The 72,089-nt window shown below is 43.0% G+C and overlaps 3 protein-coding genes across 3 annotated transcripts in view; all 3 read left to right on the top strand.

The window, feature by feature from the left end:
- LOC129333072 (uncharacterized) overlaps positions 1 to 10,193 on the top strand; it is a 13,896-nt gene extending 3,703 nt beyond the window's left edge. Inside the window, exon 2 of the mRNA XM_054984414.1 lies at positions 8,029 to 10,193. Within this exon, the coding sequence (XP_054840389.1) occupies positions 8,051 to 8,842 (792 nt within the window). The 5' untranslated portion in view covers positions 8,029 to 8,050 and the 3' untranslated portion in view covers positions 8,843 to 10,193. The remainder of the gene's footprint in view (positions 1 to 8,028) is intronic.
- Positions 10,194 to 24,963: 14,770 nt separating this feature from the next.
- LOC129333349 (keratin-associated protein 5-3-like) lies at positions 24,964 to 28,290 on the top strand. The gene is given in 2 exon segments (XM_054984936.1): positions 24,964 to 24,988; positions 27,021 to 28,290. A coding segment is annotated over 1 exon segment (546 nt). The 5' UTR covers positions 24,964 to 24,988; positions 27,021 to 27,031; the 3' UTR covers positions 27,578 to 28,290.
- Positions 28,291 to 31,570: 3,280 nt separating this feature from the next.
- LOC129333339 (loricrin-like) lies at positions 31,571 to 35,004 on the top strand. Its single transcript, XM_054984923.1, has 2 exons — positions 31,571 to 31,613; positions 32,996 to 35,004. Exon 2 carries the CDS (start codon positions 33,007 to 33,009, stop codon positions 33,760 to 33,762), a length of 756 nt encoding a protein of 251 aa, XP_054840898.1. The 5' UTR covers positions 31,571 to 31,613; positions 32,996 to 33,006; the 3' UTR covers positions 33,763 to 35,004.
- Positions 35,005 to 72,089: the final 37,085 nt, after the last annotated feature.

Genomic DNA, 72,089 nt, shown 5'->3' with positions numbered 1-72,089 from the left:
CTTTGCATCTTGTAAAACTTTTACTTTCACTCGAGGCTTCTTGCCTGCCCAAACAAAATCTGATATTTTCCTCTGCCATTTTTCAAATTGTTTAGAGTCTCTGATGATTGGTATTGTCTGTAGCAAAAACATTACTCTTGGTAACACATTCATCTTAACTGCTGCAATCCTGCCCAGCCATGACAAGTTCAATCTATTCCATTTGATCAAGTCTCTCTCTATCTGAATCCATAATTTTTCATAATTATTCTTGAACAAATCTATATTTTTTGCAGTCAGCTCAACTCCCAAATATTTCACCTTACTAGTTACTTCACAATCCGTTGTTTCCATTAACAATTGTTGTTTCTGCTTAGTCATGTTTTTGCATAGTATCTTTGACTTCTTTTTGTTAATGAAGAAACCTGCCAAGTCTCCAAACTCCTTAATCTTATCTATCACTTTTGGCATGTTCTCCAGTGGGTCTTCTACAATTAACATTATGTCATCTGCAAATGCTCTGACCTTATATGAATAGTCCTTTATTTTTATTCCTCGTATTTCCTCGTCTTGTCGTATTTGTATCATCAGAATCTCCAATACTAAAATGAACAACAATGGAGATAACGGGCAACCTTGTCTTGTTCCTTTACTAATCGTCAATTTCTTGGTCAGTTCATCATTCACTACAATTGCTGCAGTCTGGTCTCTATAAATTTCCTTAATTGCTTTGACAAATCTTTCTCCCAGTTGTAGCTTTTCCATAGTGGCAAACATAAAGTCCCAGTTTAAATTGTCAAACGCTTTTTCAGCATCTACAAAGAAGAAACCAACCTCTTTGTCACAACGCTTGTCATAATATTCAATAGCATTGATCACTGTCCTTAAATTGTCTCTTATTTGTCTGTCTGGCAAAAAGCCTGCTTGTTCCTCCTCTATAACTTCCGAGAGCCACCCCTTCAATCTCTCCGCCAATATCTTCGCAAAAATTTTATAGTCATTGTTAAGTAGTGATATAGGTCTGTAATTTTTCACGTTGGTCAGGTCTTGGCCCTCTTTTGGGATCAATGATATATTCGCTTCACTCCAAGTATCTGGAATCCTTTGATCCCTAAAAACTCCATTCATCACCTCTTTTAGGAATGGTGCCAGTTCATTGGCCATTATCTTATAAAATTTAGCCGTAAGTCCATCTGGCCCTGGCGCCTTTCCTAGATTTGCGGATTGTATTGCCTTACTTATTTCCTCATCAGTTACTTCACTGTTCAACTTATTTCTCCAAGCTTCCGAGATTTCTGGAAGTTTAGTTTTCTCCAGATATGATGCTATTGATTCTTTGTTTACTTCTTTTTTATTATACAGCTTAGCATAAAATTTATAAAAGGCTCTACTGATGGTAGTCTGCTCCAAGTACGTTTTATTTTCTTCACAGATTTTATTTATTGTTTTCTTTTCCCTTTTCTTCTTCAATTGCCATGCCAAATATTTCCCAGGTTTATTGGCACCCTCAAACGCTTTTTGATTCAATCTTTTAAGGTTCCACTCCAATTCTTTATTGCTCATTGCTGTTAGCTGTTCTTGAAGAATTTTGATTTCCTGGTATATTTTCTTTTTTCCTGGTCTTTTTTTTAACTGTGCTTCTTTGGCTTTTATTTTCTCCTCAATCTCTTGTCTTTTCTCCTCTTTCTTTTTCCTTGCTCTACCATTTAAGTCCATTAGTATGCCCCTTACAACCGCCTTGTATGCATCCCAAACTTTGTTGGTTGGTACTTCTTTGTTCACGTTGTATTGTATGAAAAACTTTGTCTCTCTTCTCAATATTTCCATATTCTCTCTTTCCTGTAACAAGTCCTCATTTATTCTCCAGGCTTTCCTTTTCCTCCTTTTTCCAAATTTCCATATAATTGGGTTGTGATCTGAGCCTACCATCGGCATTATTTCTACCTCCTTAGTCCATAACGCTAAGTCTTTTGAGGCCCAGATCATGTCAATTCTTGATAATGTAAGATGCCTTGCAGAATAAAAAGTAAACTGTCTGGTTTTAGGATATTCTCTCCTCCATACATCTTCGAGAGTCTCTTGTTGAATCAACTCAAAAAAAAGCTTTGGCAATAGTCCTCTTTTCTTTTGTGCTGTTGTAGTCTTTTTGTCTAATTCCAAATCTGTCACTCCATTGAAGTCTCCAGCAAGAATTATCTGGTCATATGCAAGATCGTCTAAATGCTTCCTTAAATCCTCAAAGAAGCTTTCCTTTGCACCATTAGGTGCATAAAGTCCGACTACCAACACTCTCTTTAAATTCCAATTACATTCCACTGCTACAAATCTAGCTTCCACATCTCTCATAACAAATTTTGGCTGCAGCTCCTCCTTTATGTACAACACCACTCCTCTTTTTTTCTTGTTGGAGGCCGCTACAAATTCTTTGCCCAATTTTCCAGATTTTAAATATTTTACATCCTGTTTTCTAATATGGGTCTCCTGCAAACAAACAATATCACATTTTTGTTTTAGTAGCCAATGAAAAATATTTTTCCTCTTATTCGGTGAGTTTAGTCCATTTACATTCCAAGATAATACTTTACACTCCATATTCATAGTTTTGTTGGTAAGTCTTTTTCATTGTCCTTAATAAATCGCTCCATCTCCCGCTCAGATCTGATGCGTTTTTTTGCCCCTCCAAACTCAAAGGACACTCCTTCCGGTAGCTCCCATCTGTACCTAATATTCATGTCCTTCAAAGTCTGAATTAGCACTTTATATTTTTTCCGGTCCAATAACACTGATCTGGGCAGTTCCTTCATTATAATAATCGTCTTGCCATCAATCTCCAATGGATCTTGAAACTGTTTTGTCACAATCCTCTCTTTCATGTTTCTAGTTGTAAACTGCACAATCACATCCCTTGGTAATTTCCTCTGGGTTGCAATTCTCGAGTTCACACGGTACGCCACATCTAGGATAGCCACAACTTCCTCCTCCTCCTTCCCCAGGTATTCAGCCAACACCTCAGTCATCTGTTCTTGCGCTGACTTTCCTTCCACTTCTGGCAAGCCACGAAAACGTAGCTGCTTCTCCATATGTTTAGTTTCTGCAACTGACATTCTCCCCTTCACCAATCTCATCTCTGTTTGTTGCGTGTCTGCTAAATTCTCCATCGCGTCTTCTACTGTTTTAACTCTCTGCTGCGTTCCTTGTAGTTCACTTCGTATTGTTTCCATACCTTTTTTCACTTCTGACAGCTCCGATTTTACTGTCTGTGTAACCTCTTTAACCTCTTTTATCAGCTCCAATTTCGTGTCCTTAAGTTCTTTAATCATATCTAAAAGTTTTTTGTCCAGGTTTTTATCCAGGTTTTCTATTGCCGATTGCCACTCTTTTTTTGACATCGTGGGGCTTGCTTTAGCTCGCTCCCACGAATCCGCTCTCTTCCTTAACTCCGTGGCGTAAAATTTAACGTTTTTCTATTTTAAATGTCCCGGTCTTCTTATAGAAATTAAGTTTTAAAGAGTCCAAAATGTCGGGCGTCTTTTCTCTATGGTTTCTCTATGATTTTGTAATCCAAGATGGCCTACTTCCTCTTCCGCTGAAGCCGCGACCCTTCCCCTTTCAAAAATGGCGATTCCCTACTTCCTGCCCTCCAGCAAGGGCCGCTTCTCTCCAGCCACTCTATTGTTATTACGCACTTCCTGTCTCCCGTCTTCCCACAGCAGATCTCGCGATGGTGTCTTTTTCTCACAGCTCCAAAGCCACAGGTATTCAAAACAATAGTCCCATTTCTTTAATAACTTCTTTAAACTTAGTCTCTTTTTAAATCCGATTCCTGCCGAGTCTTCCCCTCCTTTTCACTAGTCTGTTGCAGTTTAAAAATCTACTTTTTTTCCTCTCTGTTTTTATCAATCTGTCCCGTCTCAGAAGATAATGATCTTTACCTTCTCTTCACTTTTCTCGGGTTGTAATCGCTGTTTCGATTTTAAGTTCTCCTCTCAGCTTCTTCCCCCAATCGATGCTTGGGTATGTAGGTCTTATGCCAGCCGAATTGGCCCCAAAACTGCCGCAGAGATTATAGCCGACCCGTCGCAAGGTGGGACCTCAAGGATCGGGGGGAGACTCGCTGTGTAGAGCCCCCCCTCGTCCGAGATCTAGCTCACCCTAGGGTCTTGAGCGTTCTTTGCCTGCTCCCCGCCTGAGAGCAGTCGGCCGCGGGCTATTTTCACCCCGCCGGCCGGTTAAAACGGCAGTCCGGTCAGCTCCGCAAGTGGAGCTGCGTTAGACCTCCATGGATCCCAAACAGGAAGTCAAATGGAGGACATTTCCTATGATGGTGATGAAAAAAGGCGTAATGGAGGTGGGGAAGTCTAGATTTCTGAATCCGGTGCCCTCGCCAAAATAAGAATTACCATGTAGCTAACTAGAGATGCCATCCCCCCACTCCCATCCTCCGCCCCTACCTCTACTTACCTGGCCTGCAGGGTAGGAAAGGTGGGGGAACGCCACCCCAATTGCACTCCCAGGGTGGTGCGATGACATCACCTCCAGGAGTGACATCATTGCATCGCCCCTCAGAGTGATCCTGCACTTCTTAGCAGGCCAATTTTGGTTCCATATGGGATGAATAGGGCCTGTTTGGGGCCCAAATCGGCCCGCTGAGAAGTGTGTGTGTGCTGCTATGCCTGTGTGATGATGTCACTTTCTGAACTGATGCCTCCTTGAAAATGGAGGCTCAGGTCGCAGCGGTTGCCAGGTTCTCTTTTTTCCACCTGCAATGAACCAGGCAGCTTGTCCTGCACCTCTCAGTCAGCGACTTAACTACAGTGTTCCAGGCAATGGTCATCTCTAGGCTGGACTACTGTAACTCGCTCTATGTGGGGCTTCCATTGAGCCTGACCCAGAAACTGCAGCTGGTTCTAAATGCCGTGGCCCATTTTATTGTAGGAGTAACACCTGGAGCGCATATAATACCAATATTGCGCCAGCTGCATTGGCTGCCAGTGGAGTACCGGATCAGGTTCAAGGTTTTGGTACTAATTTATAAAGCCCTATGGGGACTGGGAACAGCATATCTATGAGACTGCCTTTCCCCATATGTGCCCCAGAGGATGCTCCAATCGGGAGAGAAACATCTTTTGGTGGTCTCTGACCCCAAAGACACCCACCTGGCCTCAACCAGAGCCAGAGCATTCTCGGTCCTGGCTCCAGCCTGGTAGAACTCTCCGTTTACTGAGACCAGGGCCTGGCAGGATGTGTTATCATTTTGCCAGGTCTGTATGACAGAGATGTTCCGCCAGGCATATGGTTGAGGTCAGTCTTGGCCTCCACTGGCTGAAAAATGGAGGAAAATGGAGGAGAATAAAATCTGAACCCTCCCTACTAAGGTTGTCCATCACCTTATTGGGTCAAGTTGTGTCTGCTGCTATTGATTACCACCATCTGGATATATATTTTTTATATTTTTATCTGTGAGTATATTATATTGTATTATATTTTTTATCAATTATGGTTCTAACTGTATAAATTAATTTCAATGTGTTTTAATATGCTGTAATCCACCCTAAGCCCTTCATAGGGAGGGCGGAATAGAAATCTAAATAAATAAAGAAGTCATCGTGTAGTTGCGGAACCATGTACAAACAACAAAGAGGTAAGCACCAGGTCCCTCCCCCTCCCACTGGGAGGGGGAGCTGGCATTCTTATAGCTAAAAGTCCTAGTAGTTTTTGTTCATTCATGTCAGTTATTAAATCAGTTGTGGATCTAGATTTTAGGAGGCAGATTAATTTTAATACTATAAAGAACCTTGATTGGCTTTTGCCACCTGCCTGCATCCCTGAAGATTTCTAACCCATCCAGAGTCAATGCGATATAAATTGATGGACAGATCTGAACTCAGAGAGTTCTCCAAAACTTCCTCGAACATCAGAGCTTACTGTTCATTTTTTTTCCTTCTCAGCCTAACTTACCTCACAGTGTTTCTATGGGGACAAAAATGACATGCCGCCATACAAAAGTGGGGTGTCTATAGGATGAATACAGAAACAAATGAAGAATCCCAACTCCCCCCTCCCCAACCCATTTCTTCTGTAGAATTATTTTTAAGCATTGAGTAAAATTGCTCCAAGCTAGATTTTTTTGCACAGACTTGTCTGGGAAAGCCATTATCCTTTACACAACTCACAGACTCACCTTTAGAGAGCCAGTTTGGTGTAGTGGTTAAGAGCGCGGGACTCTAATCTGGAGAGCTGGGTTTGATTCCCCACTCCTCCACTTGAAGCCAACTGGGTGACCTTGGGCTAGTCACAGCTTCTAGCTCTCTCAGCCCCACCCACCTCACAGGGTGTTTTGTTGTGGGGATAATATGACATACTTTGTAAACCACTCTGAGTGGTGGATTTATTATTATTTTTTATTATTTCATATTTATATCCCACCCTCCCTGCAAGTGGGCTCAGGGTGGCTGAGGGCACCTCGGGGCAGTTTCTCCCCAAAGGAAACTGAAAGCCTTTCCCCCTTGTTCATGTTATCCTCTAAATGACCCCAGAAGAAGGGTTGCCAGTTTTGGGTTGGCAAAATGGTAGAGTTTGGGTGATGGAGCTGGGGAAGGTGGGGTTTGAGAAGGGAAGGGACTTCAGCAGCGTACAAAACCATAGAATCCACACCTACCTTCCAAAACAGCCATTTCCTCCAGGGAAACTGATTCTGCAGTTTGGAGATAAGTCAAAATTCTGGGAGATCACCAAGCCCTGCCTGGAGATTGGCAACTTTACCTGTGGGGGAGGTTAGGCTGACAGGGTGTGTCTGATCCAAAGTCACACAGTCAGCTTCCACGATAGAGTGGGGATTTGGACATGGGTCTACCAGATCCTACTCTAACCACTAGACTATGCTGATAGTCTTGCAAGTGTAACCCTCAATCAAATCCATCCACTGCAGACTTGGTTTCTCACTAGGTTGGATAAAGAAATTCCACACAGTTTTATAATATTCAATTTCACTGACAGCTGACTCCAGTAAAATCAGCATGAGATGATGTGACATCTCCTACCAACTAGTCCTTACGTCGAATTCAAAACAGTGGCTGATGGAAGGTGGGCAGATAGCTCAGTGTTATTATGTTATATTGTATCATAGAATTTGTGCTGGGACGCTAACTAAGAAAAGAGGTCAAAGAAACACCCATGTGTAATGACAAGCCTGAATCTGTTATGGCACCCTTTTTGGCACAAAATTGACCTGGGCAATTTGCAATAGGTTTACCTTTAGGAACATTAAGATGTGAGTATGATAATGCCTGTAGGAATTATGATTAATACCTGATAAGAAATGGGAATTTTGTGGCTATTTTTTTTTCCTTGAAGGATAAGCAGAGCACTTGGCACTAGAGATGGGTACGAACCGGGAAAATACAGAACAGTGCAGTTCATGGTTCATCATGTTTCACAAACTACAAACCATGAACTTTCACAAATTTGCCCCGGTTCGCAAACTGGTTCATTTGGTTCATGGAAACATCACTTTTGGGGCAGCAGCAGGTCTGCAGAAAGTCCCTCCCCCGCATTGCCTAGGAAACTGATTGATTGGTGCCAGGCTATCTGCAGCGATGAACCAAAAAATAAACCAAATAAACTGGCCTAAATTTCATGGCGGTTCATCAGAAATAGTCTCCGACAAACCACCAGTTCATGAACCACGAACAGGCCCGGTTTGTGACGAACATTGGTTTGTATTTCAGTTTGTGCCCATCTCTACTCGGCATTAAGTTCAACTCTTTGAGAGTTCTGCACTTTAATAACAGCTGGGCATATATGATTGTATTAGCCATGTTCCCATTACTCAGAAATAGAAAAGAGCAAAGTTGTTGCTCATACTCTACCACACATTTTGTTAGTCTTATAGGTGCTACTGGACTCTTGCTCTTTTTGACATACTCAGAAATGTTTAGGCAAAATTCTATAACTGCTAAGTAATAGGCTTTCAAATCTCTCCCCCCGCCTTTTCCCGTCTATGGCTATGGTTTCCCTCCTTTCATGATGTTCTTCTCTGATTTGTTGCAGCTGTTGTCTCTCATCAAAGAAGATGTACAGTTCTAGCTATGGGGACATTGTAGGCTCAAGCAGCGAGTACCGAAGATCTCTCTGTGCTGAGCCATGTGGGGAATCTGAACCATCGTACAACACCTACGAACTATCACGTGATCCCTGTTGTTCTATGAGCTCCCGTCGACGAGTGGACTGCTGTGCTCCACCTCAGCAGTACTGCCCTCCTGTGCAAAAATACTGTCCACCAAGACAACAGTACTGCCCCCCAGTAAAGTGCTGCCCGCCGCAGAGGAAGTATTGCCCTCCTCCCTGCTCTCCAGTAAAATGCTGTCCACCACAACGGAAGTATTGTCCTCCTCCTAGCTCCCCTGTAAAATGCTGCCCACCACTGCGGAAGTATTGCCCTCCTCCCTGCCCACCACAGCAGAAGTATTGTCCTCCTCCTTGCCCTCCGCAGCAGAAGTATTGTCCTCCTCCCTGCCCTCCACAGCAGAAGTACTGCCCTCCTCCCTGCCCACCACAGCAGAAGTACTGCCCTCCTCCCTGCCCACCACAGCAGAAGTACTGCCCTCCTCCCTGCCCACCGCAGCAGAAGTACTGCCCTCCTCCCTGCCCACCACAGCAGAAGTACTGCCCTCCTCCCTGCCCACCACAGCAGAAGTACTGCCCTCCTCCCTGCCCACCGCAGCAGAAGTACTGCCCTCCTCCCAGCTGTCCACCAAAGCAGTATCGTCCCCCGATACAGCAAACCTGCTGTTCTGGCAGCCAGTCTGCAATCTGCCAGGTGGAACAAGTGTGTCAGGTACCACCTCAGCTTCTGAAGAAGTAACTACCTAAAGAAGAATGTGCTGACGGCAATCTTTTAGTCGAAATTCTTCTGGTATCAACAAATAGTGACTCCAGCTGATCTTCCACAGTTCTCATTTGCTTAATTGCTGGTGATTTTATTTTCCAAGCATGCATTTGTAATGCCCTATAAAGAACATGATCTGCATGATGCATTAGTGTTTATTACTCATTGTCTGATAATAACGCCTGCCTATCTTCACAATATTCCTTTCAGGGATGCATCCAAAATTCTACTCTTTGCAACCATGACTTTTTAAAAGTTTTATTGAAACTGTATAACACAAAAAAAATTACAAAACACAAGAACTCAATGCTAATAACTTGATGGAACTTATATATTAGGAGTCATTGATTTTGTCTTTTAAAAAGAAATTCTGTTCACGGAGAATGTTGATGAAATTATACTTATGATCACACAAGGATTATTTTTTGCAGTGTGTTTATTAATATGCACCAATAACTTACAAAAAATGTGCATCAACAGCTATCAGACAAAATGACCACATTGGACATTTAAAAAAAAATATTGATAATACTTATTCTCCATACAATGATTAAATAGAATTTGTACAATGTAAAATACAACTAACAACTAACAAATTACAAATTCCTAACTTTTAAAATTCCCAGTTTCAAAATTACAACATTCCAAAAATTTCAAACTGTCAGACTTTCATAATTACAAAATTTCTGAGAGAGTTGATAACTAGTACATAACTATGGAAAAGTTTGCAGAATGATGAAATACAGAAATTTACAAATATTTTAAACATATTCTAAAACCTGAAAGAACTTTAGACCTGGATGAGAACTGTTAATTTCTAGATACTCAAAAAATGGAAACCACTTCTCCACAAAATTTGTACTATATGGAAAATGCTCTGCCTGATAAATCTTATCAGCCAATTTTTCCGAGATAAAATAATCCCAAATTTTTGTGAGCCAATTTTCAATTGTCGGGACTTGCTTAGACTTCCATAAGGTCGCAATGGCAGTCTTTGCGGCAACCAATAGGGTTGCTATAAGGTCCCTACGTATCAAAGGAATGTGGACTGGATTTGTTTCCCATTGATCAAGGAAAATGATTTCTGGTGACAATGGAATGGAATAGCCTGTCATTATTTGGATTTTTTAAAGAACTTTCTTCCAAAATTCCTCTAAGAACTGGCATTTCCACCAACAATGAGAGAAATTACCTTCCTCACCACATCCCTTCCAGCATTGGGGCGAGATTGATGATGAGATTTGGGCCAACTTTTTAGGGGTCAAATACCACCTGTTGGCTACCTTATACGTCTGTAATTTAGTTACCACTGTTTTAGAATTAAATATTTTTGAGGACCATATCTGCTTCCACTTTTCTGTTGTTTAATCTATTTGACAATCTTGAAACCATTTAGCTTGATATTTTAGTGTTGTGACCTTTTGGTTAGAGAGTAGGATATTATATAGTTTGGAAATAAGACTTTTGCCAGAAAACGTTGAAGAGTCTAGCAGACACTCAAAGTCCGTTTTAGGGGTATTCACTATTTTTTTGAAGTTAATTTGATCAGCTAGACTTTTCAATTGAAGATACCTAAACCAATGGATTCTTTGTTTTGCTATATTTTCCATATCTATTTTCTGTAACAGTCCCTTTGGAGAGGTTACATCCACTATTCTTGTGAGGGTGGTGTTCCTCCAAAATGCACTGAAGGTTTTGTCGTATCCTAATTTAATGTTAAATGTTTGGTGGGGAGTGGGGAGACCTTGATTTCTGTGTGCCTGCTGTAGGCCTTCCAGGACATCTAGCTGGCTATTGTGGGACACAGGATGCTGGACTAGATGACCTTTTTATCTGACTAAGCAAAACTATTCTGATGCTTTTATGAAATGAGATGCAATTGAACTCATGAATCGGACAGTAATTCTGGAATAATAAAGGAGAAATCTGTGCGTTCATAATTCTGCTGTAAACTCAAAGATCCATTTCTATGCATTTGGCCATCCCAGAATGGTTGAACTCCATCCCTTTGGAAATCCACCTTATTACATTCAGAAATGCTGGATATACTTTTGATTTGATCTGGCTTTGAACCTCCAGGATCTGGCCATCATGGAAGCATTTGCTGAACACCCTACTAAAGGATGTGATTTGTAATCTTTAAATTCTGTACAGGAGGCAGTTAAAGCTTTGGGCAGTATTATATTTATTTTATGCTTATTTTTATTGATGCATAATCTTATTTAATGTTTAATACTTACTAAATGGGCCAAATCAGCCCATTTAGGGCCTAAACCAGCTCTGTGCAAAGCACAGGAGCACCCAGTGCAGCATGATGACATCACTCCTTGGAAGTAACGTTATCGCACAGGCCTAGCACTGCATGCATGCTTTGTACTGGGCCAATTTGGGCCCTAAATAGACTGATCTCATCTATATGGGGCCCAAACTGGCCCAGTGTGAAGCACAGGAGTGCTCCCAGTGCAGCATGACGACATCACTCCTGGGAAGTGATGTCACTGTGCAGCCCCAGAACCATGTGTGTGCTGGGCTGATCTGGGCCTGTGCAGCATGATGACATAACTCCTAGGAGCAATGTCATTCCCAGTACTGGGAGTGTGCCCCGGAGGCCTGCTCCCCTGCCTTTCCACCTGCTGGCTAGATGAGTCAGGCGGTAGAGGGTGGCAGCAGGGGATACTTCACCCCCACCAGGGAATGGCAACCCAATCAGGCACTGAACTGGATGAGTGGATATGATCCCTTGGCTATATTAAACCAAATCCATTAACCAAATCCATTAACCAAATTCAAAACCAGCTCTTAGAATGGGTTCTGAAACCAACTGGGAGTTCAGGACGGTGAAAGAAGTGTTATGTTCATCATGAGGTATTTCGCTCAACATACTGGACTCTGCATCTTTCACCTATTGAAGTTTCTGCCCCATCTTCAAAAACCAGGAACAGAAAGAGGGGTTCCTCCAAAAGCTACACTAGGTAGGAAAAAGAGGGGGGGACACCCTATCAGAGGAATGAAACTCTAATATTACCAATAATTTTTATCAATTTTATAAATCTTTTTAAGAAAGTGCAAAGGTGCTAAAGTGCTACATACATGCAATAAATATACAATAAATGCAATAACAAGAATTAAATAAGTACAAAAGGTCCTCTCCAAAGAATTTTTACAAGCACCACGGGATGTATAAATTTGCTGTAGAGTCCCAGCTTATTTCAGAAGTGTTCTTAAAGTGCAATGTTGCAATTCCTGCCAGCATAAACTTCAAAAGTAAGTAGCTTATCAGAAGTTTTTCACAGGCACTTTCTCTGTTTTACAAGGACAGACAGTGCAGATGGTACACCTGAGGATTCTTCAAGGTGATAATGTATTTATTTATTTATTGCATTTCTAGACTGCCCTCCCCATCAGACAGGCTCAGGGTGGTGTAACAACATACAATTTGTAACATACAGTTTAAAAACAATAAAAACATTATAAATAAACATTAAAACACTATTCCGTATGCAATAAACATTCTCAATTTGTGGATATAAATATTAAAATACAGCATTTTAGGCACAGGGCTTGGCTCTTACATCATGCCCTGCGTCACACTTATGAGCTCCTGCAAGGGTGGTGGACAGTCTTCAGTGGTATGGCTGGTGAGAGGACAGCCTAGCCTAGCCTCTACCAAATGCCTGGCAGAACATCCCCGTCTTGCAGGCCCGGCGGAAAGATAACAAATCCCACTGGGCCCTAGGGCCAAGCTACACATGACGAATGACACTTGAATGGCAAGTGTATTTCTCCCTGTTCACTTGCCCTCCACTCAATCCGCTTGCCGTTCAAGTGTCATTCGTCATGTGTAGCTTGGCCCTCAGTTTCCTCAGACAGAGAGTTCCACCAGGTCAGAGCCAGGACTGAAAAGGTCCTGGCTCTGGTAGAGGCCAGATGGACCTCCCTGGGTCCAGGGACCATCAGCAACTGCTTATTAGTTGATCGAAGTGACCTCCGAGGAACATATGGGGAGAGGCGGTCCCGAAGGTATGCTGGGCCCAGTCTGCATAGGGTTTTATAGGTCAACACCACAACCTTGAACCGGACCCGGTACTCAACTGGTAACCAGTGCAGCTGACGGAGGATGGGTGTTATAATTGCTTCATGACTGTTGAAAGGTGGGGCCTAATGGGCTTTGCCAGCATTTATTTCTATCCCGTTTGTAGCCAAACTTTCTCAAAGGTTCACAACACTAACATATCAACCAATACAGCATTTCAGCCAGCATTTTCATAACAGCCAGTTGATGTGATAATGACGGATGTGTACGAGTGGTGCACTTCTCTTTCTCTTGAAACAGCCACAATTGGCAAACCACCCTAAGTTGATTCGGTTTGCACTGCCTCCTGGAGTTTGACTGAAAAGAGAGATGGACATACGTATCTTTGTGAACTGATTACACTTCACTCAGGGCCAAGCTACAAGTGACGAATGACACTTGAACGGCAAGTGTATTTCTCCCTGTTCACTTGCCCTCCGCTTGGTCCACTTGTTGTTCAAGTGTCATTCGTCACTTGTAGCTTGGCCCTCAGAATCTCTGATTGACCTCTCCTTGTGTTTTTGCATACATATTAAACACCTATCATCTTGACTCGCATGTTGCTCACTTATCATTGGCAAGGAATAGCATCAAGATAAATTTTCTTAATTCTTCTTTAACCAAGTTCTCCAAGAAACCCAGCCATCCGTTTCTCCCCCTGCTTTTTCCAAATTTGGAGCCTGTTTCCAAGAAATCTCATTTTGATCAAAGAGAAATTCAAAGAATGGGGAGGCAGGAAGGGAGGTGTGGTAAGCTTTCCAGATTTCACTCTGTAGATGTTGAGAGGCAGGCAGTGTCTTCCTAAACTTTCCTGTCTTCGTATTAGAGCACCACCTTGTGGTGTGTAACATGAAACAACCCATTTTGTTCCTGAGTGACAGCGAATTGTCAGTAGTAGCACAGAAGGAGGAGACATATGTAGAGGGAAGGGAGCCAGGTGGAAACTGGCCCCCTATCAACAATGGATGTAGTTGTCTGTCATTAAAAATAAAGAGCTGGAAACATATCAATATGTTTATAATGTATAGCACTGATTTATTGACATTCAGATAACTCTGGGAAAAAATGAATACATTTTATGGGGAAAATTAGGACCATGAAAACAGGTGGCAGAACAATAAAAAATCATGGGTTCAATTTCTACATGGGTGAAACTCCCTGTCCTGTTTTAAGTTGTTTTAGGCTGAGATTTCTAAAGACTTTTAAATGTATATTCTATCCCTCCCGCCTTTCTTCTCTGTGAATCCACTAGGTGGCCTTAGAGAAGTTAATACCTCTATTGCACAGAGTTGAAACACATAAGACGAATTACATGTGAAGAGCATGTGATTGGTCCCGCAAGCTTCCCTGAGAGTGGTAGTCTTACCCCCCCCCCCTTAAGCAACTGGAGGAAAACCAAGTCAAGTGCTTTTGTTGTTGTTGTTGTTGTTGCGAAGAACAGCCGCTCGACTGGAGAGATTCTCTCTTTCAAAAATCCAATCAGCTGGTTTTCCTTCAGGAGCTCAGAGATGGGGGGGCGAGGGTGAGATGTAACAGGACTCTGCTGGGAGAAGAAGAATGGGAGGGGCTGGGTTTCTTTCTTGCTCGCAAAACACCTCGGCCTTTTCCCTGCCTCTTGTTACATCATTCCCTAACCCGGCCCCATCCTGAGCTCCCAGTAGATTATTTTTTTTTTAAAAACTGTATTTCCCAGAGATCCTTGCAGGATATTACACATACCTGAGCATCTCGTGCACTCATGGAAATCTACAAGGTGCCAGTTCTTACATCTTACGTCTAGACATGGGCACGGACAGGGGAAAAAAACGAACATGGTGTTCGTTGTTCATGTCCATCCATGAACAACAAACATTGACGAACATGACCTATTCACGAACATGTTCATTGTTCATAGTTCATTGTTCATGGGGGCCAGCAGGCCCTCCTCCAGCCATCAAGATCCCTACCACACCACTTCCAGAAATCCTATGTGAGCAGGCAGCAGGAAAGGTTCCAGTAATAAATAATAGTTTGGCTCAGAGCCTGGCGGCAGCCCTGAAACTTCCCTATCCCACCACACACAAAGAAAATTCAAGCTCCAATGCACTCTCCCTGTCTCTCTCTCAAAATGCCAACAGCAAGTGTCTCTCCCTTACTGTCTGCAAAACCAGAGCTGGGAGCCCTGCTCCACCCTGCTCTTTGCTTCCTTGTATCAAATTTGGAGCTCCACACTTGAAAGGAAGACCTGCCTATCAAGCTAAATTGGGCTTAGATTGGGGTTTCCAGGGCAACAGCAGGAGTTCAGACAGAGTTCATGCAGTCCCTGCCTCCGGTTGCCAAGGGAATTGATTGCAGGTACCAGATTGTCTGGCTTGACGAACAGCAATGAACAGCAACGAACGAGGCTTGCAATGACCACCTGTTCATTTAGAATGGGGCCTCATGAACAGCTTGTTCATGAACAGCTGATTGGGCTGTCCGTGGCTTTTTAAAGTTCATATTGCTGTTCCTGCCCATCTCCAATTACGACTACAGATTCTTGAAAACCTGCCAGTCTATTCCTTCCTAAAGTACAATACAGGGACATTGCTGTAGTCCCTGTGACTTCTCACATAGCCTGATGAAGTTCTATTTCCTCTCTTACTCTCCTGCTCAGCTGACCATTATTTAAGTAGACAATAACCAATCATGTTTTTAAAATAATCCTACCATTCAGTGTTTATCTAAGCAGTCCTTAGTAGAGATGGGCATGAATCAAAATACGAACCAAAGTTTGGCATGAACTGGGCAGTTCCATGATTTGTGAACCCGTGGTTTGTCAGAGGCCATTTCTGACGAATCACCACAAACTTTATGCGGGTTCGTTTGGTTTGTTTTTCAGTTCAGCACCGCAGACAGCCTGGCACCAATCAATCAGTTTCCTAGGCAATTGGGGATGGGCTTTCTGCAGACCTTCTGCTGATCCAGAAGTGACAATTTACTGACCCAGAAGTGATGTTTTCATGAACCAAATGAACCTGTTTGTGAACCGGGGCAGGTTTGTGAAAGTTTGTGGTTTGGGGTTCGTGAAATACAATGAACCACAAACTGTATGGTTCGTTTTTTCCTGATTCATGCCCATCTCTAGTTCTTAGCAATGTTAACATCTGCCAACCTCTTTGGCAGTGGTTTCACATATGCACAGTTTCACAAAAAAAGAAGATGATGAAAACCTGTTTACTAGGCATCCTAGTGATTGAGTGCCAAACCAAATAGGCCCATTGATTGGCTTCTTTCTTATTGACACAGTTAAACAAGGCAAGTTTGGTGGCTGAGCCCATTGGACATGAAATTTGTGGCATCCTTCCCTATTCACAACCTTGGGCCCACATAGCCGAAGGGCCACCTCTCTTGGTATGACAGCCTTTATCTCTTCCCCAACAACTAGGCTTGGATCACTTGGTTTCATTCAGAAATCAGACTTTCTCATAGACACTCTTGTTCTCCAGATCTGTTTGTACCTAAATTGTTTGCAAAGACATTCAGAAAGGCCACTAGATCAGTTTTGTTTTTAAGGGTATTTGAAAATTGCTGATGGTCTGTGCTTTTAAACTAGTTGGGACAAATTGCCCATCTGTTCGTGAGCGATTAGAACCTTTTCAGGTATTCAAGTACAGAGTGGAGCATTATCGTCTGCTGTGTTCATGCACGCACATTCTCACATGGCTTGACGGCAGGCCAACTTTCCCCCGCCCACGCAGACGTGTTGCTGCTGGATGCTGTTCAACAGCTAGTAGTAAAAATAAACCATGAGTATTCTGTTCTCCTCAATTTGCATAATTTAATGAACCATGAGCAAATCTATCCGTCAGTCAGAGATTATAAATAACCACTCAATTAAAAAAAAAGTCATACCATTTGATGTTTAATTTGATGTTTGTTATTGTACATGCACATTTTTGCACAGATTTAAAGTAGGTGAAATTTCCCACTCAAATTATTTAATAATCTGACCCAACCACCATTGACTCTGACTAGAATGAGGGTTGCCAGGTCTCCTGTTATGGTGGGAGACTTCCTGCCAGCAACTTTTTTTGCCTGCCACTATTTGGAGTGATGGTGTGAGAAAAAAACACTGGTATTGCATACGGTGTGATGTCACTTCCAGAGAAGTGGAGTTACATCTCTCTAGGAGTTTCTGGAAACCCTTTGGGTTTACCATAGGGTTTCCAGCAACTGTAAAGTAATGTAACATCACTTCTGGTTTTTCGTTGAAGTGACATCATGGAGCACATGGCACCAGCATGCTTTCCCATGTCCCTGACTTATAAGCTCCTGGTGGCTGCTGGGTAAAATTGATCCCAACCACTGTGCATATATAAAAGCCCCCATTAAGCAAGGAAATTAAACTCCTCCATTGAAAGTTACCAGCCTCTACATAGGATGTAGAGATCTGCTGAAATTATAAATGATCTCCAGACTACAGCAACCAGCGCAGGCTACTTTGGAGGGTAGATTATTTGGCATTAAGGTCTCCAACTGTGCCCTCTCCAGACTCCACCCCCAATTCTCCAAGAATTTCCCAACCCAGAGCTGGTGATTAGAGATGGGCACGATCCAAAAAAAATTAACGATACAGCTGATCGTGGATCGGTGCCAGTGACGATCCTGAATTAACAATCCACATTGAGCATCTCCCGTTCCTGATCCGTGGATCATGGATCATGGAGGCCAAAGCGGGTCATGCTGCTATTCCCAGCTATGTGGGAAGGTGGGTGGTGGTAGCGGCCGCCGGGCCTGGCAGGCACGGGGAGGCGGTGATGAGCCGCCTCCCTCAGGTCCCATTCAGCAACACAGGAGGTCTGTGTTTGGCCGTCAGAGCTGCCTATCAGAGTTTGCAGGGATGAGATTGGAGTGCCCATGGCTACAGAACACCCCCTTCCCCCTCCCTCCCCTGGGTGTCTTCTCCCAACTTGTGACTGCTTTGCTGCTCCATGGTTGGAAGGAAGCCCTGCTGATCAAGGAAAGCTGGGCTTCCATTGGGGTTTCCAGGGCGACAGAAGGAGGGCAAACAGAGCTCAGGCTTTCCCCTGGCTCCGTTGCCAGGGGAATAGATTGCTGGTGCTTGAGTGTCTGGATCCCCGATCCGACCCCGATCGCCCCGATCCAGGCCTCTCCCGATCACTGGATCATTGGCCATGGATGATCACGATCCGCCAGGTCATGATCACGTGATCACCATTATCATGGTTTTTTTTTCAATCGTAATGCGGATCATGCCCATCTCTACTGGTGACCCTATCCCCATTCTAAGGAAACAAAACTCTACAGCCATAGCTACTGACCAGCTGTAAAAGTGTTTGAGAGCCATTCCAGGTAATCCTAAAACCATAAGAAAAGCCTGCTGGATCAGACCAGTGGTCCATCTCATCCTGTATCCTGTTTCACACAGCAGCCAGCCAATTCTTGCTCTTTTCCACTGCTATAGACAGACTTAACACAGCTACCCATCTTGATCTACATAATTATAGAAGAGATATTTTGACTTTTGTGTAAGGAGAATGCCTCTTCAAACATAATAACAACAACAACATAGGATGCCTCTTCAAACATAATAACAACAACAACATAGGATGTGTTTCTGATGCATGTTATGACCAATATAAGTTCCACTGGCTTCACCTAGCATATCCATATATTAATTCATACTTTCACAATAGCCTGTAAAAGTGAAAGTAGATTAAAAATGAAAAAAATCTTGTTGTCTGGGCCCTGGTTAATGTCGACTGATAAGATTAGAGGTACCATAAAGATCCCAGAGCAATAACGAGCAATTGAAACACCATGTCTGGTACTAAGGTCGCAATAGTTTAGAGCCAAACCTGTCAAAGTAAAGCATCCTCAGATATTCACATTCAAAATAAAGTCATGAGAAAACTCCTACACTGGAACATAGACAGATTTACGATTGGTGATAGAGCTTTAGTTGTTTTTAGAACAAACATTCGATGGCCTACATTCTCCAGAAAGCTGATATCAAAGATGCCAATGAAGAAGAAAGTGTTCTTTGATATGATAAACAATTGCTAATGTGTGAACAAAATCAAAAAGAGTCCAGTAGCACCTTTAAGACTAACCAATTTTATTGTAGCATAAGCTTTCAAGAATCACAGTTCTCTTCGTCAGACGAAGAGAACTGTGATTCTCGAAAGCTTATGCTACAATAAAATTGGTTAGTCTTAAAGGTGCTACTGGACTCTTTTTGATTTCGCTACTACAGACTAACATGGCTAACTCCTCTGAATGTGTAAACAGACAGCCCCAAATCAAATTGACCAATAGAACTATCCCAGATCATTTGGATGTTTAATCTTTTTAACCAAGAATATATCATTTATTATAATTTTTGCTAATGTATCCAAAGGTATAAACAATCATGTAACTGTCTTGCGAGTCCAAAGAAAAGCTGGGTTCCTGGGGTGTTTTTAACCCAGTTGTATGCATTCTTCTGTGTTTATAATAAATAATATCTGTCTCCTTCACTAGACTTTATCATATGTTCATTAAACTGGGCCTGGACATATAGGCACACAAATTTGTGTATAACAACATTTGATTTATATACTCCCCTTCAGGACAACTTAATGTCCACTCAGAGCGGTTTACAAAACATGTTATTATTATATAATAACAACAGACTTTGTAGACCATTCTGAGTAGACTTTAAGTTGTCCTAAGAGCAGTATATAAATCAAATGTTGTTGTTGTTGTTATCCCCAGAACAACAATCACCCTGTGAGGTGGTTGGGGCTGAGAGAGCTCTGAGACAGCTGTGACTAGCCCAAGGTCACCCAACTGGCATCAAGCAGAGGAGTGGGAAATCAAACCCGATTCTCCAGATTAGAGTCCTGCTGCTCTTATACACTGGCACCAAACTGATACTTGTTATCCACAGATTTTATGTTCATGCATCTTTAAAAATGATTTGTTTTAGAAAACAACTGGCTTGCGTAACCACAGGTACCTTTTTAAAATATAAAACAAAGTTGCAGAAACTTCCTAAGAAATCCTAATAGACAAAGTATTTAAGGTAAAAAATTCCAACTAGTTTAAACAAACGCTCCATAAAAGTCTCACCCAGAGAAATACAGTTTAAAGTAACAAAGACTAGGACTGGAGCAGGGAATTAAATATCAACTCTGCCATGGAAGCTTACTGGGTGACCTTGGGCCATTGTCTGTCTCTCAGGCTAACCTACTTCACTGAGGGCCAAGCTACAAGTGACAAATGACACTTGAACAGCAAGTGGATTGATTGGAGGGCAAGTGAACAGGGAGAAATACACTTGCCGTTCAAGTGTCATTTGTCACGTGTAGCTTGGCCCTGAGTTGTTGCAGAGATAAGAGAGGAGGAGAGAATGAGACTGCAAGCCATTTTGGTTCCCCATTATGGAGAAAAGTGGGGCATAATTATCTATCTATCTGAATAAATAAATAAATAAATAAATAAATATAGACCAATAATAAATATACCCAAATGTACAAACTTTAAATACAGGATCAGGTGTATTTCAGCTTCATCAGTGGTCAATTGTATATTAATGGTTGTTCAATATAAAATTAAAACCTCCACTAAATCTACATGAATCATGAACAATTTACTGAGATCTTGCAAGCTTCATAAACACTTCATCCATTTTAACAGCCACAGAACAATCCCCCAAATTAGCACACAGTAACATACTTGAACTAATCTTAACTTTCAAATAAGGTAGTGATTTAAATTTACGATCAAAACACTACCTCTCTCATCTGAGTCAAAAAGAGTCCAGTAGCACCTTTAAGACTAACCAATTTTATTTTAGCATAAGCTTTCGAGAATCAAGTTCTCTTCTTCAGATGCCTGATACAGAGACAGATAAGGTGCTACTGGACTCTTTTTGATTTTGCTACCACAGACTAACACGGCTAACTTCTCTGCATCTCATCTGAGTGTGTCTCATCTTGTGAGAGTGGCTAATATTCACGCGGCTGATATTACCATTCCAGCATGTGATGTTTCCAGTAGAGGGTGTCCATGTGTTGCTATCTGTACTACTAATTGCTTTGTTGCATCCTAAGTATTCATTACCAGATCCATGGTTTACGAACATTACATCTTGTGCAATCAATAATTGTTATATTGCTAAGGAGCAGCTCCAGTTCATAATATATTTTTTCACATCATTCAAACAGCCTATGAATGACCAGTAGGTTCAAGATTTTCCATTCCTTGGCTCAATTATTAACCAAAAGGGAGACTGCAATGAAGAAATCAGAAAAAGATTAAAACTTGGAAGAGCGGCTGTGAGGGAACTAGAAATGATGCTTAAAGATGTCTTTCTGGGAACCAAGATCAAGATCTTACTATGTAATTGAATAAGCGTATTTCAGACAACTCACTTTATACCTTGGTGCACCACCAGAGGGCGCTGCCATGGAGGGAAGCCTAGGCAATGCACCATGTCCCTCCAGAAAAAGTGCCATGTTGGGAAGTCCAGGTCTGGAGCAGGATGGAAGCCAGTGGCAATGCCTGCCTCCTGCCTTCTCCCAGCTGGTATTAGGAGTGAAGAAGGTGGCAATGCCCACCACCCAACATAACCAAGTTGATATTAGTAGTGATGCAGGACACAATGCCCACTGCCTGCCTTCACCCAGCTGGTATTAGGAGCGGATCAGGTAGCAATGCCCACCTCCAGATTAACACAGCTGGAATTAGGAGCAGATCAGGTGGCAAGGCCCACTCCCTGCCTTAACCCAGTTGGTATTAGAAGCAGAGCAAGTGGCAATGCCCTCTCCCTGCCTTAACCCAGCTGGTATTAGGAGTAGAGAACATGGCAATACCCACCCCCACCTTAACCCAGCTGTTATTAGGAGCAGAACAAATGGCAATGCCCACCCCACCCCCGCCTTAACCCAGCTGGTATTAGGAGCAGAGCAGGTGGAATTTCCCCTCTTACCTTAACACAGCTGTTATTAGGAGCAGAGCAGGTAGCAATGCCACCCCTGACCTTATCCCAGCTGGTATTTGTAGCAGAGCACTTGGCAATGACCACCCCCTTCACCCAGAGGGGATCAGAAGCAGAGCTGGTGGCTTTGCCCACCCACTGCCTTAACACAGCAGGTATTAGGAGCAGAGTAGGTGGCAATGTCCACCCCCACACACACACCTTAACCCAACTGAGATCAGGAGCAGAGAAGGTGGCAATGCCAACCCCCACCATCACCCATTTGGGATCAGGAGTGGAGAAGGTGGCCATGCCCACCTCGTGCCTTCACCTGGCTGGGATCAGGTGCAGAGCAGGAGGCAACATCCTTCTTCCCTTCACCCAGCTGGGATAAGGAATAGAGCAGGTGGCAATGCCCACCCTCTTCAACCTACTGGAATAAGCCACTGAGCAGGCGGCAATGCCCTCCCTGTCTTCACCCTGCTGGAGTCAGGAGCCAAGCATGCAGCAATGCCTGCCTCCCTTCAACCTGCCGGAATCAGGAGCAGAGCAGGTGGCAATGCCTGCACCCCCCTCACCCAGCTGGGATCAGAATCAGAGAAGGTAGTAAAGCCCGCCACCCACCTTCACCTGTCAGGATCAGGCGTGGAGCAGGAGGCAATGCCTGTTCCTCCCTTCACCCAGCGGGGAGCAGGTGGCAATGCCCACCCTCCTTCACCCAGCTGGGATCATGCTCAGAGCAGGCGGCAATGCCTTCCCCCCTTCCCCTAGCCATAGTCAGGTGCAGAAGAGGAGGCAATGCTCCCCCTTTACCCAGTATGTATCACACATGGAGCAGGTAGCAAAGTCCACCACCCCTTCATATGCCCAGAGCAGGCAGATCAGGCATGGAGCAGATGACAATGGCCACATATAAAAATTATTTATATATTTGATATTAATAGGTTTGATTAGTGTGGTTTTTCCTCAAGTGCTTTTTGTGGTGTATTTCCATTGGTGATTCCTGGGGAAGCCTCTCTTTTGGTTTTAGGCTTCCCTCCATGGCATGAGTTGTCTGAAATAAGTTTACTCAATTATATAGTAAGATCCCTATTGCCTTTACAAAATGTCTCTCCGAATAATTCTACTTTATATATTTTATGGAATGGCAGAAGCTTAGGAACCTGCTTGACCTCCTCTGGCATGCCATTCCATAAGGTGGGAGCTACAAGAATGCACATGTATGAGTGGTTGTTGAGCTTGCCCATTTGCAGGGTGGCACATATAGAAAGCCCTGAAAAGATGAGTGAAATTGTCATGGAAGAACATAGAAGGAAAGGTGGTCCTGCCGATATGAATCGAAGCCTGTAGCTTATAGGCAGCCAATAGAATAATTACATAATGGGTGTGATGTACATGCTTTGCTTAGCTCTTGATTATAACTGAATTGCAGCAAACTGCACCGAATTGGAATATCCAAGTAGACTTTAAGGTCAGCCCTATATAGAGTGCATTACAACAGTCTAGTCTTGATGCTGATTCTGTGAACCTAGGTAGATCATCAGAGTGAGGGCAGGTAGGGTTACATCAGTGCTTAGTTTTCATGGCCCCTTCTTACACACTCAGGGTAATGCCGATCGCCACTTTGGGGATCAAGAAGCAATTTTATCCAGGCCAGTTTGCCTAGGCATCCTGGAGGTGTTTTGCCATCTTTTGGGCATGGAGCAGGGGTCACTGGGTGTGTGGGAGGTAGGTAGTATAAATTTCCCACATTGTGAAGGGGATTGGACTAGATGACCTTGGAGGTTCCTTCCAACTCTATGATTCTATGATGTTGCCATACCATGGATCCAGGTGGCCAGATTGGCCTAGTCAAGGTAGTGAGGTCGTCTTCCAGGCTAGATGAAGTTGGAAGAAAGCATTTCTTTTTTGCATCAACATTATCTTACTTCTCCAGCCGTAATGATGGATCCAGTATAACCCTTAGTCAAGCAAGGGTCAGCTGAAACCCATCAAAGGTGGGACACACAATGCCCTTCAAGACCTCAGCCTTCTGTTTAGAAAAATAGGTATAAACTCACTCTAGTATAAATTTTGGAAAAACGACATGATTCTCATTAGGGGCAAGAACTGTGGAATTCTACTGACTGGAACATATTCCTGTCCATTACACATATCTGCTGAACTGCTTTCTCCACTTCCCTCTGGAACAACTTCTCTCCGTCTTTGTGAACGTTATTGATAAATATGATGGACAGTTTTTTGGGGAAAAAATCAGATTCATTATAATAAACTAGCAACAGAGCCCATTTTTAAAAAAAAACGGGCCCTAGAAAACCCGGGAAGCTTCCCATGGTGGTGGCTCCCTCTGAAGGGGCAGGTGGAATTCTCTGGCTGTCCCATGATGGCGGCTCCTTCTGGAGGGATGGGCAGGCTCACCCGGCGGTTCCGCGGCGGAAGCTCCCTCCAAAGGGGCAGGCTCACTTGGCCGTCCTGTGGTGGTGCCCTCTGGAGGGGTGGATGGCCTTGCCTGGCAGTATCATGATAGCGGCTCCCTCCAGAGGAGCAGGCAGGCTCGTCTGGCCATCCTGTGGTGCTGGAGCCCTGTGGAGGGGTGGGTGGGTTTCCCTTTTAAATAGAAAGGTGTAACATTTTGCAGTCATCATGAATATCCAAGTACACGTTCCTTCCATAATACAAATTCTTTTAGGCAAGGTGACTTTCATGAGATTGCCTGGTGCTGATTTTGTAAGATTGTTATTTTTGCATGCCTGGGGCCTTGATTCATTGGCATTCCCTCCAGTCACTTGATACCAGTCCTTCAGAATCCCCATAAAATCCAAAGAAGAGCCATTCCTCATCGGCCACATCATGTTATGACTCAAATTTATATGCATCTGGATAAACAGAATAATCATGAGACAAAAGGGTCAGGAATCTGGTATCAAGAGTCTGGTACACTATGTGAACATGGTGTTCTTTGGTCCATGTTTTTGGACTGACCCACCATTCTCAAGGATCTGTATCATCAAGATGAGGAACTGCAACCATATAAAAGGGTCAGCTTTCTGAGGACTCCTCATTCACTGGATCATTCTTTCTTCAGTTGTCCTCTACATTCAGGAAGGTAAGTCTAACTCTATAGGCAATTTCAATAAACAAATTGTATGTCTTCATTTACATCTGGGTGAGTTAACAGACCAACTCTATGGAAACTAGCGTCCTTTCAAGAAATAGTCCCATTCTATTTTACATTAGACTTACCTCCACTGGAGTACTGTGTCCAGTTCTGGGTGGGGCTACATTTTAAAAAGAATGTAGACAAGTCAGAATGGGTGTAATGATGGACAACTGAGATGGTCACAGTCTGTAAAACAAGTCTTATGAGTAGAACTTGAAGGAAGTTCAGCCTGAAGAAAAGCAAACTGAAAGGAGTCATTATTGTGTTCTTCAAATATTTGAAAGACCATAGCAGGGAACAAGTACATATTGTCATTTGTTCCAAAAGGTAAGGGTTAGGTTTATGGGTTAGGATTAGGGTTTGAAGTTTAGCATGCACTTGCTAATGGGAAGACCAATTCTATAATAGACACAATTACTTGGGTGGGGTCTCTCATACTGGAGGCCCTCAAGCAGAAGAAAGGAAGCCATCTTTCAAGTATATTCTAGCTCTGGATTTCTTTTCATGCTCTTAGCAAAAATTCTAAATTTGGAGTTAGCAGGGAATTGGATTTGAGAGCTGATAAGAATACCTCCATCTTCTAGTGTTCTGTGATTCCAGACAGTTATGTTTTCCTGCTGCCCATACATCACCAACTATTGATTGAGTTGGTATGGCATTATGGGACATTAACTAATATCATGGGGATAGAAACAGTGAGTACTAGTGGACTGGAGTGCTTAGAGTGTTTAATTAGAATCAGAATCCTTATTCAGACTTTCAGCTCCCTGGCTTATCTGGGCCATTCTCTCTCTCTCAAAATAACCTGTCTCACAGTTTATGAGGAGGGAAGAGAAGGATGGTTGTTGTGGGTTTTCTGGGCTGTATTGCCGTGGTCTTGGCATTGTAGTTCCTGACGTTTCACCAGCAGCTGTGGCTGGCATCTTCAGAGGTGTAGCACCAAAAGACAGAGAGACACTGTGACACTGAGAGATCTCTGTCTTTTGGTGCTACACCTCTGAAGATGCCAGCCACAGCTGCTGGTGAAACGTCAGGAACTACAATGCCAAGACCACGGCAATACAGCCCGGAAAACCCACAACAACCATTGTTCTCTGGCCGTGAAAGCCTTCGACAATACAACAAGGGAAGAGAACCTTGGATGTTTCCTTCAGCTCCTTGGAGGGACAGAACAAACAGCTAAGAGAATAGTTTTAAGGGAAATTCTAGTTATTTTGAAAATTCTTCATTCTCAGAGTATGGGTTTGAATATAAATAGTAAATGATTTTTTTTAAAAGAATTTTTATTGGATGGGTTTACAAACATACACATAGAAATCATTATCATTATTCACCCCATTGCATTTTCCCCATCCTTCCCCTCCACCCCTTTTCTGGTGACTCCCAGCAGTTTTCCATACCCAACTTAAGCTAAAAAGTATATCATATAAATTCTTAAAGTCTATAATAATAATGTAATAATGTAATATATATCTATATTATACCTATCAAATCTCTTTAATTATCTTAACAATCTACACTAACTATATTGCTTATCTTAGTTAAGAATATAAAAAATATATAAGTAATAATAGGTACATATACTAACTAAAATAATAAAAGACTACATATATATATATATAACATACTATTCCTTACATACCAATTAACTATATTATCTATATTTCACATATACTCCCTATAACCTTATTATTCATAATTATACTCAATAGTAAATGATTTTTTTTAGGTTGTAGCCCCTTTTCAATAAGCAAGGGATTGCTATGTGTTGGATAGCAGCAATGTTTTGTATTTGAATCCCCCTCCGCAATTCTTTGGCATTTTATCAACCCCGTTTAGAGGTTGAATGGTGATAGCCACTGCATCCACAAATTCGTTATGAAAAAATGACACCAAGTTAAAGAGAAATAGCCGTTCATTTGCTGAAGAGGGAAGATACGTTTCTGATCATGTGTAATTGTGTGTGTCTGCCTTTCAGATCCTTCAACAATGCCAGAAGAAAGAATCTACTCTTCAGGGAGAGAGCCGTATTTTAATTTGAACTCCACTTGGTATGATCCTGCAGGATCTTGGCTGGATACTCGCCGCAAACCATTCCACTATGCTCACAATACCTGCTGTGCAACCTGTTGCAACCGCAGAGATGACATCCCACGAAGAGGAGGCCATGATTACCGATGCTACGGCTATCGTCGATCAACTTGTTGCTCTGGTGGAAACCCTAGAGTGAGATGCTGTGTCCACAACCCCTCAGGAGGACCCCGAGATTATTGGGGGCGGCCACTTGGTGATGCATGCGATGGGTGTACAGGATATTTTCCTAACGAAGAGTCATTCACTGGTGAGACATGTTGTGGATCCTCAGGAGGTTGTGGCAGTGGAGGAAGAAGAGGATGTTCAAAACCAGGGGGATGCTGCAGTGGAGGAAGAGGGGTGTGTTCTGAGCCAGGAGGATGCTGAAGTGGAGGAAGAGGAGTGTGTTCCGAGCCAGGAGGAGGTGGAAGTGAAGGAAGAAGGGTACAGTCTAAGTCATGAGTTGCTTCAGGAGGATGCATCACCAGATGTAAATCCAAGCCATGCAGTGACAGCAGACAGTCTTCAGATGTTGGAGGCAGATCATCCAAACAACAATATCCAAACAAGTCAAGAGCAGTACGGAAATGTTGTCCACTTGTAGCAAAAGTCCTGCTCTCCACCTTTTCAAAAGGGCCACATTCTTCCCAGGAAGAATTTCCTACGTAACTATCTCCTATGATTTTTTTTTCTTGGGATACTGCCAGTAGCAATAGCCTTTGACTAGGCTGTTGTGATGTTAGGGAATTACTTTTGGTTTAAAATTGGACTTATGATGTGTTTGATATTGTTTTGAAATGTAATTGTTTTTAAAAAATTGGTTTTAAATTGGTTTTATGATGCATTGTAAAGTACAATGACAACAGCTGATGTAAGGATCAGGAAAGAAACAATATGAAAATCTAGATCTTCTCCAAAGATCATCTGTTCATTAACAGCATACTTGACTTTCTTTTCATTGAACTTTATCATGTCAAACTTAGGCCGTTTACTTCCCCATGTTTGACTGTTCTCCATTGACCTATCCAGAATCCTTGGGGGTGTGGTGGGACCTACATAGATTTTCCTACTGGCTAAGTTGTTGTGAACAGTCCTTCCTTGTTGCTTTGGAGCAATGTGATTTGAAATATTAGTTACATGCTTTCCTCACTGGAACAATAACATTTTGTTTTTCCTCAAAAAATAATAATGGTCTTCTTTTATTTGTCCTGCATCATCTTCGGTATCATGTTGTAGATGAAAAATTTGCATTTTATATGTAACATGCACATATGAATGGGGTAGTGTGTTAGGTTCCGTTGCTCGTATGCCTAGTAGATATGGAGGCCAAGCGCAACACTCTTGTGATAAATAACAATCTCTATGGGCTTAAAGAAGTCCCCCATACATGGCTTGAAGGCCATGGAATATGTCAGGTTTGTTCTATGTAGGAAGAACAGGCTATTAAATCTGCTCCAGGTACCTTACAGCTTGACATCAACTGTGTGAAGGACATCTTGCTGAATCATGATGACTTCCCAAATTTTGTAACAGTGGGAGGTGAAACATTGGTCCCGAGACAGCTCATGATGGACCCAGTAATCAAAAGAGTGTGTTATAAGGAGGTCATCTTTTTTTAAGCGATGCTCTAAGTTACTCACCAAAATTAGCTACTTCATTAACTCTCATTTTACCTGTTTGGTCCTTACTGGCTGGGATCCATTTCAATGTCTATGTAAGGAGCCCAATCACTCTAAAAAATCTCAGTCTTCATAAAAACTTCAGTATTGAAAAAGAAATTCCACAGGCCCCCAAGCCACTATGATCCAAGGGGAAAATATTGCTACTCGGTACTGTAGCTGTGAGCTAATTTTGTACTACAAGGCTTCAGATATCCTTGGGGGAGAGTCTTGGAAAGGTGGACACAGGCCCCTTCTAAGTCTGTTTGATGCTGTCTTCCCATTAATCTGCATGCACAAGATTGCTGCTTCTGGTTACTACTTCTCTGGATTTGCAACCTCCTGGAATTGCACACAATGTGACCCCACACTAGGGTTGCCAGGTCTACTGTTGTGGATGGAGACTCCCTTCTTACCCTTCTTACCCTTCTGCTGTTCCAACATCAAAAAAGGTACACATTGGATATGACATCATGTCGCTCTTGAAATTGCCAGAATCTCTATGGTTCTGCCATAGAGGTTTTGGCAATTCCTAGAGTTCTGTGATACCACTTCTGTTTTTTTCCCAGAAGAGACACATGCAACATAGGGGCCTCCTGATGTCCCACACCCTACGCCATGTTCACATACTTGTGCAGGGGAAGGAAAGGATCCAGTTTTCCAAAACAGATTGTGATCCAACTATTATAGCCTAGTATAACATAGTGACTCTTAAGTCACTAGCTACATGATCCATTATGTTTTTTTTTAATTCTCTGGGGGGAAATAATAAAATGTACACATTTGCATAAGCCAACTAGGAGGGTTAAAAACTCAGTTGCACATCCTATTGAAAACATTTCTGTGAGAATCCAGTTTCTGCCACTAAATCCTAAAAACCAGGATAGCTCTGTGGAAATAGAGAGACAGGTTTTACATACTTATTTCCATGTAATGGTAGACCACAGAACGAGTGATGAATGAACACCTTCATGCTTCACCCAAAAGGGCTCACAATTCTGTGTGAACGATTTTTAATGGGCGAATGTTCAAGGAGACACTCATAAAACGTGTACATATGTATATACATACCTATTCCCTCCCCAAAAGTTGCACCCTCCCCAAGCCATAAACTTTACCTTTTCAAAGGGTGAGGGAGTAACATGTCATGAGGTTATGGCTCTTTAAACAGAATAGTTTAGTTTAGTTTTAGTTTATTTGGTGTTTAACCTGCCCTCCCCACAAGTGGGCTCAGGACGGGGTGCAACAGTCATAAAATACAATTACATAGCAGATTCTACAATAAAATCCAGCAATTAAAATTATATATATACAAAAACCTGATATAGTTGGCTACACATTCCTGCCCCCAGCATACAAAGAGGAGGCAGGCAGTCACACGAGCTGTACTTGAATACCGGAGACCAGTGAGAGGCTCAATGATGGTCCTCACGCTGGCCTAAACCATAAGCCTGGTGAAACATCTCCGTCTTGCAGGCCCGCCAAAATGATACAAGATCCTGGCGGGCCTGAGTGTCCTCAGACAGAGAGTTCCACCAGGTTGGGGCCAGGACTGAAAAGGCCTTGGCCCTGGTCGAGGCCAAACGAGCCTCCCTAGGGCTAGGGATCACCAGTAAGTTCTTACCTGCTGAACAAAGCACTCTCCAGGGCACATACAAGGAGAGAAGGTCCCTCAGGTATGCTGGTCCCAATCCGTTTAGGGATTTAAAGGTTAAAACCAGCACCTTGAAATGGATCCGGAATTCCATGGGGAGCCAGTGAAGCTGCTGTAGGATGAACGTAATATTGGTGTAAAATTCATGTACTCAGTCCCCAGCTAGGACTGATGTTTCCCAACAAGTAATTTCCCCAGTCTTCCCAGCATCACTTCTTGCTAGGGGAGTATAGATTTTTGCTCCCTCCCAAGCTAAATCAGAGAGTTGAGAAAACAACAGTTCCCATAAGCCTCCACGATCAGGACAGGTCTAAATATTGCACCACCAGCAGCAACTAGTCAACTGCTTAGATAGGAATGAATGCCACCAACTTTCCAGATGGAAATATACTCAACCCATAGTAAATACGGTAACAATGAACACACCATCATTTCAATCGCATGGGATCCCCAACTGAAATTGAGCATTGCGAACATGACAAGGTTGATTTTGGGGCACATCTGCTTGTGAGTGCTCAGAGCATTATAACCGGGAAGCCTTTATGAGAGATGGTGACAAGTTCATTATTATCGTATCCCTTTGTGAGTCAGTCTGAGTGGGAAAATATACTTCTGACTCTGTTCCTCAGACACCTGTCTCGAGAAATGAATGGTCCTTGAGAATATCAAACTTAATTGTGTTGGTTTAACACAATTCTGTTCCCCAAATTCATGTACTCAGCTCTCCATTCACGTGAGCTAGAGTTGCTCATCTCCATGCATGGGGTACCATAAAAGTTTTTGGACTACAGCCTGGTATGGGTACGGCTGATTCTCTGAGACAGGTTACCATGCCTTTGGCCCTGATTCATTGCTATCACATCTGATCCTTTGCCAATGGTTTCCATAGAGTCCTTTGATCTTTAGAGGACAGTCATGCTTCAACATATGTATCACAGGGCCAGTGTGACTACTAATTAGATATGTTTTAATCCACTGAACAACCATTCCATATTGAATCATGTATCAGGAGATCAATATCCCGTACAGATAATGGTCTTGGGTCCATGGTTTTTGACTGAACCATCATTCCCAAAGTTCTGTATCATCTGGAAGAGGAGGGCTTAGAATCAAATAAAAAGGCAGTCCCAGGACTGTTTATTCAGTGGATCATTACCCTTCCTCAACTGTCTCCTTTCTCAGTAAAGTAAGTTAAACTCTTGATCATTGATCTCCATATAAATTTTATATTTTCATGACGTCCTGTATGAGTCCATAGACTGCAATGTCCTATATAAACTATTTCTTGGGATACTACTAGTGTGAATAGCCTTTACTTAAGCTGTTGTGATATTATGGAATTGCTTTTGGTTTTAAATTGGTTTTATGTCTTTTATGTTGCTCTGCTTTTAATTGTTCTGCTCCTTGGTGGCAGAAAGGTGGGATATAAATTTTTGTAAAGGAATAAAATAAAAGTACTCGTCAGCATTTGGGCTTTTACAGGAAATTTCAGTCATTTATACTGCTGTGACTGGTGCTGTTAGATATTGAATGTTACTGATAAATGTAGCTCCAATGAGAGAGACTGGTTGGATTGATTAGCATTATCAAGGTTTAAGGATAGCAGGTTCTTTTGGGAGAAGCAAGGCACTGAAACCACTTAGCAATATATACAAAACCTTTAAGATTAGTAACACAACAACAACAAGGGATCACACAACACAGTCAAATAAGTTCTCCAAACAGTTCAATAACATATATTGGACAATTCTTCCTTCAGTCTTTTAAGGGGATCCCAGAAGCCGCAGGCAGGTGGGGAAGCCAACTCCCTGGCTAAAGATCCTCGAGTGGAGAAGCAAGACATGCTGTGAGAAGGTTGCAGCTATCAACAGCTGAACAGGGTGCAAGCTGGTCTCCCTGTTGTGCCCTGTTGAGCTGTTGATAGCTGTGGCATTCTCACAGCACATCTTGCTCACTTCAAGATGAGACTCCAGGCTTCTAAAGCCTTTCTGGTACCCCTCCACCCCCCCCCCTTGGATGTTGTATATATATATATATGCCTTTCCCCTTTTATTATCAGTAAACGGAGTGAGTTTACTACATTTAAAAACATTGACGTTTCATTTATGAAATTGGTACCAAATCCTATCCTCCCCTACCCCTTCAGAATTACAGGATTTATTGTAAAATAATAAAGAGTCCAGTAGCACCTTTAAGACTAACTGACTTTTATTGATTAATTGTAACATCCACTGCATTCATGTGATCCAATTCAACAATTATTGCCATGGCTGCAAAATAATAATAATAATAACTGTGATTATATACCACTCTTCTAGACAGATTAGTGCTCCAATCAGAGTGGACAAAAAGTTAGTGTTATTATTATCCCCCAATACATCTGGTGAGCTGGGAATGATGGGAGTGGCTTATCCAAGGCTGCTTACTGAGCTCATGGCAGTAGTGGGATTCAAACCAGCAGAGTGCTAATTTGCAGTCCAATCACTTACCCACTTTGTTAAGAGAAAGAGGTCTCAGTTTGATGGAAAGAGTTGGGTAATTATCTGGGTCTGTGTCTCTGTCTTTCAGATCTGTCAACAATGCCAGAAGAAAGAATCTACTCTTCAGGGAGGGAGCCATATTTTAACTTGAACTCAACATGGTATGGTCCAGCAGGATCTTGGCTGGATACTCGCCGCAAACCATTCCACTATGCTCACAATACCTGCTGTGCAACCTGTTGCAACCGCAGAGATGACATCCCAAGAAGAGGAGGCCATGATTACCGATGCTACGGCTATCGTCGATCAACTTGTTGCTCTGGTGGAAACCCTAGAGTGAGATGCTGTGTCCACAACCCCTCAGGAGGACCCCGAGATTATTGGGGGCGACCAATTGGTGATGCATGCAATGGGTGTACAGGATATTTTCCTAACGAAGAGTCATTCACTGGTGAAACATGTTGTGGATCCTCAGGAGGTTGTGGCAGTGGCGGAAGAAGAGGATGTTCAAAACCAGGGGGATGCTGCAGCGGAGGAAGAGGGGTGTGTTCCGAGCCAGGAGGATGTGGCAGTAGAAGGAGAGGGGTATGTTCTGAGCCAGGAGGATGCGGCAGTGGAGGAAGAGGGGTGTGTTCCGAGCCGGGAGGATGTGGCAGTGGAGGAAGAGGCGTATGTTCCGAGCCGGGAGGATGTGGCAGCGGAGGAAGAGGGGTGTGTTCCGAGCCAGGAGGATGTGGCAGTGGAGGAAGAGGTGTATGTTCCGAGCCGGGAGGATGTGGCAGTGGAGGAAGAGGTGTATGTTCTGAGCCGGGAGGATGTGGCAGTGGAGGAAGAGGTGTATGTTCCGAGCCATGAGGATACAGAAGTCAAAGAAGAGGAATTTGCTCTGAGTAATTTCACACACTTTCAAGAAGGCTCCAATGATTTGGGGGATGTCTGTGCTGATCCTTGGGCCTCATATTCAGGAGGATGTTACTGAACTTTTTTTCATATTGATCTATGAACTTTAGTTGGTTGTATCTTGATCATGTAGAAGAGTTGTTATTTGTATAAAGTTTTTTTCTACTCTTTCTCCCAAACATGGCCTTTCCAATGGCTTACAAAATCTATTAAAAATAAATATAAAACAACAAATTCAACAACAGTGGAAAGTGGCTAAAATAATTGATGCTTACGAGACAAGAGAAGATTGTTGAATCCAAAGGGTTTTTTTTTAAAAAATAGAAAAATAACAATTAAAGTCGCTATATTAATCAAAACTTAGCTACATATGCTTGACTTCTCCTGGTTCCTAATACACGCCAAATGAATTGAAAACCAAAAATACCTTGGAAACAAATTCATTAAGAATGGGGCAATCCCAGACCAGCCTCTCTATTTGATGACCACCTATCTTTCAAAAATCTATATGTCAAATGAAACAAAAAATCTTCACCTACTGGCAGAAGACAACAACAGAGGGAGTTCCACAGTTTCAGCAGCACAGCCCGAAGGCCTTTTCCACCGGTCTGTCCCCAGATGGTGGGGGTATTCAAACAAGGCCTTCAAAGTTTTTGACCATACGTAATGTCTTGGAACGACGTTGCTTGCATCACTTTGGTGTACACCAGTTTGGTGTAGTGGTTAAGAGCACGGGACTCTAATCTGGAGAGCCGGGTTTGATTCCCCACTCCTCCGCTTGAAGCCAGCTGGGTGACCTTGGGCGAGTCACAGTTCTCTGGAGCTCTCTCAGCCCCACCCACCTCACAGGGTGACTGTTGTGGGGTAATAATAACACTTTTTAAACTGCTCTGATTGGGCATTAAGTTGCCCTGAAGGGCGGTATATAAATCGAATGTTATTATTATGTTATTATTATTTTATAAAAATAGAATCCTGCTATTTGGTTAAAATTGTCTTCTTTCGCTTATTTGTTGTTAACAACCTCACCTGCATGTATCCGTTTTTCTTTTCTTACATGTTAAACATTCTTATGTGGTTTTTAGTTTATTAAAAACACCACATCTAATAATATAGTAGCTAGTCCTTCTGTGGATGATAAAAGCAGCTCAAAACAGTCATTCTGAGCCCGCTGATGCGGGGAGGGCGGAATATAAATGTAATAAATTAAATTAAATTAAATTCACTGACATGGAAGGTATTTTTTCATACTCTAGGTTGTTTTTTCCTAGTATACATAAAAATGTGATTGTATATCTGGGAGACAGTCATCTGCCCTCCTCTCCCTATACCACTCATGCCATTTCTCTCTATTAAAGTCACATAATAACTCTGCATTTGGAATAGGGAAACCTGTAACATTCTTTTAGAGGTCACACACACTCAAGATATCTAAATTCTTCCACATCCTTTAAAAAGTGAGCTTAGCTGTTGCCCTGAATTTTAATCAACTAAAGTTTGCCTGTCTTATGACTGTCATTTTTAAATTATTATTTTAATGCTCCGATCTTAGGAGAGAGGGTCAGGTGTGTTAGCAGGAGACAGGAGATCAACAATTGGGGAACATCTGGAGATTAATAGAGCTGAGCCATCAACATAACAAAAGCCTACTCTTTCAACAGCTGCAGTTTAAGAAAAAAAGCTACTTAACCTCTAATTTATCCATCATCCCTGTAGGGTATTGGAGCAATTTGCCCACACCCTTCCTCAGTGAATGTAGGTAGGAGACTCCAAAAGGAGGTGGATTGAGAAGTGGCAAGTTCAGACAGGCTCTGTAAGCCTGTTCAGACTTTAGACGGCAGGCTCAAAATCCGCAGGAGAAATTCCATCAACCAATTTGCATTTTTCCTCCCCCCACCCCAGGCCCGAGTCATGAACATCAGAACACTATCAGAATTCTGCTGAAGCTATTTTTGTGACATCATAAATTGATTTACAGTTAGTCATTTTGGTTACGTGCCCAAGATAGATTTGTACATAGTACAGTCATACAAACATTGTGTTGCAAGTTTTGTAAGATTATCTCTGGCAAATGTAGACATTTGAAGAACTCATTGGTTCAAAGAGCCAAACCACCTAAAGGTAAGATCTAGGTATTGGGCTATCTAGGACTATGAGTAAATAAGTTTGAGATGCCTTTCAGTCACATAAGAGAATTGGGATGTGCATGGTATTATGTGTGAAGAAACAATTTATTCATATAACACACAATTTCTTGTGAAACTCACTGCCACAGGATGTACCAATGACCATTAATGTAGCAGACAAAAGGATTTGTATAAACCAAGGTTTTGAGACTGCCCCCTCCCTCGCCCGGTAAATGAAAAGATGAGTAAAGATCTTAATCTTAGGTCTCAATCTTAGATCTCAATCTTTTGGCATTGGCTGCAAATTCAAATCAAGTCTTGCTCATAAGATGAAAGGCTGAAGGATAGAAAGGGATGAACGTCAGAGTTCAGGGTGACGTATCCTTTCATTCTGTCATGACAATAACCTTTTGGTAAGATTATGCTAGGAGAGACTGAGTGGCCCTCTATCACCCACTGGTCATTGTGGCACATTGGGGATTTGAACCCCGGCATTTCCAAGCCCTAGCCCATTACTCTGGTAAAGCATAATGCTCTAGGATTTCCTGGAAAATCTATGGTAACAACCACTGTGTTTGCGGAGAATTCTAGATGGTCCCACAACATCGTGACATCACTTCTGGTTGCATAGCTGAAAGTAACATCATGGCATTCCTCCTCCCCATTTTTCCTCCATCACCTTATTGAGGTGTTGGGGAACCAAGGCAGACAGTGGGAGGTTGTCTGCACAAGTGGACAAACTGCCTGCCCTACACTTAAGCCACTACATCACACTGGCTCTGAGAAAAATAGAATGGGGCTATTCCAATTAAACCAGCCCGCTTGTAAAATTAATCTCTAATTTTACAGGCAGCTTTTATACTCTGGAAGACCTGAAGTTCATGGCCTCCTGTTTATGATACATTCACTTGTTGTCAAATTCCTTGGCAGAATTCCTGAGGCATTCCCTCACCCCTTTGATAGCTTTTCCTGTTTGTTCCTTGAGTCTGAGCCTTCCAAGTGCTGCTACTCCCACACACACACACACACAGTTTCCACCCTCTTCATCCTGCAGGATACGACACCATTGTAAAACCAGCTGGCAAGATAAAAGACTTTGACACCAGTAAAAGAGGAGTTCCCCATGGGCAGGACTTCAGAAAACAATTGGAGAAGAATTAATGATAATTGCAAAGAGCAGGTGTCGGCCAAACTGGAGCAAGATATTTATCTGGTTCAACCATTCCGGCAGGGAGGAACCTCAACCAGCGTAGAGGGCTTGGCTGGATAATTCTGGGGCTCCCTTTTTGACTCACACAACTACATTCATGTTGTTTGAAAACACCATGGGAGAAAGCAAATCTACCACAAAACCTAAGATGAATTGACATAAGGGCTTGGAAACAATGACAGGCGATAAGGAAACGGAGTGCTCCTGTTTCCTCTTTCCTTGGTCATAGTCAAAATGAAGGCAGGATTATGAACAATTGAGAAATCCAATTTAGATCAGAATTTGCAGTCAAATTGGGGTCTTCACTCCCTCAGGCTGTTCCTCAGATCAAGATCCATTTCAAGGGAATTCTGAAGAGCAGTCTATCCAAGATTGACTTTCGATCTTGACACTTCAAGATGATTCTATAAGTAGTTGGGTTGTGTCTTTGACAGATGGCTGCAGTTCTGGGGTCTCAGAAGTCAATCAAGCCCTCAGAGAACCCTCTGAAACTTCTGGGCTCAGAAACACGATCTAGGCACTATCCCTGTACCCGGATGAGAATTTTCCGCTCTCGTGTTAGCCGTCTATGCACACTGCAGGGAAAACTGGCTGAGAAAGGGGGAAAGGGGACCCTTTACTTTCCTGGGGATTTGCTGCACCTCAGAGGAAGATATGTAGATCAAATTCTCAGGAGCGGAAAGGGATCAAACACTAAATGGGATGGAATTGCAGGAATCTGCTCGTCTCTAGGCAGGATGTCTAATGGCAGATATTTGCAGTGACACCAAATTGGAACCTCCATGGATACAAGCTTATGTCTGAACACCAGATGATGGCAACAGAGTGCAGGGACAAACCTGTCTGTTCACACCCTGCCTGTGAGCTTTCAGAGACATCTGGCTGCACACTTTCAAACTTCTGGGCCTGGTGCAGATGAAGAAATCTTGCATTCTTTCAGGCGCGGAATAAGGGCCTCACATCTGTTTCTTAGAATAAATCTTGTAACTACAAGTTATTAGAATTGGTAGAACTTGAAGTAACTTGGAATTGGAGCCCTCATGCCCAGAGATATCAGATGCTTGGAAGAAAGACACCTTCAAGACCTACTTACAGTCCACTGGGCTGTAAACAGAATGCCACAGAATACTCAGTTGTCTACTGTAATAGGAGAATGGGGGTCCTCCACAGCAGCTGCATTCATCTGAACAGGGTCTCCTCCAGGTGCCACCCTGCACATAGGTGAAATCAGCAGCAGCCTATACATGGGCTTTCTCTGTGCTGGCCCCTACTTTGTGGAACAGCCTCCCTGGGGAGGTCAGGAAATCCTCCTGGCTTTCCGTAAATTATGCAAAACCGAAATATTCAAGAAGGCTTTTTATTCAGAGAGGAGGGCTGTATTGTAGGGAAAGGGGGCTCAAATGTTTCGCTAATGAGTTAGGAACCATAGACTTCACCACTATGTTGTATTGGCTTCCTGCTAATGCTATGTCTTTGTAAGTTTGTATCTTATGGCATTGTATATGGAAATGTTCTTGACTGTACTAACCTCACACTGTGTAATCCACCTTGAGACTCATTGAGAAAGGTGGACTATAAATGACATCCATCCATCCATCCATCCATCCATCCATCCATCCATCCATCCATCCATCCATCCATCCATCCATCCATCCATCAATCAATCAATATTCTTCAGTGGAGAAGAAATAAAGAGACTGCAGACAACTGTGGCCTGAGGACACCTTCCCATTGCTATATCTCTTAGTGTTGATGGATCTAAGGTCAACCATAGGTTGCCAGCCCAGTGTAGGCACCCATCAGAAGATTGCAGGGGATGAGGACCTACCTGATCAGTGTCACACTGATGCCACAACATCAGTTCTGGCCTTAACTGGAAGCGGCATCATCACATTACTGCAACTCACCAGGATTCACTGAAAACTCTATTGTCTGACCATGGAATTTTGAGAGAATTCTAACCTGTCAAACTGATGTGATGATGTCAGTTCCAGTTCTCCATGGAAGTGATGCAATGACATTGGCATAATGTTACTCCTCCCCCATTTTGCTCCTGCTACTCCTTGGAGTATGTGGGTGCCCGGGGGTGCCAATCAAGAGATCTCTCACCAAAGTGGGAGACTTCGCAACCCCAGTCAACCATCATCAGTAACCCTGATTGTAATGTAACAAAATTGAGCAGAGAGAGCATAACTCAAGCCCATGTTAGCAGTTGAACCTGGGGTCTGCACTAGACCTGGTAAGGATTCAGCTGGTGATCCACTAACAAGCATGCACCCAGGGTGGACCACCTACAAAAGGACCAGCTACATTAGAAACAAAGGCTCTTACCAACTTCCATTAGTTCTTCTACTCCGATCTCAAGAATGAGATCAGGGCAATGCATTGCATAAACTCAGAAATTAAGGCCACCAGGTGGAAGGCAGGGAAATCCATGGATCAGCAATCCTTACCATATTCGTTAATAGCAGCAAAATAAAACAGGAGTCCAGTGGCACTTGAAAGATTTTTTTAAAAAAAATATCTCAATATTAACTTTTGTGATGACATAACCGCTGACTCACAAAACATTGTGCTGGAATGTTGTTTAAGTTTGAAGGTGCCCAAAGACTCTTGTTTTGTTGAGGAGTTTACTAGCTGGTGATATATGCCACCTAGTGGTCTGGATCTTTACTGCAACCTTAACTTCACTTTTATGGGCTAGGTGTTGAAGTTATTCCTCTTAATTCTTACTATTAAGAACACTTACAAACAAAATTAAAATGACAATGCAATTGCTCTCCAGCCATACTCAATAACACAAGCATATACAACACAGGAAAGAAGAGGGGAATGAAACAAAGATGTGTGTCTGTGTGTTTCTTCATCAATATCAAAGTTTCCATTCCTTTTTGTATTATTACAGTGTCAGATTTTGTTTGCTCTTTTTTAAAAAATCCCGTACGTAGTTTAGACATTAGTTGTACACCATAGCAGTGACTATGTAAGACATTTTGTGATGTAAAGAAACAAAGAACGATAGAAAGTTGAAAGCATGAAAGAAAGCACAAAAGCTCAAAAACAAGCAAGCAAGAAGAAAGCAAACTAGAAAGAAATCTGTATATTTCCTGATGGAAAATATCTGCAACAAGTGAATACCAAATGTGTGGCGGGGGGGGGGGGGGCAGGGGAGGATTTGTTCTGCTTTGCATAATGTAGGAATGAAAAGATGTATTCAGTATCAAATAAATTCAAAAGGAAGGAAGAGCAAAAGTCCAGTAGCACCTATAAGACTAACAAAATTTGTGGTACGGTATAACCTTTCTTGAGTCACAGCTCACTTATTCAGGTACAGCTAGAATGTGAGTCCATCTGTCCTTATACCTTGGTGAGTAAACTGATTTCAGATGCCGAATAACAATAACGGGTAAATGACAATGGAAGGCATGATTGAATACGGTGGGGTAGTGGGTGTAGAGAAATCAGCATTGGTAATGAGACAGGGACCCTATGTCTTGATTCAGTCCAGGTAGATGCATTGTCTTGAGCTTCGTTATCAGTTGCATATCAGCAGTCTCAAAAGGAGAGATGATCTTGGATTGCCAACCTCCATGTGTGATCTGGAGATCTCCAGGAATTACAAATGATCTCCAAATGACAGAGATCAGTTTCCCTGAAGCAAATGGCTGATTTGGAGGGTGGGCTGAATGCCATTATGCCCTGCTGAGGTATTTCCCCTCCCCTAAATCCCACCATCCCAAGGCTCCATCCCCAAATCTCCATGATTTTTCCAACCCAGAGCTGGCAAACCTGAGATGATCTGATATAGCCACTGTGGTTCTTTCTTGATTCTCTGTATTGCCATTCCCATAGTTTCTTTCTGTCTTATATTGGTGGTGTTTATTGCTTTTATGACACTTTCACCCAATTTTGTGCCTTTTGTATACAATTTAAGAGCACTTCCCTGGGAATTCTAAGTAGGCTGGCTTAGAATTGCTCCCTAAATGTCTCCCAGAGTGATGCACCACAATTAAAATTCAGTGCCATGCCACTGAGAGGTGCTGAACACAAAATGAAAAAAAAATGACACAAATCCTGCCCTCAGGCTCCCAAACTAAGCAGATAAACAAAAGCAAGAAAGTGGAGAGGAATGCTGGGAGATCTATTTGGCAGGACGAGAAGCAAGAAGTGAGTTGGCTGCTAGTGGTCACTAGGGATGGGCACAAACAGAAAAAACAAACAAACATGATGTTCGTTGTTCGTTGCCATCCGTGAAGAGGGACTCATGAACACCTACAAGCATGACCTGTTCACAAACATGTTCATGGTTGTATGTTCGTGGGGGCCAGCAGGCTCTCCTCCAGCCATCATCCAAGTTTGGTCAAGATCCCTACTACACCACTCGCAGAAACCTGACCTGAGCAGGCACCAGGAAAGGTACCAATAAAAAATAATAGCTTGGCCCCAGAGCCTGGCAGCAGCCCTGGAACTTGAACAGGTAGATCCCTATCCCACCACATACAAAGAAATTTCAAGCTCCAATGCACTCTCTTTATCAAAATGTCAACAGCAGCTGTATTTCTCCTTCTCCACTGTCTGCAAAGCCAGAGCTGGGAGCCCCCCTCCCCCCTCCTCTTTGCTTCCTTGTTGTAACAAACGTGGAGCTCCACACTTGAAAGGAAGACCTGCCTATTAAGCTAAATTGGGCTTAGATTGGGGTTTCCAGGGCAACAGCAGGAGTTCAAACAGAGTTCAGATAATCCCTGCCTAAATTGCCAAGGGAATTGATTGCAGCTGGCTTTGATGAACAGCAGTGAACAAGGCTTGCAACGACCACCTGTTTGTTTAGAATGGGGCCTCATGAATAGCTTGTTCGCAAACAGCAGATTGGGCTGTTTGTGGCTTTTTTTTGTTCGTATTGCTGTTCGCGCCCATCTCTAGTGGTCACTGGCCTCCAGCTAAGGCCAGGTTGTATTCCCGTAGCTGGAGGCCGTCATTCTTCCTATGATGGAATTGGTATATTTGTTTCCACAGCCCTTGGTCTCCTATCTGAAACTGGAGAACAGAGTGTTCTTCTCCCTTCAGAAACCCAGGAAAGACAATTAGTTGTGGCAGTGTTTTTTCTGCTAAGAGATGTTACTCTAATGGGGAGGTCTCTTTGTGAGTTGGGGGAATTAGGGTTCAAAGAGATGCAGTGAGATGGGGTGACTTAGAGATCTCCACCAATGTATACCAGGGTTGTTCCCTTTAAGAAACTCTTAAATGAATAGGCAGATGTTCTAAAAGAAAAGTCTCTTCATTAACAGAGCAATAAAAGGCAAATGCACAGAAGATCACACACAGGGCTGACTAGAAATTCAAGGAGGAAGAGGGAGACAGGTTCAGGGTAGGGTGATATTTACCAGTCTAGAAGAGGGAAGACATCTATAGAGGCAGCAATGTGAGCAACCAGTGCTTTGTGGAAAGAGGAGGAGAAGGGGTATGACTGCTAACAGGGAGGGAAAACCAGCTGTTTTTTCTGGTTTTTCTCTCAGAGAAAAAAATAGTGTCGAAACCCATATCAACCTTTTTTGGCATTTTATTCTGAGTTTTTTAGAGAAGGACATGAAATTTGAGAGATGTTAGTTGAGATGCCTCTGGTTTAAAGTTTGCCTAAACTGTGAGAGCTCAGTGGCTTTAGGCTAGTACAGAGACTGACCTATTGACAAGATTGTTGCAATGATTACTGTGCTGATGTGCGCAAAGTGCTTTGAACAGTCTTAAAGACTGGCATACATTGTGGAGTACATAGGCTACATCTGGGATCCCCCATTCTGTGCAACAGACATGAGACATGAGTATGCCAGGATGCATGCATTTTGTTGAGCTGGTACATGATGATTTATTAGCCAAAACATGTGATATGTAGTTTGGCCCTCCGCTGCAGAGCTCACTGAATGACCCTGGGCTACTCACTTATTTAAAAGTGGGTAGAGGGGAGAGAACAGAAGGAAAGAGAAGGTCAGGGATAAATAGGAACATAGACAGCTACACTTGCATAGACACTGTTGCAGATGTCGGCCTGAGAGAAGAGGATAAATGAGATCTTTGATAGGAAAAGGTTATTTAAAAAAGCGTTTATATATATTTCTACTTTGTAACGTAAGCTGCCTCAGCCTTACAACAAGCCTGTGAGGTAGGTCCAATTGAGCCCTAGGATCATTCAGTGAGCTGTTTCAGAGTTGGAAGCTTCAGTTAGTATTTTAAATAAATAAATGCAATAAGGAAAACTATTATTATTATAAACTGCCCTGTCTGTTTCTTAGACAAAACACTGTCGTTGTTTTTCCCAGCATCCATCCTAAAGATTAATATTACGCCCCCCCCAATACTTTTTAATGTCATTTTAATAGTTCTCCCCCAACAATTCCAGGTTCATTATAGGAATGTGTTTCAATGTTTCTTAGGATTCAAACTAAACAAAACACAGTTTAAATTCTGCACTCATTAAATTAACTGGACCCTTTGCACACCTTTATTAATTCCAGTTTCACACTTGAATGTTAATTACGCAACTTTAATTGTTACGTAATTAGAACCAAGAGCAATGTTGCCTCCCCACCTCCACTTTTGAATGAAGGATTCGCAGAAAGTCATAGAGTATAGTCTTTCTTTATTATAATTGGCATGTTTCAAGAAAATGACAAATTACTCTATTATCGAGAGCGTTCCAGAGTATAATTATAGCTGAATGAGTTATCAGCTCATCACTTAATAGTTCACGTGCATTGCTCTTGCCTCTTTATTTTGGAAGCTTCCCTGAGCAGAGTCTGACAACATTTTGTCTCTGAATATCAGTTCACCCTACATTAATTAGATGAATTATGTTGCTAATACAGTATTTCTCTGGTGGAAAGAATGACTTCATATCCCTCGTTCCCAAGTTCATACTAATCTTTGCAGTGGTTGCACAAGGTGTGAACCATCTGACATATGCAAACCCCATTGGACAAGGGCTTTGGCAAGTTTCCTGAAACATGAGTAAGGTGCCACATAAGGGAACGGTGCTCAGAAAAGCCACAGGGGACTTGTCAAAGAGCCACACAGGGCTCACGAGCCACTGATTGAGTACTGCTGTTCTAAACTGGAGGCCACTGAGATGGGGCTTTGTGGCTCAGAGAGAGAGAGAGAGAGAGAGAGAGAGAGAGAGAAACTTCTCTTATAAGAACTCATGGCACCCAATAGACAAACAAAGCACATAATTCAAGCCCAGGAGCCCCTTAAAGACCAAGAACATTTTTCAGAGGATAAGCTTTCACAAATCAGAGCTCACGTCATCATTTCACAGGGTACCTGGCAATGTCAGAGTTGCAGAGGCAGGCAATGGCAAGCCACTTCTTTTTGTCTCTTGCCTTGAAAGCCCTAACAGGGATCGCCATACGTTAGCTATGACTTGAGGGTGTAGAAGCTCAGTGGCCTCCGCAGTGGGAAGTAGAGGAAGGGACAGAATGCTCTAAGTGGAATGGAAGCCCTTCCTACTGGTAGGGAGGCTTCGGAGGGTGGGTGGGAATTAGGCTTATAGCCAAAAAAAGCTTTCATCCTTCATACCCACTGCCACCAGCTATTTGCCTAATTCGATCAACACACTAACAGAACACCCCTGGTTGTATAGAATTAGAGTTATCCCCAAATCAGTGACTGGGGGAAACATTGTAGATAGAAGTGCCAGTTAAGAAGGATGTTGTGTTTCTATGAGCGACTTTACATGAAGACATCTCCCAAAGAAAAGGACATACTTAGCTTCTTACAATCCCAGAAGTTAAAAAAGCTGACCCCAGAGCATAAACAAATATTGGAAAATCCTGTTGCAGAGTCTGAAATTATAGATGCAATAAAAAAATCTAAAATGTAGCAAGGCGGCTGGGCCTGGCGGATTCCCCACGGAATTTTATAAGAGGTTCCCTGATCATCATAATTAGGCTTATATCCAAAAAAAGCTTTCATCCTTCATACACACTGCCCCCAGCTATTTGCCTAATTCGATCAACACACTAACCCCAAAGTTGTAATAGTTTGGGACACAGAACACCTCTGGTTGTATAGAATTAGAGTTATCCCCAAATCAGTGACTGGGGGAAACACTGTAGACAGAAATGCCAGTTAAGAAGGATGTTGTGTGACATGCATATGGCCTTAATATTCTGGATGGATGGTGTATCTGTTATTACACATATCTGCTGATAGTTTCAGGTGAGTAGCCATTTTGGTCTATAGTAGAAGAGCAAGATGCGGGTTTGGTCACACCATAAAGGCCAACTAGATTTCTGGGGTGGGAGCTTTTAAGAGACAGAGCTCCCTTCGTCAGATATGAGGAGTGGAAATCCGCCGATTTCCTCTTCCCCACTACTTCATGAAAATGGATACCTGAGGACAGCATGGAGAAATATAAAGTGCACAGACATCACCTCACCAACAGAAGAATGACCACAGCTCATCAAGCTTATTTATGACCAAATGCCAGAGGAAATGTCATTTGGATTAGTTACTCTGCTGAGATTAATTGTCGGGGTGTGACTGACTCCTCAAGTACTTGATTAATTGCATTCCAAATACCTTCCCTGAGAAAATGCATCTCAAGACAGCAAAACTTCTAAGTCTTTAAAACAGGGATGGTGCTTGTGCGTGTTTTCCAGCACCGGTTTCTGTCATCAGCCTCCCACGTGGTTTGTCTCCGTCCTTGTGGCAAGCTACTCAGCAGTACCTTACACCTATTTGTCATATAGTCCACACCTGCATTCTCGACCTTGGTGTCCTTAATCTTCAGTTCATCAGGGTGGAATGTTTACTCCCAGACACCCAAGCAATCTTCGATGGCAACCAACCTCTTCCTGTGCTACGGAGAAGATAATTTAGGAGAAAAAAAATCTTGATAGACTCAACTTCCAGCTACTCTTTCACTCAAGAACATGTTTTCTTCTACATAAATGCAAAAAAGAAAGGCTGTCTCTGTTTCATGAAACGTTCCTGGACTAATTACATTAGTCTGGAAGAGACAGCTATGTGATTATAAGGGTGGCGCACACTGAATTTCCCAGTCCATAATGGCTCGTAGCGTATAAGTGATGGATGGATCTATGTTGTACTTTGTTGTGGATCTATGTTGTACTTTACAGAACTCCCAAAGTGTACAATAATTGTGCCTGTACAGGACTGGATTATAATATTGTTATGGAGGGGATGTCTTTTTCCAAAATTTACTTCATTACATATAGCCATTGATTCCTTTTGCCCCCCCAGTTGAAATAAAGAGGCAGACACAAGGCTTGGGTAAAAAGGGCCACTTTTATTAATGGCAACAACATGAACTTCAACCCATGAAACCTGGCAAGGGTCCTAAAGCGGTACAGGTCAAGCCCTGGGGTCACTACCCTGGACCCCGCCTTGACCTGTCTGGGCGAGACCTGCTGCCCCGGGTGCGAGCCATCCAACTGCATGGCTTGGATCCGGCCGGCCTGGCAGATGGTTTCCCCCTTAAAGCTCCACGCACCCCCGCCGCAGAGCATGAAGGCAGGACTTTTCCAGGGGCTCCCACCAGGCAACCTGCCCTCTCAACTGGCCGCCGCAAAGCATGCCAGCCGATCCTGACAGGCCCCCAATATCCCCACCAATGGGGATATGCCAAGGGTGCTCACCATCCCGCTAGCATCCCCCCAGCTAAATCCTGCCAGTGAAACCTATACAGCACCACCGTAGCCAATAGCCACAGCCCCAGTGAGCAGTGCAAGGTAGGCGAAAAACTAAGCTCCCAAAGCCAATCAGGGAACAAAGAAAAAATTCCTACCTGGCCCCCCAAAAGGCAACCGGTTAGCAACCTGCACTAATACTGGGCGGGCGGGTGGGCCGAGCACGAGGAGGCGAGTGCTAAGCAGAGGGCGAGGCTGCGCGAAGCTATGCGCCAAGCCCCGCCCCCTCCCAAGAGGCCCTACGAGGCCGGGGAAACTGCCGCTTATTCTGCCGCGGCGGCAAATGCGGCCCCCGGCCTCAAGCCTTTGGCTGCCGGCCGGGAGGGGCCGAATTATCTTCTTTGATTTCTGTTTGAACAGAAGTCAATTCACCATTTTTAACTTCAGCCCATACAGTTGTTTTATGTTACCTGTCATAGAGTGGTTCTCTAATAGGAGTACAGGAAGGTTTGCCTGTCTCTGAGCATCTACAGATTACTCTGTGAACATGTTTGATGGTCACAGTTAATCAGTTGTGAGCCAATCACCCTGTTTAGTTCATGATGCAAATGTTTGCCAAACCAGTTTGCTTCAGGTTTTCCCAAAACTTCGTATGCACAGGACTGCTGCTAATTCAACAGCCATTAGCCTTTCTAGGGACTGCCTAGCCGAACACTAAAGGTTTATTGATGATTGATTTATATGAATAACAAGTGACCTGATGAGGGACCTAATTGTTCATTAAAACAATTTTTGGCTGAGCAGTTATGCAGCAAAAATGGGCAGGCAGCAGAACTCGATCAGGCTGTGTGAGAATCTGCATGAACAAAAAGCCAATTGTATTTTACTGCATAGTTAGTAAGGAATACAGTGAAACAACCTGTTGAAAACACATACACAGATAAAACTATTAAACTGATTGTGGAAAAATCATGTCTCTTTTCAGAACTGGCCAACAAAGCATGAGCCAAACCACTGAGTCTTTGTGCATTCCTATTACACAGTGGTTAAGTGGTTCGGCTGCGAATCAGTACTCTACTGGTTTGAATCCCTCTACTGCCATGAGCTCAGTAGGTGGACTTGGGTAAGCCACTCCTCTCAGCCCCAGCTCCCCAGTGGTATTGTGGGGATAATAATAACACTAACTGTTCACCACTGTGCGTGAGGCACTAATCTGTCTAAAAGAGCGGTATATAAGTGTACTCTATTATTATTATATGTTCCTCCATGGCAGCTTCACTCATCTGAATAGGGTCTCCTGCAGGTGCTGGGCTGCACAGGGGTGAAGTCAGCAGCAGCCCATACACAGGCTTCCTATATGGTGGCACCCAGGGCTTTTTTTCTAGGAAAAGAGTTGGTGGAACTCAGTGGGTTGCCTTCGTAGAAAATGGCACGGAGGGCAATCTAAACTCCCCTCTGTCTGGAGATCAGGGGGCGGGGCCATCAGCCATGTGGCCATTTTCAAGAGGTTCCGGAACTCCGTTCCACCGCATTCCAGCTGAAAAAAGCCTTGGTGGCGCCTATCCTGTGGAATGACCTGCCTGAGGAAGTCTGAAGAGCCTCCACTCTCCTGGCTTTTCATAAACGATGCACTTTTTGGACTATTCAAAAAGGCTTTTTACACAAATGGGAAGGCTGAATTGTAGGGATGGAGTCTCAGATGCTTCACTAATGAGTTAGATTTCATCACTAAATTGCCTTATGTATTATCTGCTGCTTTAAACATGTACTTCTATGTACCACCAGTGCATGTTGTCTAATGTTAGTCCTAGAATTGATTATGTTCTGCTTCAGTATTTTTTCTACTCTGTATTGGATTCTTGCTAATACTATGTCTTTTAAACTTGTATCTATTTACCCTATGACATTGTTTATGGAAATGTCCTTGATACTGTATTGAATGTCCTTGATACTGTATTGAAATGTACTTGTTACTGATTGTACTAATCTCATACTGTGTGATCTGCCTTGAGACACAGTGAGAAAGGTGGACTAAAAATGTCATAAATAAAATCATCCTCCTCATCATCATCCTCATCTAGTGAAATTCTAAAATTGTGCACACCTTCCCTTCCTGTCTCGCCTCTTTTTGAATGTCTCTTTAAAAAAACTGGGATTGAACAGAAACTGGCTCCAAATTCCTAAAAAGAGGAAAATAAATGGATTTCAGGGAGAAATCAGGTGAAGAGGAATTAAGAGAATTAAGAGAACTAAGCAACCATTCTGGATTGTGCCTTAAGTCCCCAGGACCAGAAGTTCTTAAAATCTTGTTGTTCAGTAGTATTTTTAACTAGGGTGGAATCAATGTTTCCTGCTTTGGTTGTTTTCATATTTGCTTATATTTTTTTTCATCCAAAGTTTTGATGCACAAATAATGAAGCAAAAATAAAGAGACAGTTCAATTTGCATGAGGGAAAAGGGTAGGGGGAACAAAATGTAAGTTTTTAAGTCAGAAAAAAGCAAGAACCATAAATCCAAATTAATCTCTAAGTTTCAAGGGCAGAGAAAATAAATTTGCATACAAGCAATCTTAAGTTTAGACTCCAGGTTGCTAAAAGCATTTTTAAAAACATAGATATACTTGATTCTATACATCCCTCACAAAGTTGTTTCATTGTAAAACTGTAAATGTCTAAAAGACTCGAGACCAGGAAGGCACTAGTTTTGGCCTGGGAAAGAGTAAGATATACTTTCTACGAGAAAATTCCTCTATGGGTGTCCCCAATAGAAGCATTTACACAACCCACCTTGTAAAAGGAGGGGAAGGATCACATGGAATTATTGAAACTAGGTGGTTTGTTAAAAAATTCAGAAGAAAGTGCAGATCTAGATATTAATCTGGGATGGTGGGATTCACAACTAGAATCCAGATATAAAAAAGATAAAGTAATGGGTTTCTATGAAAAAGATGAGAATATTGACATGATAATGTGTGGTACTAATGTTAAAACGATAAAGAAAATATATGGTGTACTTCTAAACATAAAACTACAGGGAGAAGAAGTTAAAGATATGATAAAATGGGCAGAGAATGTGGGGCATACAATTGAGTTAGAGCAACGGTCACAAATGTGGAAAGGCTACTTAAGAATGACAAAATCGGCTTCTCTGAAAGAAAATGTATACAAAATGTTTTACAGGTGGCACTTAACTCCCATTGGGATAGCTAAAATGTCTTCAAATAGGTCAAATAAATGTTGGAAATGTGCAAGTATGCCGGGTTCATATTTCCATATGTGATGGACATGTAAAAAAGCGGCAGAGTTCTGGAAGATGGTCCATAGAATGATTCAACAGACACTTAAGATTTGCTTACCCTTCAAACCAGAACTCTTCTTACTAAACCACATAGTGGTTCCAGTTAATAAAAACCAAAAACACCTGATTTTGAACATAAGTACAACAGCTAAGATTTTATACATGGGACCCTGGAAAATGGCAGCTACCCAAACAAAAGAAAACCTGATTGAAAAAATACTCAAGACAGCTGAAATAGACAAACTTTCGAGTTTATTGAAAGATGTTGATATTATAACACATAATGACATTTGGGAGCCATTGTACACCTGGCTACAGAAGACGATTGAAGAAACCTAGCCTATAGTCAAGATGAAGACCTTTATGGACAATAACTAAAAATAAATGGAAAAATAGAAAATAATAGCAGAGCCGCAGAACATAAAGAGGTATCTGTAATTAGAATTATGAGTTTGAAACATATTAGACTAAATGGTGCAATGTGTTAAATTTACAAATATATGATTTTTTCTCCCCTCTCCCTTCTATTATGTTTCCCTCAACTGTTATATAAAAAAAATAAGAAGTTTCTAAAAAAATAAAATAAGACTTAGGACCAGGATGCCCAAAGGACAATTAACTCCCATACGACACTTTGTACTCTTCTGAGGCTGTACTCTGGACACCCCCAGACATCCTAGATTAGTTGGCTGGAGACCATTGGCAGGCCATTTTTCTGTGATTGGACCCTCTTGATGGATACCCCTCCCCAGAGACATTTTATGGCACCCCAAGAGAGGGCATAGCTCAGCGAGAGAATGCCAAAGGACTTCAGTCCAATTTCCATAAATTAAAGAGTAAATTAAATTTAGGGAAACACTAGCTGTCATTCAGTGGAGTATGTGGCATCCAGTTCGTTGAAGATGTGTACAGTTGCACATATTTGACTTATTAAAATCACCCCTTGAAAAAGAAAATTCAGCAAAATAGAGAAGAGCTGGCAGTCTGTTGGAGTGGAGTCTGCATTGTCAGCACCCCTGGTGTGGGCTGGAAAGCTGGAAAAGCAAGAAATTTGTGTTACATTGGCACTGTAATCAATAAGATCTTTGAAGAAACGTTATACTTACGTCGGTGCCCACTGGGATCCTGCAGTGGATTGATTCTCCGGGACCTGAAAGAAAAGAGATACAACATTATAAGATTGAGACTGACGGACTTGGATGATTTTGATGATACTGTTTAGGAAAGGAAGTTGTACTGATTGTATTATTTATTGAATTTATTGAATGGCCTATTTATTACTATTAATTGTATTGTATGCATTAGAGCACTTTAAATTTCACTGATTTAAATGTTGAACTGCTGTAAGTTATATCCTTGGGAGGGTGACACCTTCATTTTTGTGGAGCTTTTCCAAGGGAGCCCCATTTTGATTGTATTACCAAAGCAGTATAAGACAGCTTCGTGTGTTCATAACATTCCTTTCTTTTATTCACTGCATCAATACATTTTTCTTTCAGTATGACGTTACCTGTATTCCTTAGTGATGTAAAGGATATAAGGTCGATACACATAGGAATCTTATAAGGAAAACCACCCACTGGTTTGCCCCATCTTTTATTGCCAGTAAGATGAGGTGTGCCCAACAATTATGTCCATGCAATGAGAACAGAATGAAGGAGAACAAAAGGGGAAACACGGAATGTTTTGTAACTCTGCTACAATGCCATGAGTCAAGCCAAAGGTTGCAAATCTCGAAATAGTAAGAAATGAACAGGAAAAATAAACAAATTGACACAGCAGATCATGCTTCACTCTTTGTGAAAGTTGGCCAATCATAAACCATATAAAAGGTCTTCCAGATGGGAGTCTGACATTCAGAACAGCTCTCCTTCTCTCCAAGAGTTCTTCTCAGAGAACCAGGTAAGCTTATCAATTTCCCTTCCCTACTGGAATTTTTTCCTTCCTTCTTCAGAGTCAGGGGTGGTTTATTCTCATGGGACAACCTATAATCTTGGAGGATATGCTCAGGAAGCATGACGTGTGAAAGAGGGAACACACCACCTGGAAGATTCGTTCCAGGCACAGATTGGTAGAGGGTTTTAGAAAGGGTATGAAATATCATTTTCGTGACCTGTTCACAGAAATTCATGACTATTTCTGTACATGAAACTTTGCTCAACAGATACTAATTGGGAATATGGTAGAAAATGTGGGATTGAATCTGGTCATTAAAAAACTATCATGTTTCATGGCAAATGACTGAGCTACATAGTTTCAGGTGGGTAGCTGTGTTGGTCTGTAGAAAAAGAGCAAGACTTGGGTCCAGTAGCACCTTAAAGCCCAACTAGATTTCCAGGGTGTGAGCTTTGATTTTCACAAGCTCATACCCTGGAAATATAAAAGAGTCCAGTAGCACCTTTAAGACTAACCAACTTTACTGTAGCATAAGCTTTCAAGAATCACAGTTCTTTTCATCAGAACTTTGATTCTCGAAAGCTTATACTACAGTAAGGCTGGTTAGTCCTAAAGGTGCTACTGGACTCTTTTCGATTTTGCTACTACAGACTAACATGGCTAACTCCTCTGGATCTATGACCCTGGAAATATAGATGGTCTTTAACATGGTTGAGCAGCCTGAAATTGTTCCTTTCTACAACTTTTCTGAGGATGTCTTAAATATCATTGCTCAGGATTTAGCCTTGAAGAACAAATCAATCAGCAGTGTTTAGCCGTCATATTTTGATGCTGTCGCCAAGTTTGAGAGGCAGCATACCAGATGCTCTGAACTTTTCAGTTTTGCTAGATTTTTAATATGAATCAAGTGTCTTCCTGAGGGACCCATTTAGGCTGATGAATGAATGAATAAATGAATGAATGCATGATCTAATGTTATGAACTAAGAATAGCAGAAACCTATCACTGGGGCCACAACCAGAGACAGATAACTGGACTGAATGGGCCTTTTGCTTGATCCAGAAAGGCAACTTCAGGACTTCCAATCTGATCCACAACACATCAAATTCCTTACAATTTAAACAATTCATAGCCATTCCAGGTGGTTAATAGCCATTAGCTATAGCAATTTTTAAAAGAGACTGGATAACTTCACAAAAGGGGAGATATCCGTCACTGGCTAAAAGTTCTGTAAGTAGATTCTACTTGCCTAGATGCAGGATACTTATCAAATAATGAGAATAAGAAAGGTAGACATCAAATCATGCTCTACTTGTGAGACTGTGGGCATCACAGGAGACTAGAGCCAGTTTGGTGTAGTGGTCAAGAGCACAGGACTCTAATCTGGAGAGCCGGGTTTGATTCCCCACTCCTCCACGAAGCCAGCTGGGTGACCTTGGGTGAGTCACAGTTCTCTGGAGCTCTCTCAGCCCCACCCACCTCACAGGGTGATTGTTGTGGGGTAATAATAACACTTTGTAAAACCACTCTGAGTGGGCATTAAGTTGTCCTGAAGGGTGGTATATAAATCGAATGTTATTATTATTATTATTATTAGATATACCTTATGATCCAGCAAGGAAAAGTTTAGAACTTTTGCAAGACAATGTAACTTTGGAGCATTTGATTGGAGGTTTTCCCTACAATCTGGTTCAATTTGGTTCCCAGTTGACCCTTGGCTTGTTAAAGGCAAGGAGCTGAGTTTGAATTCCAGTCAAGGATATGAAACTCACTAAGCAGCCATAGACAAGTCACTGTTTCAGTCCAACCTACCCCACAGGAGTGTTGTGAGGTAAAAAATAGGATTGCTCCTTGAAGAAAGCTGGAATAGAAATACAGCCTGGCTCAAGTTATCCTGACATGTCCCCCCCCCACTTCCATTCAGATTCGACACCCAAAAGGATGTGCTCTCGTCAGGATAAGGACCGATGCCACAAACAGGAAAAGGAAGAAAGTTCCTGTTGCAGCAGCCGTCGGTCTTCCTGCCATGACAAGGAAAGTTCTTGCTGCCGTGAACGGAGGAACAGCGGAGGATGCCACGGTAACCGGGAGTCTTCTTGCTGTGCTCCTGGGAAGCCTCAGATGCAGCAGCAGCAAAAGCAACTCTTCCCGGCGCCGTGCCAAAAGTTGAAGTAGCAAACGAGAATTCCTAGAAGGGTGCAGGATGCAAATGGCACCACTTTATCACACCATCCGTTTGTGATCCCCTGAATGCATCCTGTCAGCACTGAAGTTGCAAGGTCTGGGATAAATTGGCAAAGGTCTTGCTATAGAGGATTTCTACCTACACTGTCTCTTCTAATGGGTCCAAGACAGAATTCAATTTTCTTCTGATGATCAAAATTCAGTTGTTTATTTCTTGTCTGGCAATAGCTAACTTAATAAAGGAATCTATTTTAAAAAAATCTTGAGCATTTTTCTTTATTTCATGGAAAAATAGATGATAGATAGATAGATAGATAGATAGATAGATAGATAGATAGATAGATAGATAGATAGATAGATAGATAGATAGATAGATAGATAGATAGATAGATAGATAGATAGATAGATAGATAGATAGATAGATAGATAGATAGATAGATCATCCCAAGAGTCTCTTGATTTGCTTCTGTTGATGAGTGATCTTCGGCATATTATACACGCTGATGTAATTTTCATGCTCTGCATGCTATTTAAAGCCAGCTGTGCTGAGAACTTTAACAAAAATCTGTATAAGAAAATAAAAGTTGCAGATAAAGTTGCAGATAAAGTTGCCAGTGACTCTTCTAGGGGACTGTGGAATGTTAGGGATGATTTACAATGTCTCATTCCTGCTTTTTTGACCTCGAAATCCCTATTCCTATTGTAATATCCCCATTCACTGTGTTGGAGCTGTAATTTTTTATTCTCACTCCATTGCCTCTTTCTTCATCCTGATTTCTACTCATGAAACATATCCGTAAAACAACATTGTAAATTAGAATGCACTAGCAACATAGCCCGTTGCGGGGGAAAAATACAACCGGCTCTAGAAAGGGGAGGGTGGACAGGCAGGCATTCGCTCCTCCTCCATCACTGATTCTAGCTGGTGAAGGATGGGGGTGGGCATTGTCATCTGCTCCACGCCTGATCTGCCTGATTTCGGCCATGTGAATGGGTGGTGGGCTTTGCTACCTGCTCCATGCATGATACATGCTGGGTAAAGGGAGGGGGTCATTGCCTCCTGTTCTGTGCCTGACTACGGCTGGGTGAAGGGGGTGGGCATTGCCACCTGCTCCCCGCTGGGTGAAGGGAGGAACAGGCATTGCCTCCTGCTCCATGTCTGATCCTGACCGGTGAAGGTGGGTGGTGGGCTTTACTATGTGCTCTGCTCCTGATCCCAGCTGGGTGAAGGGGGTGTGGGCATTGCCACCGGCTCTGCTCCTGATTCTGGCAGGTATTGCTGCATGCTTGGCTCCTGACTCCAACTGTCAAAGTGGAAATCCACAGCGAAGGGAAAAAAAACAGAATATTACAAATTATATAAAGTGATTGTTAAGCATATAAAGTGGCACAGTGCATAAATTTACAATATTCAATAAATTACAAGTGTAATATAACAAATTTCATACACATTATTGCACTACAATTCAGCCAACTGTAGAATTAACACTAAATCCAACGTAGTTGGAAGCACAGCGGAGATAACAAAGTCAGTTCACTAAAGAACGTGGAACAGAACTGTTCCTATTGTATTCATTTAAACAGTCATTTTCATAATCTTATCTCTTTACAGGTGGAACAAGGAGATGATATCCACTGTTAATTTATGCACTGTGCCACTTTATATGCTTAACAATCACTTTATATAATTTGTAATATTCTGTTGTTTTTTCCCCTTAGCTGTGGATTTCCACTCTGACAGTTTGTGTTCTGTTTCTAAGGGTGCTTCTCTTTTTGGTGTGGCTCTCCAACAGGGTGAAGACAGGGTGCACATTGCTGCAGCCAATTCCAGTGGGCTGAAGAGGGCAGGCATTGCCACCAGCTGTGCTCCTTATCCTGGCTGAGTGAAAGGTAGAACAGCATTGCCTCCTCCTCTGTGCCTGATCCCAGCCAGGTGAAGGTACAAGGTGGGCATTGCCACCTGCTCTGCCTCTAATACCAGCTGGGTTAAGTCAGGGGAGGGCATTGCCACCTGCTCTGCTCCTGATTTCAAATGGGTGATGGTGGGGGTGGGCATTGCCACCTGCTCCACTCCTGATCCCAGTCGAGTGAAGGAGGGCAGGCATTGCCATCTGATCTGCTCTTGATCGCAGCTGGGTGAAGGGGTGGGGTGGGTATTTTCACCTGCTCTGCTCCTGATCCCAACTGGGTTAAGATGGGGGGTGGGCATTGCCACCTGCTCCACTCCTAATACCTGCTGGATTAAGGCAGTGGGTGGGCAAAGCCACCTACTCCATTTCTGATCCCAGCTGGGTGAAGGGGGTGGGCATTGCCAAATGCCATATGTTCCGCTCCTAATACCAGCTGGGTTAAGGCCCAGGGAGTGCAATGCCACCTACTCTGCTCCTAATACCAGCTGCATTAAGGTGGGGGTGGGCATTGCCACCTGCTCCGCTCCCCAGCATTGCGAACTTCTTTATGGCCAGATGGGAGTCTAAATACATTGCTGGACAAGACAACACTTTTGTGGATAATATTTGCATATTTTGGCGCTTCATTAATGACTTGTTCATTTTGTTTAAAGATTCTACCGAGGTTAACCACTTTTGTGAGTGGTTGAATACTCAGGATGCCAACGTTCGATTCATGTGGCAATACAGTGGTCAGGCAATTAATTTTTTGGACGTGACAGTCTATAGAGGTGCAGAGAACAAGGGCCAAGCTACACATGATGAATGACACTTGAACAGCAAGTGTATTTCTCCCTGTTCACTTGCCCTCCACTCAATCCACTTGCCGTTCAAGTGTCATTCCTCATGTGTAGCTTGGCCCCAAGTTACTCATTTGTCCATATCATAGAACTACAGATCGTAATTCTTATTTGGAATACCACTCGTTTCATCCAATACATCTAAAAAAGGAATATACCGTATGGCCAGTTGTTGAGGCTTAAACGGAACTCATCCACCGATGAGGAGCATCAGCATGGGTGCAGAGCTATGACTAGGTCCTTTTTGAATAGGGATTACCCCAATCAGGTCTTGCAGGTGGCAAGGAGCAGAGCAGCAAGGGTTCCCAGGAGCTCTTTGCTAAGGTCAAAGATAGATCTCAAGTTGAGGGAATAAGGTGGGCGTTAGATTACACACCACTATCTAAGTCTTTGAGCAAGATAGTTTGGAAACATTGGTCAGTGGTAGCTGATATCAAGGGATGCGAGCTGAAACCCACTATAGGGTATAGGAGAACACAAAGCATTAAGGACTTATTAGTGCACTCGGACTTGAAGTCATAAACAATGGGCAGTCAGGCACCAGTGGGCAATCACAAATGTGGGCATTGTGCCGCTTGTCCGTTAATTATAGAGGGTGATACAATTGATATTGAGTCCCCTAAGAAACAACTGCGCTTTAAGCATTTTGCTACCTGTATGACATCAGGTGTGGTTTACCTGATTGTTTGTCCTTGCTTAAAACTATATGTGGGCAATACGATTAGAGCACTTCGGACTAGAATCTTGGAACATGTATCTAGGATAAAGAACAAAGTCCGAGAGGCGCTCTTGACACAGCATTACATTGAACAAGGTCATATGGCCACTGACATAAGGGTTGCGGTGCTATATGTAGCTCCTAGGGGCTCAGGAGTGCAGAGGGATTTGCTCCAAAGAGAGGCTCAATGGATACACTCACTAAACAGCATGAAACCAATAATGAATTCGTGCTCAACTGCTTTTTAGGTTAGTTGGCTTGTATTGGGTGACCACAACTTTAAGTTGTGGTAGTCTTGGGTGTGTTGGGTGACCACAACTTTAAGTTGTGGTAGTCTTGTTGACAATATAAATGGATGCAATTAACCTTGAAGCACACTAGGCGATTCCAGTCAGCGTCATGCTCTGGGTTATGATTGGAGAAATATACAAATGGGTAAGCAGCATGCAAAGAAGAATTTTTTATTTCATTCAGGCACTTTTGGGTGCTGATTGTAACTTGTGTTATTATAGTGGAACAGCTGTGTGCTCCTGAGGAAGTCTGCAAGATGAAAAGCTGCATGATTGATAACCGGTTCCAGTTCGGGCAGAGCAGCTGTGTCTCCACTTTGTTTCAGCTGAGGAAGACAAGGAAAGAAGATACTTATCTTGGAAAGATTTGAGAAACTGTTCTTCAGCTTGTCCCGGAGTCTCTCTGAGTGGGGCTCATGCTTTCACAGTGACTATAAATTCCTGATTATGTTTAAACTGACATACATGGTCATAAGTATATTTAAGCATTGTAGAGTTGCACAAATATTGTAAAAAAGCACATTGCACTTTATTGGCTGTGTATGTATTGTATGAGTTGCTTGAATATATTACTATTTGCATTGTAGACATTTTTGGTGTGTTTTCCTGGGTGGTTCCCACTTCTGTTGCTTAGCTTGTACCAGGATTAGCCTTTTTGGTTACTACCACTCCTAATATCAGCTGGGTTAAGTTAGGTGGTGAGCCATGCCAACTGCCTCACTCCTAATATCAGCTGGGTGAAGGTGGGAGGCGGGCATTGCCACCTGCTCCCATCCTGCTTCTGGCCTGGGCTTCTCACCATGACACGTTTTCTGGAGGGACATGGTGCCGTGCCTAGGCTTCCCTACATGGAAGCGCCCTCTGGTGGTGTGCCAGGGTATAAAGGGAGTTGTCTGAAATACGCTTACTCAATTATTTAGTAAGATTAAATTATAAATGATGTCTATTATCCATACAAATATTATAGAAATTGTGCATTATAATGGCAAAAAATGCATGAACTGATGCCAAAGAGAACAGCTGAAGTGAGAACCAAACCCTTTGACAAACAGTGTAAATGAAATACATATATTTAAAATAAACAAGCAAGCATGTGTTCATCTCTGTGGGACAATTTCCTGTGGACTTAAAAGTTGCTAGGACTTTTGTGATGAATATGGACTTCAGGCAGATCCTAGCAAGACACTTTCTAAGTGTGACTGAACTCTCACTACCTCCCTCCAAACTGATTTAATATGCCTAAAGTGTTTAGATTCAAAACATATTAAAGGACATTTCAAAAAGTAGGCAATAGAAGTCTGAAATCACCCCAGTCTTGCTAAAGAGTGCTGTAAATAAACAGCTCCCCTAACAGAATGCCAAAGATGCATCTGACAAAGAGATCTGTGGTTCCCGAAAGCCCACACCAGGTGCCACTGAGCTCCCCCAGACCCCACCTCTGTAAAGGAAATCTGTTACCTGTGATAATGTGATAACCATTCATAGTCCCTATTCAGTCCCAGCTTGACAGAGTCAAATTTGCATATGAATTCCAGTTCAGCAGCCTCCCGTTGGATTTTGTTTTTGAAAGGTTTCTGTTGAACCACAGCGACCTTTAAGTCTTTGATGGAATGTCCTGGTAGATTGCAGTGTTCTCCCACTGGTTTCTGGACGTTGCCATTTCTAATGTCAGATTTGTGTCCATTTATTCTTTTGCATAGAGGTTGGCTGGTTTGTCCAATGTACAGAGCAGAAGGAGGCAGTAACTCAAGCAACTCAGGGCCAAGCTACAAGTGACAAATGACACTTGAACGGCAAGTGTATTTCTCCCTGTTCATTTGCCCTCCACTCAATCCACTTGCCAGGCAAGTGTCTTTCGTCATGTGTAGCTTGGCCCTCAGATCACACATGCCAAGGAAGATAATTGGGATTTAACAGTGCAATTCTAAACAGAGTTGCACCATAAATCTGATTCGGATTGCAATGTTCATTTTTTTAAAACCACTCTAGACAGTAATTAGGTGGAGCAAGTTTAATTCATTTAATGAGGAATGTTATGGTATGAATCATCTGGGTGTTTCCCACAAAGAATGAGAAAGGAGGAATGGAGAAAATGATTTTCAAGAATACAGGGACCATTGCATGAAACAAGAAAAATGGGCATTAAAAATGAATATAGGCAAGAAATACATTTGCAGTAAGTGATGGAATGCTTTTAAAGAATCATTCCCCTGTAAGTATTGGAGACAGATATGCTAGGTGCCTTCTGTTGGAAGAGGAGGATTCAGTGCTGTCTCTTACCTCAGGTTTCAGAGGGGGACAAACCAAAGAGTAAGAAAGAGAGAGAGGTCAGGGCACTCGGTTTACTCTTTACTGTGCTGACTGTCCCTTTTATATGTAGATTGCTATTTTCAGGACTTCCTCCTCCTGACCCTCCCTCTCATCTCTTCTCTTCCTGGCTTTGTTCCAGGCAACATATCTGTCCTTCTCCTCCCTCAGTCTTGGAAGCGTGGATGCAGGACTTATCCTAGCATTCAAGTCCATCCTTAGACTAGATGGGTAGTTAGGATCAATCTCTTCTCCTTTCCTATCAGAGTCCCTACAGTAAAGAACTCTAATTTCCTTTCTAAATATAAGCAATGCATGCTTTGTTATTTTCTTTCCTGTACACCCACCAGCCAGCAGAATCAACTCACAACCACCTATAATCAAGCTTCCTCTGCTAAATGATAGACCCTGTTAATGGCCCAAACATGGAATCCTTTAATTAAGTTTCTGGGGTCAATGTAAAATTTATTTATCACCTTCCCCCAGATAGATAATGTCATTTTTTTTCTTATACATTGTTTTCCTAACCATATCATTTATTTATTTATTTGTCACCCACTTATTTCACAGAGATTCATGGTGGATTACACAGTGTAAATCAATTCAATCAATGGCTGGGGCATTCGATAAATGATACAAAAGGGCATGGGTTGCAGAAATTTGAAAACAAGCAGAAATCCAATACAAAGCTGAAACTGTGCTGAAACAAAGCAATGTAACATGGCATATTAAACTATGTAGAAATTATCAAGTAGGACCATATTTACAGCAACTGATAGTATAATGTACAGTCCCTATCACTTTACCGAAGCATATCTCCGAGCCATTTCCTTACAGTGCAGCCTTCTTACCCGTGTAAAAAAGTCCTCCAGTTTTGCAAAGGTTGCAGAAAGCCAGGAGAGTGGAAGCCTTCCTGACCACATCAGGTAGGCCATTCCACCAGGTGGGGGCCACAACAGAGAATGCAGGTCGGTCGAGGCGGTGCGCGGCCCGTGGCAGACTCCGGAGCCCATCCTCCTGGCCTGCAAGTGGTGAGTACATCTCCCCCCCACCCCCCGTGTATTTTGCTGGCTTTGTTGTCTGTGTGGAGCTGCTCTAATCTGTCTTGAAAAGCATAGAAACACACTGTTCTTGAATGTTACTGTATATTCCCCCTCCCCAGATGTGCAGTGTGCACTGGAGATTTTTATTTAAAAATCTGTGCTTTGCTGGCTTTGTTGTCTGTGTGGAGCTACTCTGGTAATGTCAGGGGGCATGGCATATGCTAATGAGTTATGCTAAAGAGTTATGCTAATGAGTTCCTGCAGCTCTTTTTCTACGAAATGACCCGTTTACAGCTACTGATAATATAACGTAAAGTTCCTATCACTTTATCAAAGCATATCTCTGAGCCATTTCCTTACAGCATAGCGCTCTTACCTGCGTAAAAAAGTCCTCCTGAATAATTCAGTTTTGCGTAGTTTGCAGAAAGCCAAGAAAGTGGGAACTCTCTTGACCTCTTCAGGCAGGCTATTCCATAGTTTCCCAAATCCTCATATTTCAGATGTTTGAATATGACAGAATAGGAGTAACCATAGTTCAATGGTAGAACATACGGGTTGTAAATGGGTACAGGTCTGATTCTTATCATCTTCAGTGGAAAGACTTCAGGTCCTCTTGAGACCCTGGGTCCATTTTTTTTTAAATAAAGTTTTATTTGAAAAGAAAAATACAAACAACAATAGAAAGTGCATAGAATACAGAATACTAAATTTGAACTACAACAGAAAAGCATATTTAAATTATGTGGTAACACAGCTAAATTATGAAATACTTCTCCTTTCCCTCTCCTTAATTACTTATACCTAAAATTTCATTTCAATAATCTTTAATCAGTCATCTATTTCCCATTTTATACTCAACATTTTAAAGGTCTCTTTTAATTTATCTCTTTCCATATTAACTTTTCATTATTTTTCTTAACTTCGAGCTACATAATAAAAAAAAATCTTTCAATTATTTTTCTGGAATTCCAATATTGGTTTGTTATGAATATAAGAAGTTAATTTAGCCATTGAGGAATATTCAGATATTTTATCCATCCGCTAATATCTGGGCAAGAAGACTCTGGGTCCATTTGACAAGCTACTGACAGTCGTAATACACAGAACTCAGTTAGAGAGACCAAAAGTACTTCATCTCAGACAATTTTATATAAGTGAGGTCTTCTTAGTGATGTGTCTGGAAATTGTACTGATGTGAGGCCCACCAATTGAATTATTTTCATTTAAATGTTTGCTTCCTTTTACATTTTTGGTCAGTTCCTGGTATTTTGACTAGGGATGTGCACTTCGGGTTCGGAATCTGGGTTTTTAACCCAAATCAGGCTAGATTCAGGATGTCTGGCATACCCAAATCAGTCTCAGCATTGCTGAAGTGATTTGGGAATGCCAGAGTAAAGCTTACCAAAGCACTTCGGAATGCTTTGGTAAACTTTGGGTAGCGCAGAAGCAGTTTTTCCCTTGCCGTTCCTAAAGAATGGCAAGAGGAAACTGTGCTTCCAAAGCTAATGGGGATTAATAGGTGGCTGGGGGTGGCATTTTGCAATCAAAATGAACCAAATTTGCAGGGGACCCTCTCCTAACCCTCCTCTTATGAAAATCCAAGTTTCAGGGAGACTGGACTTCAGGGGGTCATGATATGACCCCCCAAAGAAGGTGACTCTATCTACCGCCGATGTCATGGGTTGGGCCCGCCCAAGCTGGTAGTCCAAGCACTAACATGAAGCCAAGGAGTGTTCAAGACTGAGTCACAAGCCAGGTCCAGTCCGTAGTCAGAGCACAAGGTAAATGCTAGGGGTGTGTCCAGGCTCCAAAAGCCAAGTCCAGTCTGTAGGTTAGAGCATGAGGGTATCAAATCAAGATGCAGGCAAGAGCAAGACGCAAGGTAACAGGAAGTGGTTGCAGGTAATCGGCACATTGCTTCCACGCCTGGCAGTCGCTCCAGACTGGCGTTTATAGCTAGGTGTGGTTTTCAGCCAGCTGTTGGGGCTTCATCCTGACGCTACTCATCGTCGCTCTCCAGCAGCTGGCATTGGCTCAGGAAACAAGCACTGTGCTGTCTCTCCTGCAGTTCCAGTCTTTGGCGTTGTCTGCGGTGTTCTTTGGGTGTGGGCGAACCTGAGGGGGTGGAGGCCCCTGGCTGTTCTGCACCTGTAGCCTTGGCTGTCCCTGGCTGAGCTTCCCCTGTGGGACTGGGGCCAGAGGGTGCTGGTCTCTTGGCTGCTGGCTGTGAGCTCTGGTCAGCCAGCAGCTGGTGCTCCTGATCACCGGCTTCTGCTGAGTCAGGGCTAGGGCTAGTTACATAGAACTCCTCTTCTCCTGAGGAGTCCTGGCTGGCTACACGAGGGTCCTCTCCTCCCGAGGAGACCTCACCCTCAGACTGGACCATGACAGCCGAGCTCCATTATTCCCTATGGGGAAAATGGGGGAGGGGTTCCTAGGTAGTTGGGGGGTTGCATTTTGCAAGCAAAATGCACCAAATTTGTAGGAGAAATATACTTACCTGTCCTTTCATGATGAACCATGTTTCAGGGAGATTGAACTTTGGGGGTCATGTTATGGTCCCCCAAAGAAGTGCCTCTATCCACTGTCAATCTCCATTATTCCCTATGGCTGATGGGAGGGGGAGCAGGGTGTTGCAGTAAAGTGAGTCAGAAGAGGGAGGAAGTAGGGGGGTTTGGAAAGGGAGGGGTGAATATGAGAGTGGCCAATCCTGCAGCAGCTCTCCCTCCAGCCCATGGAGATTTGCTGAAAGGAAAGTACCTTTATTAAAATGCTGCAAGGATTTAAATTGGAGGATAGGGGCACCTTCTTGGGGGGGGGTATAATATGGCCCTCTGAAGCACAATATCTCTGAAACTTGGGTGGTCATGAGAGGCAGGTATATGTTCCCTGCAAATCTGATGTACTTTACTTGCAAAATGCCACCCCCCTGTCCCCTAGGAACCCCCCTTTTTCACCATAGGGACTAATGGAGATCGGGGGTGGATAGGGGCACCTTTTGGGGGGGGGCAATTGGGAAGTTCAATCTCCCTGAAACATGAGCGGTCATGATAGGTGGGTTAAGAGAGAGCCCCCTGCAAATTTGGAATTATTTGGTAAGAAAATAGCACCCCAGGCTATTCCTGGATAGCTGGGAATGGCATTTCCCATTGGAAATAATGGCCAAATCTTACCTAATAATCCCGAAGCAGTTTAAATACCCAGAGCCGAAGCGACTTGCTGCTTCAGGCTTTCAGTTTACCCAATTTCCCCCCCCTGCTTTGGTAAATCTGAAGCAGGAAACCCGAATCTTTTTTTAGTGCACACCTCTAATTTTGACAGCACTGTGATTTTCCTGATAACCGGTGATTATAGTTGTTGCTATTTACTATTATTATTGATAACAGCAGTAGTGAGAATTTATAAGATTATAAAGGTGTCACTGAAGGATTGCAGAATGTATCAAATGGACTTTTTCAGGATGACATATATAAAAGGAATATAAATAAAGTAAATAAATACAAATAAATAAATACAATCATACCAGTTTAAAGGCAGCCCTAACGTGCCATGTGCATTCCATCATTTCAGGGCCCATCTGAAGTTTAAAATGGTGCATTCCTGATACAGGTTATCTTCTTCAGTGTAACTGGGTCTTTGTATATTAGAACTTTTAAATTATCCCCTCCTGCATCTTTCAAAACCCCAAATCTCCAGCCAATCTCTAGCATAAAGAAGAGTGGGGAAGTGGATTGCTTGGGACAAATGAATGCCGGAATCTTGAATTGTACTAGACACATAAAAGGCAAGTAGCTGCCTAGTGACAGCTATGGTGACCACAGCACTTATATACCACTCTTCTAGACAGATAAGTGCCCCACTCAGAGCATTAAATAAAGTCAATGTTATTATTTTCCCTTGAATCCTGCTGGGGAGCTGGCACTGAGAGAAGTGGCTTCCCCAAGGCCCCCTGCTGAGTTCATGGCAGTAGTGGGAGTTGAACCAGCAGAATGCTGATTCACAGTCCAACCACTTAAGCATTAAGCTACAGCAGCTCTAGTTTATCAAGCCCCTGGTAAGCCACTATACTGGGTAAGTGGATTATGTTTTGCATGATGGAGGCAGAATTAGTTGTGGATTGTATATATTTTGACAAAGATAAGAAACTCAACCAAATTTCATTTGCTTGCACATCATAAATGTTTAATCCCGTCAAAGTGACAACAAAGCAAGTTAGCGAAAATTAACATTGCAGAAGATCTAAATTGTGATTAGAAGATGTTAACCAAGGATGCTTAGCAAGAGGAGGCAAAATCTGCAGCTATGGATGCCATGCATCGGGCTCCTTGTTTGTCTTCAGCCCTTCTATGCTTGATGCTTCTGTTGAGTAGCTTTGGCACTGCTGCCATTACTGTCACCTCCCTTAGTGCTACCACTGCTTCCGCCACCTCTTCCACAAGTACTTCTGCCACTGCTTCACTATTGCTGCCCCCACTGCTGCCACCTTAGCTACCACTATTGCTGCCACCACTGTTGCCACCTTTGCTGCCGCCACTGTTGACACCTTTGCTGCCCCCACTGCTGCCACCACTATGGCCACCTTTGCTGCCACCACTGCTATAACCACTGCTGCCACTTTTGCTATAACCACTGCTGCCACCACTACTGCCACCTTTGCTGCCACTACTGCAGCCACCACTGCTGGCACAACTGTTGCCACCTTTGCTGCCCCCACTGCTGCCACCACTACGGCCACCTTTGCTGCCACCACTGCTATAACCACTGCTGTCACTTTTGCTATAACCACTGCAGCCACCACTACTGCCAACTTTGCTGCCATCACAGCTACCACCTTTGCTGCCATCACTAATGTCACCAGTGTTTCCACCACTACTGCCACCTTTGCTAATACCACTGTTGCCACCTTTGCTGCCACCATTACTACCACCTTTGCTACCACCACTAATGCCATCAATGCTGCCACCACTGTTGCCACCACTGCTGCCTCCACTACTGCCAACTTTGCTGCCACCACTGCTATCACCATTGCTGCCACCACTACTGCCACTTTTGCTGCTACTACTGCTGCCACCACTGCTACCACCACTGCTACCAACACTAATGCCATCACTGCTGCCATTACCACAGCAACCACCACCTCTGCAGCTGTCACTACAGCTACAGCTTTTTGAAAATGGTCGGCAAGTTCCAGCACTGCAGCCGCTGGTGCTGCCTGCACATTTCTGGCTAGCTTGAGGACATCCTCCAGTGCTGCTTCGATGGCAGCCTCCTCCACAACAGCAGCTTTTACCACCACCACAGCTACAGCTTCTTGAAAGTGGTTTGGAAGATCCAGCACTGCAGCCACTGGTGCTGCCTGCATTTTTCTGGCTTGCTTGAGGACATCCTCCAGTGCTGCTTCGATGGCAGCCTCCTCCACAACAGCAGCTTTTACCACCACCACAGCTACAGCTTCCTGAACGTGGTTGGGAAGATCCAGCACTGCAACCACTGGTGCTGTCTGCACTTTTCTGGCTTGCTTGAAGACATCCTCCAGTGCTGCTTCGATGGCAGTCTCCTTCACAACAGCAGCTTTTACCACAACCACAGCTACAGCTTCCTGAATGTGGTTGGGAAGATCCAGTACTGCAGCCACTGGTGCTGTCTGCACTTTTCTGGCTAGCTTGAGGACATCCTCCAGTGCTGCTTCGATGGCAGCCTCCTCCACAACAGCAGCTTTTACCACCACCACAGCTACAGCTTCCTGAACGTGGTCGGGATGATCCAGCACTGAAGCCACTGGTGCTGTCTGCACTTTTCTGGCTTGCTTGAGGACATCCTCCAGTGCTGCTTCGATGGCAGCCTCCTCCACAAGTACAATGTTTACCACGACCACAGCTACAGCTTCCTGAACGTGGTTGGGAAGATCCAGCACTGCAACCACTGGTGCTGTCTGCACTTTTCTGGCTTGCTTGAGGACATTCTCCAGTGCTGCTTCGATGGCAGCCTCCTCCACAACTACCAGAACAGCCTCTGCAGTGGGAGCAGTTCCCTCCTTTCTGTTGCTGGCTCATCTTTCCTACAATTTGGAGTGGTTGAGGAGACAGAAGGGAGAAAGGCATCATTCTGCAGCTGACTTCTTAAGGAGGAAATTTTTTTGCCATTGTTACAAAAGCCATTGCTATTAGATCCAGTTTGGTGTAGTTGTTAAGAGTGACAAGACTCTGATCTAGAGAACCAGGTTTGATTCCCCACTCCTCCGCTCGAAGCCAGCTGAGTGACCTTGAGTTAGTTACAGCTTCTTGGCGCTCTCTCAGTCTCACCCACCTCAGAGGGTGATTGTTGTGGGGACAATAATAACATACTTTGTAGACTGCTCTGAGTGGATGTTAAGTTGTCCTGAAAGGAGGTATATAGACCGAATGTTATTGTTGTTGTTAATACTTTCTTCTCTCCCAAATTGCTCCCCCCCCACAATTTTAAAATTCTGCTTCCTGGAATTATTCTATTCTATTTTAGGTTCAAAAGTTAGAAAATGCTGGCAGACAATGACTCAGTTCAGACAATGATCTTGCCAATACCAGTCTCTGACTAAAAGGGAGCATCATTACACATCCATGCTAAGGTGTGTAGTCTGTAGTCCCACAGACAGGCCTGTGCATTTGGTTCCCCCATGGTTACATTTGCATCTCTATGTTTTTATTGTGTTCTTATTAGAGATAGACACAGACCGAAAAAATGGCAGTTCATTACGGTTCGTGGTTCATAGCATTACATGAACGGCAAACTGGCATGAAATTGCCCAGTTTGCAAATTGGTTTGTTTGGTTCCTGAAAATGTCACTTCTTGGTCAGCAGAAGGTCTGCAAAAAGCCCATCCCCTGGTTACCTAGGAAACTGATAGATAAGCGCCAGGCTGTCTGTAGTGAAGAGCTGAAATACGAACCAAATGAACTATGCTAAAAATAATGGCAGTTCATCATGGTTCGTTAAAAATGAGCTCCCACAGGCAGCTGGTTCATGCCAAACTTTGGTTCGTATTTTGATTCATGCCCATCTCTAGTTCTTACACATTTATATGTTGTTATACCTTGTTTTAATGTTTTAAATTATCATCATTATCGCCATAATCATCAATCTTTATTGCTTTAGCAAAAAGCCATAGTAACAATACAAGAGAAAATGATTAAATAATGCTTTAATTATTTATTATAACCTGCCTTAGGCAATGGCATAAAGTGTAGCATTAATGTTTAAATTACTACAAATAAAAATAAATAAATAAATAATAAATTCATGGTCTTCCTGAGATGAGACTCAAATGCATTCCGAAATGGCTTGAGTTCCAAACCCCACAAGAGTTTCCAAGGCACCTTTGCTTCTATTAGAATGACTGAAAACATGGAGAATCTAGAGATATAGCTTTTGGATTCATTAGTGGGGTTTTGTAAGAATCCGATTTATCATTTAAGCAGCTAGTCCTGATGAGCCCAGAGATAAATTTGAAGTGTTTGTGTGTGTTTTAAATGCAAAGGAGGGAAATATGAATATGAACGACTGGAAAACAATGAATAAGAATAAAACAAGAATAAGAATAAATAGAGTCTAGATCAAGTTAATACCCAGCTGACATGCATCCCTTTCATACAGGCTCTTTAAACCTGCTTAGGCTTCTGAAGGCAAACAGCTTTTTAAAAAGGTTTCACACACCTTAAGGATAAAGTACAATAGCAACAAACAAAGATCAAAACAAGTTTTGGAGAACCTGGCTTAAGGCTTTATGTGAAATCTTTTTTAAAAAAGCTGTTTGCCTTCAGAAGCCAAAGTAGGTTTTACCATTAAGGCGTGTGAAACCTTAAAAAAAAATCAAAGAAAACAGAAAGCGAGTTAAACAACCCATATGAAAAGAACTTTGATGTCTAAGATAAAGTCATTCCAGGATTTAATCCCGTTTTCCATTCTCAAAATGGACACACCTCTGCAAACGTAGCATTGTGTGTCGCTCTGACATCTGAACTGTTTGTCTGAAAGACTGTTAGCTTCATCACACCACCTTTTATACAATTCCAGAGTGCATCAATACATCCTTATTCATTTAATTTTATCCCATCTTCCCCCGTAGCTCAAGTTTATTTGCAATACATAGTTAAAACTTTTAAAAAATGATAAAATTCCCATATACTCAAATAGGAAGTCTCCTCAATTGATTTTGGGAATTAGCTTTAAAGAAGTGAGAGGGAACTAGGATTCTCCACCTATGTATACAGGGATTGTTCCTTAGAGAACACTCAAATAAATCAGGCAAATGTTCATAACAACAACAACAACAATAATAATAACAATAATAACAACAATAGATTTATATACCACCCTTCAGGACAACAATGCCATACTCAGAGTGGTTTACAAAGTGTGTTATTATTATCCTCACAATAATCACCTTGTGAGGTAAGTAGGGCTGAGAGAGCTCTAGAAGAACAATTATTGACCCAAGGTCACACAGCTGGCTTCAAGTGGAAGAGTGGGGAATCAAACCCAGTTCTCCAGATTAGAGTCCCGCACTTTTAACCATTACACCAAACTGGCTGAGGGTGGGTGCATGGATCCAGAACACACACAGAGCCCATGACTGGGAAAGCCCAAAAGGTATCCTGGCAAAATGGGCATCTTGCTCCCCAAAACAATAAACTAATTGTTTGTCTGGAGATAGAACAGTAAGTGGAGAGAGGTTTGATATGACTATCTGGGATGGACTATAGGTGAGATGATTACTTGATGATCTGGTAGGCACCGGACTGGAAGGCTCTGAGGTGGGCTGAATAGCTTTGATTAGGGCAAATGGATGAGAGGAAGGAGTTGATGGGATTAGGTTGGGGAGTTTTCTCAGGAAGCCTCGTTATCTTTTTGTCTTTCCAGGGCATGGAGGGCCAGTCAGTAAGTCACCCACCTCTGACTCATGTCCTGGTAACTTTCCAGTCCTCCTGCCTAGCTGGCATCCGCTCTGGGCCAGGCAGTGTCCTAGACTTTTCAAGTATGAGGAAGGGTTATGATATTCCATTCATAAACTGCCCTGTCAGCATGGAGAGGGGGCTTGACTGCTAACAACCAATTTCCCCAACCTAATAAATCCTAATGCCTGTGTCAGGATTGGGCGGGGCCTCTGGTACCGACGGGGTTGAGGTGGCCGTCCTGGCCCTCCTTCTCAAGCGGGTCCGCCTCCTTCCCTGACGTCAGCCGCCTGGTCGGCCAGGTTCCTCGGTGCCTGCAGCAGGCGAGGGCTCCTCCCCACATGGCCTCAGACTCCCGGTGGGCACTGGGCTGGCCTCAGTAAGCCTGTCTGCCCTTGGAGCACCCTGGGGGAGCAGTCTCTTCAGCTCAGAGACAGACTATCCCCCTTTGTCACATACTCCTCCTTGGCCTGGGTTCTAGAGCCCTCTCTTATACCTCCCCCTATTCCTAACCCCACCCCCGCTCCCAGGACCCTGCCCCCATGGCCAGGCCCACTACCTGGAGCAGGTGTGGTCAGATGCCAGAGCCCTGCCCTGGCCTATGGTGCCTCCCAGGGCTGGGCTGTCTGCCTGTCCTCCCCTCCCAAGTGCGCCCGCCCAGGCTTCCCTCTCCCTGACACAACCACCGCCCGCCTCTGACACGGCGGGGGCATGGCCGGGCAGAGACCTGGCATCCCAGGCTGGGGGGTGGCTGGTGTGGCGGGCGGTACAGGCCCAGCTTGCTGCACCTTGGGGTGCCTGGAGGCCGCGCCGCGCCGCCACACCCTCCCTGCTGCGCCACGGCTCTGTGTGTCGCCGCCATGGCAGCCACCACAGCCTCAGCAGCCAGGCGTGTTATGCGGCGCCCACGTCGTCCCCAGGCCTCTCCGCCACCATTGCCATCGCTGCCGTCATCACTGCCATGGCGCCGAGGGCCACGGCCAGCCCGGTCTCTGTCAGGTGAGTGGGGCTGGGGGGAGGCGTTGGGTGGCCGTTTATCTGGAGGCCGCCACCGGGCTCTGGACAGCCTGCAACCTACTCTTCATTAAAATTCTGGTGACTGTGCATAATAGATAACATTGAAATATTGTTAAGAAACTAGCATTGTTAATGATAAGATAGGGGTAATAATGAGGTTTTCTATTTATTTATTTTAGATAAGGAGTAGAAATAGGTTTGAATTCTGCATGTGTTTATTTGAAATATATACCTTAAATTGTCTCAAATATTATTCTAATACTTATTAAGGTTATGATTTTTGCACTCTGTACTTGGATAATCTACGTAGTACACAGCTTTGCATTTTTGTCCCCTTCCTTTGTCCCTTTTTTCTATACTCTCTTTTCTGTTTTTAATAAAATTAAATAATAAAAACAAAAACAAAGGTCATTTCCACATGTCCTAATGCCGTGCAACACTTGCGGAATGAGGACGTCTTCATGGTGTGATTTCTGATATCATCGCGCCACGAAAATGGGATCATGGCACCACGACAGAAATCATGGCATGAAGACACCCTCATTCTGAGAGTGTTGCACAATGTTAGGATGTGTGAAAATGACCAAATTCTGGTGACTAAAACAGCCTTATAGCATCTCCTAAAAGCTTACAAGGACTGTGCTCTCCTTCCCTCAGGAACCCATTCCATAAAGTGGGGGCAACCACAAAAAAAAGCACAGGCCTACATTGGTGCCAGATGGACAATTTTTAATGATTGAACAACCAGGAGCTAACAAAGTGAAACCATAACTGGTGCATGGGAATATACAAGAAGAGACGGTCTCGGGATATGTGGGTCTCAGGATGCAAATGTCTTGAACAGTCACACTTTGGGCCAAACTACAAGTGACAAATGG

This window comes from Eublepharis macularius, chromosome 1 (genome assembly GCF_028583425.1).
Source record: "Eublepharis macularius isolate TG4126 chromosome 1, MPM_Emac_v1.0, whole genome shotgun sequence".
NCBI classification, from domain to species: domain Eukaryota; kingdom Metazoa; phylum Chordata; class Lepidosauria; order Squamata; family Eublepharidae; genus Eublepharis; species Eublepharis macularius.
The sequence above is the reverse complement of the archived record's forward strand: the minus strand, read 5'-3'. Positions and strand labels throughout refer to the sequence as shown.

Coding starts and splice junctions, on each gene's coding strand:
- LOC129333339 (XM_054984923.1), top strand. CDS start 33,007: ATGCCAGAAGAAAGAATCTACTCTTCAGGGAGGGAGCCATATTTTAAC.